Raw genomic sequence first — 72,089 nt, forward strand, 5'->3', positions numbered from 1 at the left:
CAATATTATCCTATACACTTACTATGTTAATTAACGTAATTGAATAAATGATTTTTTTTTCGTTCAAAATGTGAATTTTTATGTATGGAAAAATAATTATTTAAATATAATTGCGATTAAAAGTTTTTATCGATTATAAAACTAAGTGATTATATTAACAAAGAACATTATTATTTTAATCCGAAAAGCATTATTAGCTACAACGAGTATTATAAATATTTTAAGTTCATCGACTTATCGATAAAAAAGAAAGAGTCACAAGATTTGCACAAAAAGGTGACCCACGAAAAGTGGAGTATACTGAAATAATATTTCACTTATTTAAACCCTTATTATTTTACTTAAATGATTTAATTGAAATTCAATAATAAGTATTATACCTTAAATTTAATTTTTATAAAATATATTAGATTCTGAACGAAGTGATGAATGCATTGATTTTACAATGATGTGTGTTTTTTTTTTTTTTTTTTTTTGTGTCTGTGTACAGCATAACTAAGTCGAAATAATGCTCCAATTTCAAACTATGGGGGTGGTTTCCGATGTAAAAGTGAATATCCTTGGTGCATTATAGAGGTAAAAAGTTAACATTTTCCAACAGTTTTCAAAAAAATCGAGAAAAACAAAAAAAAAATGACGGAAAAACGGCAATTTTTAAGCAAAACCAGTTTTCGACCAAATCGATTTTTTTTTATGGTTGTAATTCAAAAACTAATCACTGAAAATACTTGAAATTTTCATCAAATGTTAATGTCAGTGGTATCCGTATATAGTTAAATTTTCAAAAAATTTTGACTTTTTTTGAGTTATTTATAGACCACTGAAATTTTCGATTTTTTTGAAAATTTTTTTTTAAAATGTCGATAAAAAATTTTTGGATGACCAAAAAGTTTTGAAAATTTAATACAAGGTTCCTTATGAGTTGTTTTTAATGTAGCTAAAAAAAATTAAAAATCGTTAGTCACAATTTTTTTTTATAAGCGTTTTTAGTTCAAATTTTTACGAAATCTGTCGAAAACGCGAAAATTTGCAAGTAATTTTGAAGTTGAAAAATCATAAAATTTTTTTCTTTTATAACTAAGTTTTGAAAATTTGGTACAAGGTTCTCCATACATTTTTCTTCAAATATCTGTAAAAAAAACTCTACCGGATTCAGGCAAAAAATTTTTATGAGTGTTTGAAATTTAAATTTTTACAAAAACCGCGTTAAATAACAGTTTAGCCTCAAACGATTTTTGATATTTGTTATTATTCAAAAAGTATAAGTCGTAGATACTTGAAAATTTTACCAGTTATTAAGATTCGCGTTTTCTTTACGTGATTTAATTTTCAAAATATTTTTTAATATAAGCTGGTTTTTTTAAACCACCTTTTTCACCAACCACTAGAAATTATATCCTAGGCTGACAAATCATCTTCGTTCAGAATCGTTTTTCGTATACAATGATAACTATCATTGGATTCAAATTTAACACTCCTATAATATATAATAATGATCCATACGGCACCTAATGTACAGCAGAGCGGTACTCACTTGCCCACTTTTTTTAGTTGTTTTTGATCTAAAAATCACGATTAGTATAGGTCATTGACTAGTTAAAAATGTTGAATTTAATTATGGGTAATATTATAGTTAAGCTCACTGAAAGAAAATGATGATGGGATTATACGTACATAATATTATCATAATATTTCATAAGTAATTATTATTATAATACCGAATAAAGGATATATAGATAGTAGAACGAATAACTATATAATACGTAAAATATATAACATAGGTAAGTATAGGGTTCTGGGTTTCCCTATTTAGTGATTTCCTGTTATTCTGTGTTAGTCTTATGAGAAAACTGAAAAACCAAGTCAAAACCACTATACGCGTTTAATCGAATTTTCAGTCACTCAACTGTTCGCTGAGGCCATGAGGTAGTATTAAACGATTTATACAATTGTACAGTGTTTTTGATTAGCAACATCTTCATTTTTCAACATTCTTTTAAAGCATCAAGCAATATTGAATCATCATTTGTTGCGGTTATATACGAATACGATATATGGATATAGTTGTAATTACAAAATACTATCAGGCATTACATCAATAATTACGATTCACTGTTACTAATGTCACTAGTGGTCGATAGATTTCGTCCAATTCTTTTGAAAAATAACTAGATCTAGCCAACAATAATAATTATTAACATACTATTTATAAATCAGTGTAAATAGGTTAAATAGTATACAAAATAATATAAAATAGTATTATAGTGATTGAAGACTGCTTTAGTGTTGATGACTATTAAATATGTGGTAAATTGTTTGTACTGATGATGATTATGGGAGTGTCCGAAGCCACAAACATTAAATTTAAAAAATCTAAATTATAAAAATAATATTATTGAGGAAAAAATCGGGCTTACCACGAATCAGCATAATATTCCACGATAAATTATATATATGTATATACAATAATAGTATATTTTTGTACAAATAATTATAGGTATGAAGATGAAGATGACCTGCAGCAGCATTGGTGTTTGTGACAGGAAATATCTTCGAGGATTTAAAATATAAGTGTTAGTATTCTATATACTGCAGCAGTTCCGGAATGTTGTTAAAAAACTGAAATGTTATATTTTGATGTTAACACATTAAAAAAAAAACTAAAAATAGATTATTGACAAATCATAGCACAATCGTACGGAGTTCAAAAATCGCCTACCAATAGTTAAAACATCTATATCATATTTTACACGATGTAATAATACAAAAGGGTCAATAATATGAGACATTATAATATTAAATTTATTTGAACCGTGTATAAATGTATAATAATATAACATTATTATCAGTGTTTGACGCGTCTCGTATTAGTCGTTTTCCAACTAATCGTACACTTCTACTGCTGTTGCGGGGGTGTAATTCCATTGAGATAACAATAATATAGTAATACGAGTACATTATAGTATTATTTTGTATTATATTGTTGAGAAAAACCATATCAGAACGAAAACAACGGGTGCGGCAACACAACAACAGGTATATTTAGGTATAGGGTGGTATAGAACGATTTAATAGCTACCGTGTTCGATCTTAGCTGCTGATCGTATAGCCATATTATATAATATATATATAACTATATTTTTTTAATACTCTGTGATCCCGTCTCGCACTTAATATATATAAACGAAAACAACAACACATTATAGCAGTAGAAAACACAACAATTATATTATATGGATTACCTTTAGATAATAATATAATAACCTTATCTATATTAATATGTTATTATTATCTCTGTTAAAGCCGTCTGCAGTACATATAATATACACTGTCTGTATCTGCACGATAATGATTTGAATATGATTTGTGTTTTCTTTGTAAGACTCAGGACTCAGGGTCGCTTTATTTTTGTGTTTTACTTATTGTAATCATATTTTAAAATTATATCCACTAAAACTATCAAAAATAGAATAAATTTGACATTTTATGTATTTATTTACACAAATCAACGATTTCAGAAATAATAAATAAGAATTAATATTCCAAAAATATAGTATTGTATAAAAAAAATATGACGCCGTAGTTAATCTCTATGAATAAAAACATGCGACTAAAGCGTTAATGAAGGTAAATTATTTTAGATTTTAAAAATGTATACTTAATAGCTACGAATGGAAACCGAAAAATATACGAAAATATACTCTGTTGATCAAATTATAGTGTCTACGTTAATATGAATCACCACAGTGGATACAAACAATAACACGAATGAGTAATCTATAAAAAAAAATCTACATAAATTTCGTATATACATTCATTTATTTATTATGAATATACATAATATATATATATATATGAGCTGAGCTATTTTGTATAATATTAACAAATAAAAACAGGTAAATTATAAAAAATAACCAGAAAAAAGGATATATAAAGATAAAAAATATTTATAATTAGTATAATAACCTATTATTTAATAATAATATAGTCATCACAGATTTTATAATGCAAAATTTGGTTGTATTAACAATAAATATGTCCTTACACTATCGTGCCATCCATAATTTTACGCGTCACGTTAAAATACGCTATGGATATATTTTTAGTACACCATTTTGTATTAACCACATATTACCGTGAATTTAGTCAAACTTGCCGACATGCTGTCACAGTGGTAGTCAAATGATCATCGATTATTATTACTGATAAAAAGTTTAAAATATTTTACTCGTTCAAAGTTTATGGTATACATTTTGACACTTCCCAATTTTTAACTCGGTCCCAAAGACATCTGAGATATAATGTGACAAAAAAACAACACAACCAATAACGGACGAAACAATATAAATTGTAAAGGCATTTCAAGCGAAGCGAATAGTCAACCCTCGTTTACCGCGTGCGGATACTTCGCTGGTCACTGATTTTTTTTTTTTCATTTCATTCGCCCCTCAAACTCTGCAGATACCATCATATAAACGTCGTAATTCGTAAGTACCTATATATAATATACGGACACCGAGAGTCGGCTCTACGATTTTTTTTTTTTATCTTTACTGACGGTCAATTTCTAATTCGTCGTCGCCCCTTCTCCAAAGTCATGTGTTATTTTTTACCTCGCTTTTATTTTATCATTTTACGACGGCGTAGACGCCACGCAACGCCGTCGTAAAACTGTCGGCGCGCGCGGCTACCACTCTTTGGTTTCTCATCTCTTTCTATATATTATGTTCGCCGCCGCTACCTCTGTTATAAGTGTATGTATAGAATACGGTTTATAATATTATATGAACATACTTGTTATATAGTAAATAATAATATAATTTAGTGATAATGTGATAGTATTGTATCGTTTTATGTGTATATATAATAATTACACACAACATATACACACACGTATTATACGGCGTGTTTGCATTGTCTACACGCACTTTAATGCGTATATTGTATAATACTATATTGTATTGGTGCAGCAAATGTACACAATGCACTGCACACGCGACCACCAAAGTACTTCTGTCTCGACCGGTCATATTATTATAATACGTTACGGTCAATGATTATAATATATTCAGATATTATTATTATTATTAAAAATGGCTAGACGCTTTATTGAATGCCTATTTACTGCAGTGACGGCAGACAGCAATAATATGTCACAGAAATACAAATAAAAAATAACAATTTTTATTATTGTCCGGCGTATAAGCGACTGTATATAAATGATTATATAACGCGTTATAGATTTAAACGTTTGATTTTCGAACGATGTCGGTGGCTCCGCTTGAGGACATCGTAAATAGGTATTAGTTATAAATAATAATGATATTAATTCTTTTCCGCCGGAGACCTGTTGCACGTCGGATCGTCAGAAACTAACAGCCTCCACTACCCCCACGATGGTCAACCGAGTCCACCGACCGTGCGTAACACCGGCGGCATCGTCGTATAGGTACCTACTCATAGCTTATAATATTATAATATTTGACACAAAAAAAACGAACGAACGGGTATGGAATGATTAAAAATATGGAGTGAACCGGTATATACAGAATGGTCTCCGTCAAACGGTTTGCGTGAAACGTAAATCGTATGTAATATTGCGGGTCACGACTACGATGTATCCGTTTCCGAAATATTTGAACGCCCTGTAAACGACCACTCAGCATATAATACGATAATCCTCTAGCACACAATATATTATATGACGAGTGGTTTAAATCCATCGTACTCGTATTATATTATACATGGCTGGTTCTACTGGTAGCTCAGCTCCCGTACGCGTGTAATCGTTCAAAGATAATGTATTATTATTCACTCGGGCCGCATCGAATGTCCTCGTCGTCGAAATATCGTGTTAAATATAAAATAATATTATAATATTAATAACACTCGGTGGTGGTCGTTGTCACGACGTATTATCTCGGGACGCCATGCCTTACTGCCCTCCGCCTGTCGAGGATTAAAAAATTTCGAAGAATTAAAAAAAAAAAAAAACATAAAAACAAAATATATACCCGTTTTAAAGTTTGTGTCACCGCATATAATATTGTATATTATAATATTAAGTACGTATTAACGATATTCCCACTCACTACCGTGTATACCGTCTTACGTAATTTTCTATATAATATGTACCTGCATCTACTATATGTATATTTATCGTGACGGATGACGATGATTTATCGATCAATCCTTGTTGAGCCTAAAGACTAACCGAATATCACTCGATTCGTTAAACTACGATATCGGACTGTTGTTTATTCTAAGTTTTTGTCGTTTTTATTCTGTCTCGTCCGACGACGACAATCTGAGCTGATATTCGACGAATTCTTAATATTCATGTACTTAAACATGCTGTAGTTAACTCGGTCGTTTATTAGTATACTTTAATACGTTGCGTCATAGGTCAAAAATAAATAATAATAAATATTATATCAAATAATTTTAGTTTTAAAATCGTATAATTCTGTTCATGTTATTTATATAGTAGAGTATCTGTTCAGACGTCTTATAGTACTAATGTGTAATACAGAATCATCCTGTGTTTTATATTCTGCAGCTGGTATCCTAGTCCTTGACAATAATTAATAATAGTAAAACGTTCTGTACAGTTAATAAATGTTGTTATAATACACTTAGTTCAAGATTAAACCTTAATGAGTAATTTATTATATCATCCTAATATATGATTTTGATTTGTATAATGTTTCAAATTTGTTTTAGTTGGATTTTTTTGCATTGCCTCAGAGTTATAAGCCATATGTCTATATTGGCTTAATTATATACAATTTTTAACCGAGTGCTAAGTGTTTAGTTTAGTATTTTTTATTTGACATTAATGTTATTAGCAATCGGAGACGTTAATTTAAAGTTAGTATTTTTCCTATGTGTGGTTCCCAAGTGAGACGCCGCTCAAACTTTAAATCTATATAGGTACTTCTAATAGGGATATCAGCTTAACAGATTTTAGAACGTCGATGAGGTGAAAATTAAAGGTAGTTTGTAGGAATTTTGTTTGGTTTACTTTAACTCACTATTTATTGCACCAGTTAGAAATTAGGCATAGACGATCTTGAAGATTTAGGAAAGCAGTAACCAGGATTTCATGTATTAATTTAATTGTCTTATTGTCCACAAACTCAGTTTCAGTTATACTTGGAGACTTAATATCTAGGTACTTACAATCGAAATAATAAGACGATTGAAATGTTTTTACTCTTGTAGAATGTAACATGTTATAATTTTTACCTTGATATGTCATTGTAAACATATTCAAATATTTTCTGTATAAATTGCGGATTATATTTTGTATTGACGTTGTACATTTATTATAATTATTATATGTAAATAATACAATTTGATACAAAAAATCGACCGTGAAAACGGTACACCAGCCGGAATAGACTTTTTGCAGGTATTATTAAACTACATATGTATATAGTTACTCGTAGTCACCGAACAGTAAATGTGTACATTGTCACATAGTTCGAGTGCTATCGAAAATAAAAAAAAAAAACTTTTAATGTTATATATGAATATATACATTATACATATGTATTATATGTATACATATAGTTTATTAAGCACAATGATAATATATATAATATATATAGTATTCCGAGACGATAAAAATGTATAAATCAATATATATGCGCGACGATCTTTTATAAAAAAAAAAAAATAAGTAGTTTGTAACATTTACAACAATATTATAAATAATATGTAATAATAGTACCATAATATACTAATAAATGGCATATTTAGCACGAAATGTATAGATACAGCACATACCTATATGTATATATAAATGATAATAATGTATAATAAAACATGACTAAAGCTATAATACCTACCTACATAATATATATCTACCTACTTAATAATTTTAAAACGAAACACTGCACCACTTCAAACATCGTAATATTATAATATGGCTTCATATATAAAATATAATTTACTCGCGTTTCATCGTTGACGATTATCATTACAAGTCATTAATATCTACGTATATATAGGTATATAATATGGTGTACTTAATGTATATTAATCAAGCGATATTACATAATATATATTTATATATTATATTATTACTATGACACTATATATAATACAATAAAACATCATATTTTTATCATTAGGTATTTTTGTAACATTTTTATTATCATTATTATTATTCAAACGAAAAACATAGTACAATGATCTGGTCCATTGGAAAATTACGAATAATATTAGTTATAACAATATTGAAATAATGATTTTTTTCGTCCATTTATCGCGTATCTAAACTTATATCTATACATACAAACGTATGTATTTATCATCTATATATACATGATTTATATATTTTATATGTACAGTGTGGGAATGCCTTAAAAACGAAAATGAAATTCATATAATAAATAAAACATGTAATATACCTATATAATATTATTATGCTTAATGCCTCTTTTACTCACTATATATAATAATATAACTATATAATAATAATTAATAAATAATATCTAACATTGCACTCGTACATATTACAAATAAAAATTTACAATTTATATAAATAATAATATTATTACCTTTATATAAATACAAAATAATATTAGATTATAAAGTACCTTATCGCGTAATAATGAGTGATATATTTATGTGTCATGTTGTGAGTATATTTTAATTTCACGTGGCTACTTGTATAGAATAATAAAACTATTTTATAACGATATTTGATATTAATTTACGAATCGAAAAATTCCCGGTCTCATGTACACCAACATGCATAATATTATTATAATTACTATTATTATTATCACATTCACCTGTCACCGCAGAATATAGGAAATTATTCGAATGAAATGTTATTCAAATAACATAATAATTATTTGCCTGTCTCTTGTACACGAAGTGTAGAGCGCCTCGAGATTTTTTGGAACAACTGTCAATAATATGATACATGTGTATTCGGGATCTGCGCTGGTCGCGTAACCTCATTTAAGAGCCGTGTTTTGGTTCAAAACTGTTATTAAAATCGATATTTGATTGCACACGCCTAGTTTTCCGAAATGTATAAAATATGTATAATATTATAATTTATGATCACTGTGTTATAATATACATATACATATTTGTATACACAAGCCAAAAGTCTAAAACGTTCCTTATATACATATATATAGCTGATCGAAAACTTTTAAGATGCACCTGTATATTTATAACATATAAATACTATTACTACTACAACTAATAATAATAGGTATTTTTTTATATTATATACACGCAATAAACGTCAAAGAAAAATAAATATATGAGATAAAATATGATATTTAAATGCTATAAAAGTTTCAATAATGTTTAAATTAAAAATACACAATTATAATATATTATTGGTAATACAATGGCGTGGACATTGTGTATACGAAACGAGAACGATATATCATATAATATGATGACTATAAACTGTATGTCGTACATTACACAATAATATAATAATAAAATGAATCGATACGATGTTATAATGCAATATACCTATACAGTCACCGAACCACATAGGTACATCGCCGTGCTCTGCTTAAACCATATTATAATATTATGTATACCCGTATATTAAATATATTAGATATATGGTTTAGCGTCGTATATGTGCAGGAGAGTAGGAGACCGATTTGAACGAATGTATGCAACTTACACATACTTACTAAAAAGTGATAATTATTATATTTCGAAAATAAAAGGATTTTATATTTTATTTGAGTTTGTATTTTTTTTTTCACCGATAGTAAAAGAACAAACTATTTTAAATTTTTCGATATGAAATATGTATTATACTATCAGTATTTGTTTTTAATATTCATTGTATTTCATGAGGTATTGCGATTCGCGGATCCGAGTCTTACGTATAATATTTTTTTTATGTAATATACGACACATAATGATTATAATCATCACACAAAAAAATGGCATAAAAATACGAATCTCTGTACAGGATATATTAATATATTATACGTTAAAATGACTACAATAATATTACTATCACACGCTTGTAGGTAAAATATTATTCAAAATAAAAATATTTGTATTCGCTCGACCCAACATCATCGGTACGATCACTGCAGATCGGTACACACGATAGGTCTCGTTAAAACATAATTTTATTTAATATTAGTACGGAGCGTGTCGCGAGGACTTAGGAATCTGAGTACACGTGATAGCGACGAAAAATAAAAACCGCCGGACGCGGTCCAAAGTCCGTTCAGCACATGGGCGAAGCGACCGGAGGCTGTGACAGGGCAAAGTGTCCTGGTGGCGGTTGGGGCGCCACTGGCGATCCGCCGACGCCTCCGGGTCCGCCGCCGGGTGACATGGCTGCCGGAGACCAGGCCTGTAGACCCTGCAGCGCGCCCAGACGTACTCCGCCGTCTCTGTCGTCCATCATGGACTGCATCATTTTCGTGGCCATCTGCCTCTGAGCTTCTCGTTCTTCCATCATGTGACGTCTGCAAAAAATTTTAAAAATAAAAAACATTAAAATCACGCGTCATATATCGCTCGCTCATCATTGCGAATATTCATTGTATACAAATTATTATGGTGTATAAATTATGAATTATTATATATTATCATCATTATTAGTATCGTATTTTATAAGGTTATATTATATTAAAATCAAATGTATATGGTGTATACTGTTGTATTCTAATAGTAAATAAAATTCACGCAATAAACTTCTACGGCTATAGCCTCTATAGAAGTAACTTTACGAGTGAAAATTCGGTAAAAAATTTATTTTGCATAAATAATAATAAAGCTGTGGTAGAGTGCACTATGTATGAATAATCGAAAACCATATATTATACGAGCTCCGAAACGTAGAAAATCGTGATTTACAGTATTGCGAAGTGGTTGGTCCACTCTGTATAGTGTATATATTATTGTATACATTATATACGATATTTCTATGTTGGCCGTTGCGTCGACAAATTGATGACACAACTGACAGCCGTGAAAATCGCTATATCTGCACTATTGGTCTATAATGCACCGTGTACATATTATATTATATATCAATATACATGTATATATATTATATAATATAGTGTTTGAGCGAAAAGGGGAGCGTATAATCGCGTGTGTGCGAGAGCGCTGAAAGTTGACAGTTTAAAAGCCGGTCTGAATAATTTAGCTGATTTTAAAACGCAGTTTAAGCGGATTTCTGTAACGGTCCGCGCGGCGCAGGACATGCCGCCTCGCCTCGAGTCCGATGAAATATTAAACGCGTTTGGCCGCGACCCGTCGGCGTGTAAGATTTCCGCATCCGGAGTATTTATATAAGTCATATACTTTTATTAAATTTATTAAAGTGTTTATTTGACTCTTGAATAAATGTTGTTTCGTACAACGAGCGATCTTATATTATATGACATATACAGCTCAGTACTCACAATCGACGACTTTTTACGCTTTTCACATAGAACATAATATAATGTGATCTACTATAAAATTATTCTTAACTTCAAATAGTTCCTATTGTTTAGATGGATTTAAAAGAAAATATCGTTATTTATTTATAATTAAATATTAATATTATGATAACATTTTAGAAAAAAATAATTTGCAAGAAACACAAGTCGTCGAGTTTTAAATCCGAGTGGTGTGAGGAGAGCTGTAGTTAAAATGATGTATTGAGCTTCATTCAAATCTAATCTAAAAGTTCGTTAATGACTGGCGAGTGGCGGGTAAGCTCGAAAGACAAATAATGATTATATATAATAACCAATGACATAATAATATTATATACAACACATTTATATTGCATACATCATCGGACCAAATTGTTGGTAAATATGCACAAGTCACATAACATAATATAATATAATGATAATACGAAAAATTCTAAATTAAATAAATTCAAAGTTATATTGTTTGTTCTTAGGTACTCATAACTATTATATTATAAACTCAATCGAAGCCCGAACTAACGTAAGTAAACACATAAATTAAAATCCTACACTCGTAATAAAATACAAGAACAACTATCAACGCGCGTATCTCTATCACTGTCTCTCTCTCTTTCGTATCCTCGACAGTCGTGTGTATTATACGTTTGTGAAGTATCCTTGCGTTAAAAATACGAACGATTTCATTTCCATATACGTTTACGTGTAGGTACGTTTTTCGCACATCCCGTAGATATTCGATTTACTGCTCATTCTTTTTTTATTAAACAACAGAGACGCCGCCGTGTTAAACGGAATAAAGACAAAAAAAAATATCTTTTGATATTGTTATACGACCGGCGCGGCGTGGCGTAGGCGTCGGCGGCACGTTTGTATATTATTATGTACACGTACGAAAGGAAACGTCAGTTCATACACAAATCTCACATTTGAAAACGACGCTTACTATCGAGTGTGTATAATACATTATATATTATCGTCGTTATAGCAATGGATCATTTCATGTCAATAGGTATGCACGGAAATCCGGGTTCATTCACACAAACACTACTGCACAATAATAATTATTGTATACTGCACCCGACTATATGAGTGTATCGATATTGCGACATTAATTCGTGGCAAAAAAAAAAAATGAATAAATAAAAAACGTTTTAAAAAAACATTAATACATATTGAGATAAAAATTATTGTTCAATGATCAAAATGTTGGTTGACATTTTGACAGACCATAAACACAATATTATCCGAGGTTTGAGTGATTAAAAAAAATGAAAAAAAAACACCATTGATATTTAATTAATAACAATTTTGTAAATTCATTAAGAATTGATATCTTAAAAAATGGGGTTGTATTATACTTAATATATAAACGGTGAAAAATAAAAATCTGATAGCAATTAAGTTTTATGCAAAACTTTGACGAAAACGAGCAATATAGGATTTATTTAAAATAGTTTGATAGGTGAATAATTTACTTATGGTGAATGAATAGAAAATCATAAATTTATAAAATATGCGAAAAAATGTATAAATTTTCTGTGAATGTTAATCAATTCTTTCCCCCTAACAATACAATACTATGATGCATTAACGCCAAGTATTGAGACTTAGTTGTTTAGAGTTCTCTCAGTGAATAAAGAGTATTTTATATCATGATCCTTTACAAATTATATACATTGACCGCTTAAATTGTATATTGTACAATGTACATAATATTATGTATTTATTATAATGTACCTACGAAAATTCTTACTTTTCTCAGAAGTCGTAACCACTAACCGCACGTGTTTATAGATTTCTATAAAGGTACGTTGTATATAAATACGCTTTTAGCACACTGTCGTTTTCTGTCGAGTAAACTTTTACCTCAGTAAATGCTGTTCAAGTTTCAAACGAGACGTGCGTTATTGTTTAATATGTATATATATATAAAGGTTTTGTATATTATTATAAATTCAGATGACGGCGATTATACATATTATTATTATTAACTCAAGTCTAAGAAAATTTGCAGTTTCACGGCGAAAACGGCATCATTATTATAATAATATATATGCAAGCATATCTAACGTGTTATAATATCGCGGTAGCTCGCGCGGTAGTAATAATTACGGTAAGTACTTTTCAGAAACACTTTATAATACTACCCCGTAAGGCATTATTATTCTTATTAGTAGTTTTAGCAGTAGCAATAACTATCCCTCTTGCACGTGCAGGCGATTTAATTAAATAAGTAAACGCGTAAACAAATTATTATTATAATATATTCTTTCATTTTGCGGTCATGTTAAATCATTATCTTAACGATTGTATGAGAATCTATTAAATCTTAACTTATTAAATATTATATTCTTAGTTGTAAGTGTTACTTTCGACCTCGTGGTGAAGTCTTATATTGATAAAATATAATATTTTTAATTAATTTTTTTTTTTAAATTAATCATCGAATAATACAGAAAAATGTACCTAGTGGCTAGTTGTATAATTATCTATCATATTATTATGATAGCACCTTCTTCAAACAGTACACTTACATATTATGTTGTAACTCAAAATCAATTATAATAGTATCTATATACTTATAAATAGGGTTTATCGAGAAGATTTTAAACATTCAAGCGTAATATCTATGTAAAATTGGTAGATTTTTGTCAAGTATACATGTCATACATCGAACTTTGTTCTTTGGAAGATTGATAAATAATTTTGATATTAATACGGAATAATCAATAAAATTCTGTAAAGGTAATTATATTACAGATACGCTTTTAAATATATGTAAGATTTAAAGATGGATCAATCGTCAATGGATAAGTGAGTAATAAAATGTTTGGACAGTTATTTATTATAAAGTCGCGATTTCAGTTTTAAAGAGAAAAAAGTTTAACTTATGTTAAAGAATAAAGTAACTACCTACTTCTAATATAATATAAATATTAGAATGTTAACAAATCGACGTTAACTACAATCACTTTAAGACACTAAATTATCTATCGCATTAATACAAAATATGTAAATTATTGTAGAATATAAATAAAATAATTATGACGGAGTCCGTGCGTGCAGTCTCGTCTCCAAAATTAATTTAACGTTATAGGTTTCGATAATTGTTTTCGACTATTACCATTCACGCACGACCATCGAAAAACTTACAACTGTTATTATTACATTTATCATCATAAATATATATAATAATATAATAATAATATAATCGCCCGTCGTCCTAACCTAACCTATATGCATTAAGTATAATATGTCGTATGTGTAACCCAAAGTTTATAAAAAATATAATAGTATATATACTATCTGAAAATCTTGCACGTAACCTACCTAAATACTTGAGTTGATAACACGCCTGTACCGTCTATATAAGGGTACATATTTTATAGATACTGATGGGTGTACTACACAATATTTTATAGGTACCTATGGCTGAAGACACTCAATAATCCTAATGAAAATAGCCACTAATCCATCACTGTTTATGGTTTATTTATAACACTATAATATGTCGTTGTGTTTTATTTCGTTTAAATCTCAGCGATAGGATTTTCGGGAAAATTCTAAGGCGCAGGACATACTCGTATAGTGTACACTCGTCGCGTCGTTTTATTATACATATATTTTATATTGGGTAACTATATACATATAATATTATTGTACGCTCGCGTATGCGGTGAATGCCTAAATTTCAACGAGTCCTTAATCCGTTAGCGGTCTCGCTCTGCGTCACGCGACGAGATCGGACGGCTCGAGCGAGAAAAAAGAACGTCGTCGCCGTCGCCGTGGCACTACACTACGGTGGTGGCGCTACGTTTGGATTTCGTTGTCCCGTCGTGTGGCGCCGCCGTCCGCGCTTATCGCACACACGTCTCGCCACTGTCGGCCCTTTTTTAGTTTCCGTCTTTACCGAGAAAAAAAAAAACGAAAAAAAAAAAACAGGTTCGACTCCTCCCGGACCGACAATACTATACATATATATGTATACTGCGTACATAGGTACGCGCGTGCTGTGTATACGATCGTACATCGTAAATTAATAATAATTGTTTACCATCTCGAAGAATAACGTTTTTATTTGTACTCGAGCACTGGGCAATAATATAACTGTTGCGCCAGTCGTGTAATGGTTAATAATATGATAATGGTATGCTGTTGAGGCTTCAAATATATAGTGCTGCAAACGAGATGACCGCGACAAATTTAATAGATCGTTTACCCGCAAAATAAAATGCAAAATTATAAAACAACCGCCGCGAGATTTCGGAAATCAAAAATAATCCGTTTGACGATGCAAAAGTTAAGGTGATACCGCCGATACATCATGATAGTAATATAACAGTGTTTAGCCGACGAAACGATTTGCATGACATAATAATAATATTGTATTTAGATACCTACTGTGTTTGTAGAGAGTCTTTTAAGGCTGTAACCTAACTCTTTAAACACTTCAAAAACACTGTTCCAACCCACTCACCCACTTTCAAAGACAGAGCTACATGAAAATAATTTCGTAAAATCGTTATCGATATTTTTGCAGTAATCTGAGTATGATTTCATTGTTATTCGAAAAAATATCATTGTAATCATCAGTATTATTATGATCAACGATTTTTACGAATAAAAAGTGGACATGTATAATGTTTCGATCTCAGTCGCACCGTCCTAACTTAAATTCCTCCGTAGTGCAGCGCAACGGAATAAGACTTAACTCCGTCCGCGCACTATCGATGAAAACAAAAACATCTAGACACAGTCTCGTCGATTTCCTCCCACTGACACGCCACTGTTGTATAGTCGTCGTCAGAGCGGTAGTTTTTTTTTTTTTTATTACGCCACTGCAAATACAGAAACGACGACTGCTGTTAATGTCGTGGAAATATGGTGGGCGAGCGCGCGCGCGCGCTTGCTCGAGGGAGGCAAAACAAACAAACACGTCCATTTGTCTGTTTACTCTTGTACGGCGGTGGCGGCGGCGGCGGTAGTAAAAACTACGGTAAATGTACATTCACCATATTATATATTATAAGTATTTACTCGTTCGGCGTACTAGAATATAGTAATAATATACAAGTGCGACCGTATATAATACGAGTCACGAGGTACCTATACGTATTATATTGAAACGCCGAGTGTTTGTAAAAAAATATATTATGTGTATTTTAGTAGGTAGTATATAATATAACTTAAAAATATAAGTAATATGTACAATGTACACGTACAGTATAATAATATTATAGGTATATAATAAACACAAGCGCGGGGCAACTGGTTCGCCCGTGTTATCCACTGGGGGCGCCACCGATTACACGAAATATGCATTAACTGCGTCGGCTCGGATAACACGTGTAATTAAAAAAAAAAAAAATAAAAAAAAAAAAAACAACAAACAAACGGAGAAGAAAGAAAGAAGAAGTAGAAATGGTATATTAAAACCACTTAATAGTGGCCCGAAAAGGTGACAGGAATTTTAAAAGCTTCTAATGGACTAGGTTTTTTTTTTTTTTCATTCTCGTTTTACCTCTCCTGTCGTCGTTTTTATCGCGTTTGTCGCCGACTGAATTATATTATAACGTTTTGTTTGGCGCGAGGCCGACCGATTTGTCACAATAATAATATATATACATTATACACCTATATTATATACCAGACATAATAATACTATTATACGTTTATAATATACAGTTAATTTCTTCGTCGCAGTCATTGAAATCCATCGAACGCACAATATAATAATATTAAACGATGTTATTGAAAAACCATATTTTATAACGAGGACAGCCGATAATTTAATATATATTATATCATACGTAATTTTATTCGTTTCGTGTCGAGTCTCGACGAGCATTAAAAAAAAAATTAAAATCTAATTTATTGCGTAGAAAAAAAACCGAATTTTCGTTTTCACCATCATCGTGCATTGTCCGAGTGCACACAACCGTCACGGCGACGATAGTCGTTATATCATTGTAAAATATAATAGGTATGCACGCCAGACGTGATAATAGTTTTTTATTTTTATACGATGATGTCGCGCACCATACGTGTGTTTTATAACATACAATGCTATTATAGGAGGACTGGCGATCGGACGCGTTTATTTATTATAATATCTAAAAAAAAAAAAAAAGGGTCGTTGACAGTGCAAACAGCGCACGGGGGAGAATTCACGTCATAATGTCATTATTACTATTATTATTATTATTTTACGCGCGTGGACGTGGAAACGATAAACTGGTCTTGTATATTATGTATTTTATCAATGCGAGTAATACGCGAGTACGTGTACTTTTAAGTCGTTCGTATTATTATCTATATAAATATATTACAATTTAAAATATATACGCTTTTCGACGCCGCCATCTCGATTTTACAACATGTGTACATTTTACGATCTGTAATGGACCTATATATTATTATTATAAGTGTATATAATGGAGTTGTTAATAAACGACAAATTATTGTTTTATATCGTATATCTATATATATACGTAGGTATATTACGTTTAGCTATGGTCGGCGTTTAACTACTTTTGATCTCACGGCACCGAAATATCTACCCGGTGAACATATAAAATATAATACACGTAGATACCTACCAATATTTGAAAATTAAACCAAAGTCAACGCCCTGTATGTAAGTTGCATCATAGATTGGCGCGAAGAATATTATTAATCGATTTATATTGTTAGTGATTTTTTCATTTTTTTTTTTTTTACACATGCGCATATTGTTGTAAAAAATGACACGCGATTTGAAACATGCATTTTATTGTTTTGGTAAAATTGTTACAGTGTATAGTAATTAATATTAGGTATAGGTATATTATTTGACCAAAATATAATATATTATCGTAATAATGTATTATTTCATATTGATTTTTTTTTATACAGGGTAGTATTCATTGTTTACCGTTTCATCATTATAAATACTACCTAGCACTAGAAAAACAAAACTCACCGTAAGGCAATTTGGACTTATAACGCTACTTTAACTCTACAAGAAATTTTATGCGCATAATATTATACTAATCATTCCATTTCAACGCTAACACTAAGTATTAGCCATTAACAACTAATTTTCAAGATTTTGTGATAGGTAGTTTGAATTAATTTGATCACTTTGTGTCAAGCTATTAAACATATTATTTTGATGAAAAAAAGAATAATATTTTCTACTATTTTTCATCACACCGATTACTTAATAGTAACAATTAAGGAAGTTATAAATGTTTGATTTTTTATTATCGGTAGATAGAGGAAGAATTTTTTAAAAACATTAATATACCTATATAAATACCTATCGAGTTACTGTAGAGTTCATAATATTATGTTAGTATTCATTTTAAATTGTATATTATATACATAAACGATTTATTCAATATTTTATATTCGAAACAATAAACATTTAGATTTTTTTTTTTTGTAGACATGTTATAAATATTTAAGTGTTTTAACCATAAAAAATAATGTGTTTTTTAAACTCAAAAAAAAATATCTGTAAGAATATATTGATGTGACTACAGTTAAACGTGAATATTAGGCAAAATAGTAGACACGTTTGTTAAGACCGAACACGATATTATAATAACTTATCATGGAATTATTATCAAAAAAAAAAAAAATAATTATAATATACGTTTTCTTACCTCCATTTGGTGCGTCTGTTTTGGAACCATGTTTTGACCTGCGCGTCGGTCATCTTGAGCGCTTTCGCTAGAGCCGCGCGATCGACAGATGAAAGGTATCTGTGCTTATTGAACTTCTCTTCCAACTGTGATATTTGACTGCGAGTGAACGATGTACGCGGCTTTTTTCTCTTGGGTGGCGTTCGGTTCTGGTACGGGTGTCCAATGCGCCGGGTGCCCAAAAGTCCACCAGCACAACCTATAACATATAGAAATAATATAAGCATATTTATATATATATAATATATATTCACTACTAGAACACAATCCTATTTTAGTTGATTATAAATAATTATTACACTAGAGGCTATAGTACCATCAAAAAACAAAAAATGCAGCGTGTTAAATATTTATAATTAAACAAGTAACAACAACAACATTATTTTGAAATAATATAGAATTAATAGAATATTAAATAAGATATTATAGTGTCTAAAAACCCAAATTCTAAATAATATCATTTATTATAATATTTATTTATTTACTTGTTTACAAAAAAAAATTCATCTAATAGCACTCCAATATCACTAAATAAAATGATTGTATTTCACATTTTAAAAATGGTTTAATTTTATTATTTTAATTTATTTCAGCAATAATATTATGTTAACACTTAACAACATAATAAGCTAATAATAATTACAAAGTAATTTAATATTACTTAATAAAATACTTTGTGGTGATGCAATCATTACAACACAAGATCTGTATAGTAGAATACAAACTATTGTTTAAATAATTAGATTATTGTAAGAACAAATGCATTATAAATGAAATTGCAGGTCAACTGTGTAATTATTTCACATAATATAATATTGCTTAGGTACTATGTTTTCATAATGTGTGAATAGTTCCACGTACAAAAACTGATCATTTCTCTTTCCCAATATAATTTTTTAAATATATACCTAATCTTAATGCAATGCCTGCCACACAAATGGGATCACTGATGATATCCTGATTCTTATTTTTTGTAACAAAAATTGTTTACGTGAGAAAACAGCGGTTAATACAATACGCTTATGGGTACCCATAATATAACCAAAAATATTTACTCCGTCTGCATATTAATTTGTATTTTGTAGAACACAATATACAATATTATAACAACAACATTGTCAAAATCGAGTTAAGACAAAATATTAACATGTCACAATAAACATACACAATATTCTACAATATATTGATACTTCGCAATAAGGGAGGGGGGTAGAAGTACGCGCATATATTATTATTATCGCAGTTAATTTTCCTAGTATCGCCGGTGCGCGCCCTTCTGCAGTCCCGTCATGCATCCGCCGTCATCGTAGAACTTTGTAAGCTCGTGTGACATTTAATCTTGTAAAATGCTTATTTCTTTCCTCGAAAATTTCGATTTTTTCATTCATTATATTTAAGTTGTGTTCAAAACTTGATAAATTACTCAACTTTACCGTGCTTGTGTACGACGCGATAGGGGAGAAACTAAAACGATGGTTGTAATTCCATGGAGATTTCCGGGTATATCGGGTTTATAAAACGTCCCGGAAAACAAAAAATAGGGTAAGCATGTATATTATATCGGTGTATAATATTGTAAACGCATAATATATTGGTAATTATATAAAAAAGAAAAAGTTTTACTTTAAACGCGTTTTACGTGTACATCATTATTATTATTAATCACATATAGGTATACCTGATTGGATAAAACATATTATATAGTATTTGTGCGTTATATATCTAATATAATATTATTTCACTTTGCCGAAGAACACTCTATTAAAAATGTATTTATTAATTATTTATGTTCAAAATTAAATTTATTTTCATTCGATAAATTATATCCGTTTCCATAGTTGATCGATTAATTTAAAATTACTACTTTTAAAATTATTATTTTTAAATGTAAATATTATAATATATTTTATTTTTTATTTTAAATATCTTAATAGTTAATGGACCATAATAATAAAAATAATAATAGTTAAAAGAAGCGGATCAATGATTCTAAATTTAACTATGTTTCTTTTGGTGGTGTATACATTTTTTTTAGGTATCGATAGGTGTTAAATGGTACGCAAGTACCATCACTATACCTATACAATTTAAAAAATTTTCCAACAACATAAATAAAGTGCTCATATATAAAATACAATATTCAGCTATCCAAGGTTATTTTCTTAATTAATTAATACTATATATACATGTACCTATGTGTGTTTGAAAGATAACGATATATAATATAGTATAAAACGAATTAAGTAATATTTTATGTATTATATTATTCTAATAAGTGTACCTATGTATATTTAATATAAGTATACATTTTTGTTATTTATTATCGAATAACAGGTTTTATTTATTGTATCTATATATATACTATATAGTTTCAATGACATTAGAAACCAATTATTGTACCAATCGAATTTAAACGATTATTACTTATTAGTCATTAAATAAACATATAATATAATGTTTATTATGTTTTGGGGCGATCAATTTTTTTTTTTTTATATCATCGATTATCGATGAAATATTTACGAGCAAAACGTTTAGGCAAAAAATAATATTAATTGGCTAATCGCGATAAAAAGTGTCTTTACGTAATATGAACTAATATAATAAATGTGAAACAAACAAGTTTGATAATATAACGAATATAGGTAGGTACTTATACTTATATAAATTCTCACAAGTCACGATTTCGTATAATGTATAATATTACTGTCGGAAATGCGAACTCGGATATAACTTTATACACTGTGATTAAACTGTACTGCCTACTAGGAACCAGTTTTAGTATAATATGCAGCCATTATTTTTTACTAAACCTACCTATCTAGTAATATAAAATATGACATATAAACTGCACAATATTTAGTGTCTAGAGTATATATAATATATTATAATGTATAAAAAAACAATAATAATTATTACTATAAATCTATAATATATATTTGCACATTCACGAACACATAAAATATTAATTACACTGTTTATAATGCATACGATTAATGATGAATTTATTAAAAATCTGATTTTTAGAATTTTTACATAATATACTTAAAGATCACCATATTTTAAAAATTGCATATTGATTGTGTATATTCAGTGGTGATTCAAATTACTGTTTTTCAAATTAAAACCTTCATTTCTTCTTCAAATTAGATTAGGTTAGGTTAGGTAATAGTTCTAGTTATTCTGAAAGTGTCAATGCATCAAAATCAAAATTCGTACGAGAAGTGTTTGAGTTGTTTAACTTATTGTATAATTAATGACTAGATAAAATATTACATAATACCTATATTTTAAATTACTAAGGAATATTTTTTGATGACTATTATTCGTATTTCTTAGCATAAAAAGTTCAATTACTGAGAACCACTCACCGCTGTTGGAATTGTAATAAGGTATTACATCAACGCTTTCAAAAACCTTAATTTTAAATTTACTTAACAATTTACAGTACAAAACGAAAGTTCCTAGTTTTAATATAAAACATTTTGTTTTCACGAGTGTTCTTTATTATAAGTAGTGTACAAATCTCACGAATTTAATAATATGGTTCTCATATAATTGTATTTAAAAATTAAAAATAAAATTTGAATAGATTAATCTTTAAATGATAAAATGAGGGTGAGCATGCTTGATGAATCACCCTGTTAAGATGGAAAACGATGAAAAAAACGTTGAAAAATTCAAGTACTAAGATTTATTCCGCTCCAAAAAAGAAATCCTTTTCATTTCTAAAATGTAATATTTTAAAATAACCTATAGATACCTACATTAGGTTGCATGCATTTCTATGTTCCATACAAAAAAAAATCCAAGTCACTTAAGGTCAGTTAACTTCGTCCTAGGTCGCAAAATATAACATGAACATCAATCAATTCCAGTCGCGGGAGTCGTTATTACTATAAAAAAAAAGCGTGTACGTCATACGATCGTATACCATATATAATATATATATATACGTATAAACCACGCGAATGTTAAAGTAAAACTTCTATAAAGAGTTTACTCTTCGCATATCATATTATTGACATACCTACCTATATAATAAACATAAATAGAAGAGTATGCATCGGAGATTCCATCCCTTCTCTTAACCACCACTTAGCGAAAACGGTGTCGAATAAAATATACGCGAATATATAATAATCGTAACAACAATAATATATGTGCGACGTGCCTATATAACGTATACATATTATATAATCGGGGTGGTATATATAGGGTAAATCGTCTGGTACGTAAATATATTCATATATATATATATGTACGGTAATATATGGCGTATAATAATATAGACTACTCTGACTGTTTGCTGTTGCAGTAGCATAAATGTACTATACACGTGTGTATTATACGACGTTTGCGCGAGATTGGGAGAATCGGTTGCGGTTTTTACGAGCACCCGTCGTATTTAAATAACTCGCCGTTTGGCCCCTCTTTGCGTGCAAAACCGTAAACTATATTACAGTTTTTTTTTTTATGCACGCGACCTCCTCGCATATAATATATACATAACACATATATATGCATTACTATTTATATCGAGCTATAAATATGACGGTATAAAAATGTATGTTTGTATATACAAATATGTGTGTATAGATTATAGGGTAGGGCCGGTACAACCCTATCCTCCGGCTAGAGCACAGCAATAATACTTATAGATACCTTACATAGTATTTGGCTATCTCGCAATCGTCATCGGGTCGCTTTATTGCGTACTGTTTTATAGTATTTAAGTACAAAATATTTTGACCAGTGGCGATATAAGTGAGGTGTGAAGAGGTGTTTTTTTTATTCACACGATTTACTCGTATATAATAATATATTAGACATCTATAAAAGTCCATATAGTTAACGTCATACGTTTGTCTGTAAATGTAGCCGAGATATAGAACTATGTACGTGTCGCATCCGTTTCGTGAAATTTTCATCCAGTTCGCGAAACGGAACTCTTTTTATTTTACAAATCGCGTAATATTACACAACGTATGGATAGCTTTTCACGAAACGGACATGGATTTTTATAGGGCCGAGCCACACTTCGGCGATTTTCAAAATCGCTAGATGAAAACGCACTGCATACAATAATAGAGCGCATCAAACTGGTGCGACGAAAACGAGCGTTACCGCGTGCAAAAACGCAAATCAGCGGTTGCACGCGGTAACGCGCATTTTTGTCGCACTAGTTTGATATGCGCTCCACATTATGCAGCGCGTTTTTGAAGCGCAGGTGAAAACACGGTAAACGCGCTTCACAACTGCTCGGCCCTAAAAATCCGGATCCGTTTCGTAAAAAATTATCCGTATTGTGTGATTACACGATGTGTAGGAAAAAAAAAGATGAAATTTCTATCCATTTCACGAAACGGGCCAGAACGCTAAACGGACGCGACATGCATATTATATAATATAAATATATACAATTGAACGATATATAATATTATCTGTGCATATATGTAATAAAATCTATAATAAATATTCAGTAGCATTCATAGTGTATGTAAGATGATTCATTATTAGCATATTCGATTTATTTTTAAACACGTTTTTTTATACGGTAAAGGCGGTAGGTTTTTGCTTATATTTTATACACATGACTATATACTTAAACGATATACCCTCGACAAGGTTATTGATGACATCGTACATTTTAATTAATTAACTATATGGACGTATACGGTGCACTGTACAGTAATAATAATATCGAATATTAAATGAATATAGATCTTTCAACAATATAGATAGGTACCTATTTAAATTTTAATCGATCACGTGTCAGTGCGTAACGGGTTTCGCGGGATATAGGTAGGTATATCTAATTATATTAATATATAAGCACCTTTGGCAGCATTTTATAACTTCTAAATTAAATTAAACGATTAAAAATAAAATATCATACTTATTTAATATTATTTAATATTTATACTTAACATTAATTGACGTTTAGCTGTTTAGGTCTATAAAATATGCATGTCAATTATAAATGTCCGTCAAAACAATTCTATACGTTGGTTTATAAAGTTATAAAAACAATTATTCAGACCGACGATAACTATACAAATATAGAAAGAAAAAAAAATGAAAAATCTAGATCCCAACACTTAAATGTTAATTTAGATTTAATATATTGGCACAAACTTATCGTATTTTATTGACACAAAAATCAAAATATAATCAGATCACAGACAGCGAATGTCGGGAGTAGATTTGAGAGAATCGTCGTGAGTATACTGATATAACGGTATAGGTTTTTATCTATAATATAAGAATACTTAACGTACGGCAAGAGTCGTCGTGTGTGTTTCTAAAGAAAAAAAATCGGTGGAGTGCACTAACGCACGAACGGTTGGAGCACGAGGCGGAGCAACGCGATCGTATGACTACGAACGGCTTTGACGTACCACGCGAGTGCCAGAGGGGCGGACTCCACCGACCCCGCCTAGGACGACGCTGACGGTCGCGACTCACGACACACATATCGTGTACGCACATTATAGGTACATATCATTATTATCGTATTATTATTTCGGTGGACAGACTACTCGGCCGAAGGGTAGGTTGGTGGCAGTAGCGATGGTGTGTTTGTGGTGTGGTTGGAGCCGTTCTTATGAGAGGAGGCGGCTGCTAATGTATTCGTACCTACATGGACTTATAAAATAAATTTTAAATTTAAACCTAACCTAACCTATATTATAGGCATATTTGATACGTATACAACTGTATACACATATTATGGTGTGGAGAATATCTTACTAGTTATAACTATAAGATATATAATATTATATAATAATACCTAATTATATTGCGACTTCGAGAACTTCTTTATTATAGTTATAAAAGAGTATCTGGATTTTTTAATGTTCCAACAATAATGAATCGTAGAAAATAATTCAGTGTAATTTTAATTTTAAATTATTAAATAATAAAATTGAATGCCATCAGATACTGGAAAAAATTCAATTCTAATATCAAATTTAACTTAACGAGAAATATTTCTCTGATATTATTTAAATTTATTTTATATTCTTTAGTAAATGTACGAACTATGTTTTACACTTCAAATACTTCAATGTGTCTACTGAAAATTCAAGAAAATTAGATATATTTTTACATAGAAAATTATCTCGATAGTGACACGGACGACGTATATTGATTTCATCATAGTATAACAACAGTTCTTTGTTATTCCAAATAAAACTTTTTTAACACGAGTTTATCTATACCTATAAAATATAAATTATTACAATATTTACCCCCATCGACGTGTTCACCAAGCAACGAATCAATAAAAATAGATTTTTCAGAGTAAGAGGGTAGAAACTTCGACTGTGGAAAATTTTCTAGGAAAACTAATCATAAAATATTATAGACTTAATATACGTTAAGCACTTCAGTGCCGGGTAGTTTGACGATAGTATTTATTTTATACCTATACGCATTCGTTTAGTAGATGACAGTATGAACTTATATCGGTCGTCCAAACTTTGAATGTCTGTAAATAAAAACACAGATATTTTCTGATACTATTGGAAAGCAGGAATCATATGCTGTCTGTATGGGAATAAAATAATTTTCAGCAAAAAAAAAAAAAAATGAAAAAAATAAAGAAAAACAAATTTGTAGAAAAACGTGATAGAGGTTTTAAAATAGATTTAAAAATATGCTGATTACTCTATCGGTGATGATTATTATAATATAATAGATAGATGACAGTTATTTTCACAATATTATAAATTAATGCTTTTAAATTATAGCAACAAAAATTATCAAATCGTTAATGTATAAAATATGAAAAATACTGAAAAAAAAATTAAAATGTAAAAATATAAAAAGTGGTAAAATATTCTATTTTAAGTAGATCAACGTAACACAAACGTTTCACATTTTTACGCAATTCAAATTTGTAATCCCATAGATTTTTTTTTTTTTACAAAATACCTAGATGTGAAAATATGAAAATAATAGTTAACTAGATATTGTCAGCTGGTGTTCACTGAAAAGTCACCTGTAGTTTAACTAGTAATGTATTTCCGGTAGTCATTATTCCAGGATAATACTGACATTAAAAATAATAATAATTATTATTAAAATATGAACAATACTATACTAGAAACACGACATATAATTTATATTTTGTAGATTATAGGTTTAGAAGGCCAAATATATATTCTAATTCATTATAAATATTTTGTATGATAGTAATCATAAATTAATTGTTAATAAAAATTGAACCGACAATGATTAATATCTTTTGTGCGTGTTAGTCGAATGTACGTATTTATAGTTTAAAATAAGGCATTATAATTTATAATAGGTACGACAAAGCAGCGACAAGAAGAATAGAACATATTATAACTACACATTTAAGTATTTATAGCTGCACTGAGATTGAGGGCTGCGTGCTTACGACCCGTGAGCGAGTGACGAATTCCTATATAGTATCATTATATTATAGGTATACGCATACGTGTAACCGGAAACCATTACTTCATACTATTATACCATAGTGGTGTGTACTTACATATTATTACACCGGTGCATATATATTATATATTAAAGAGTTGGCGTCATTAAGTTAACTATTAAGCTTAAAATCCTATATAACGTAATATAGTACAGGGTGCGGTTTCAATTATTCGATGTGTGCCGCAAGTCTTTATTACGACGGCTGCAGATGTCATGCGATCGCGATGTTTGTATGATATAAGCCTACACAGAAAAACAGCACAGATGAATAAGAGAGAGCGAGAGAGATATTGTAGAGAAGTTTCTTTCTAGACTTAATAAATCTGCGAAAAGTTTAAAGTTCTAAAAGTGTACTAATTTCGAAAACTGTTGATGCGTGGGTGTTATTCCGGTGCAGCGACATGCGCGTGACGATTGCCGAATTACCGATTCGCAAGGACAATATTATCTATTCCTCGACAGACCACCTAGACCACCATTACTTAAACTAACTTAATGTTTTCTATTTAATATTAATTACGTACTGAGTGATATTGTATACATCAAGTCCGCCTTGTAATCTTTTTATATTTTTGTCGCGGCTTGCAGGTTTCATATATGAATAAAAAATAATATTTTTTAATAACATCATGTGCATAATGATAGATATTAGATTGGGTAAGTACGTATCCCCTTAGTAAGGCCCCCTTCTCTGCCGGCCGACCAAAATCCGTGAAAAAAAACAATGGCGTCAAACTCCCCCTCTATTCATTTCCACTCACTGCTCGCACACACCGACACCAATAAGTGCGTTCACGCCTAGTATACATAATATAACATTATTACTAAAGAACCGAATTAATATTATATTATTCAACCATATTATAACAATTTATAATATAAATATATTGTTATATTATAGTAATGATATATAAGCCATACGTTAAATAAGGTAATAACAAGAAAAGTATACCTATTATATTGGTGATGAGTGAAACTTGTCAGGAAGAATATTGTACTTAATATTATACTTGTCGATGACGACAATATCGTCAATCAGATTTATCACGTATATAATAGTGCAGGTAGACACATCGCAAAACTCTATACTTATACATCCGTACACGGGCTATGGAAATTGAACCCTTGCAGTATATATGAGGTCGAACGGGTCGAGGTTTATGCCATATTATTTTCGGGCTGCGATGAGAAGGAGCAGGGTCGTTGTGATCACGATTCTCATTGTTTCTAGATCCACATCACGACAAAGTCATTTATAATCACCGCTGTTTGGTGTAATAAAATAACATAATAATAATAGTGGTATTGCACAGCTACATATTAATGTATAAAATAATATAACGTTATGCGCATTATTTTGCATGCCCGTATGTACGCGCGTTATATTATACTGTGTGCGATGTAAACGATTAAATTTAAATATATAATAAAGAAATAATTATTTTCACACGTTACATAGGCGCGGTTAAGGAAGCATTAAAGTACGACGGTTAAATGCACAATGGTTATTTTATACGTATAGTTAATACAATACGATATTACGACGACTGAAATTATAGTAAATAATATACATAATGAACATGCACGGCAGTTTAAAATTTATTTCTAAGAGAATTGTAGAAAATTGCTGAACACCGTGTATAATAATAATATATAGAGTATAGATATATTTTATAATAAAATCTAAATAAAAACTTCTTTTCGTCACTGCATAATTATTGTATTCGTATCGCCGTGGTTAAATGTGATATAGCCGTGTTCGTATTATAAGATAGTCTTATAAGCTATAATGTAACTCACAGATTTCCATGCGGTAATTATAACTTTACTATTATTTATTTCATTTATGTAACGACGTGTGTACGTATTATACGGATCGGTATTTCAATGGATGTTTTTTTTGAAATTATCCCGCGAGCGCTGAATATTGAATCTATTACGAAAATCTATGAGTATGTATACTATGTAGATATTACGTACATATTCGTAATAAATTATATTGTATTCGATTGTGTCGTGCTCACAGTGTTGATAAAATAATACTTATAATATTTATAGGTACAATTGAAATCCTTGACTGGAGGAATATTTAGATAGTAATCGGCCAAGCACTGAACTCTATATTCTCGTTTTATTCTTATAATAGGTTTAATGTTTATACTATACATCTGCATACTATATATTATTATTCTTGGTGTAAATAGGATTGTTTGTCTTATATTTCAAACGAAACTAGAATAGTTTTTGATTAAGTTTATGTGTGATGAAATTAAAAAGAAAATTAACCGTAACAGAGCAAATACAATTTGTAATGATCGCTAGAAAATAAAAACAAATTTATCCTTGACGTGGCTTAACCTTAAACGCCCACATATTGCATATCTATAATAGATTTGCCTATAACATAATATATATTATATATTTTCCATCAGAAAAATTGAATTGAGGCCTGAGGAACGATTATTTAGTGATGAAACACATTTCGAAATGAAATAAAATAAAATTATTGGTTAATTTTCATTCCTTAAAAAAATCGAATTGTATGAATTAATTAAAAAAAATATATAAATATGTACATGTACTAATATCCGAGTTGTGGATGTATTTTATGATCAATAAAAAAAAATATATACTATAGGTACTTGCTCTCTACAATGGTAGAGATATTATAATCAGAATTTCCACTAATGTTTATATTTAAAAACGTGTATAAACTATAAATTCAATAATACAATAATAAAAAAATACATAATTTATATATTGTAGAAGTATAATTATACTAGTCATATATCCTTAAGGATATATTTTTGCCACGTATTCTTTGCGTTTTCCGATAAAATGGAATATTTTATACAATCGTCTTGTAAAGGTGTACGAATTTATGGGGATAATAATTATGAAAACTCTTCCAAAAACTATAAACTCTCAACAAATTAATGCACAGTACGCACTGTGGCTGTTATATACATGTTTAAATATTATAAACAGCGTTTAGTATAATATAATATTATCATTATTGATTAATCGTTAAACTTAATAGACATAATAACATTATTTTAATTGAATACATTTAAATGCCTAGCTGGCAACGTTCGTTACTACCTATATACACCTATACATGTTAATAAAACTAATATAATATCAATAATATTATAGTTAGACACTAATAAACGGTAATATAATACATAATACCTATAATGTTGATATTTTTATATATACACATAAAATACGAATTTGGCGAGTAAATGATAATTTCTGCGTGCGTATATAATATATAATATCTAGCTAGATAATATTCTATTTTATTACTTATTATAATATAAACCGCAAGCACGTTCACTTTTGTCGGTCGTGCATAATTATTTAGCATAAAAAATGACGTTCAAGAGTTCATTTACCTACAGACGCGTGCGTAAACATCAAATAATGTACTAATAATAATCGTTATATTGACCAATCTGTATACAATACGCGTACGTCTATTCGGACTCGTATAATCGAAATGATTTTAAACTCGTCTCGTCGAACGTTCGAGTACAAAATATGCATTTTTTTTTAACTACACGCCTATATTTTAATATCGTTTTCGACGTGACGGCGTCCGCGACAACATTGCAAAACGAAACAAAAAACAGGGTCGAGCGTCAGAGGTATTATGCAGTGCGTATTTGTGTACGATATTATAATATTTATACAGCAGCAGCACGAGGGGCACGAAAGTCATATAAAATATATGAGGGTGAGGTAGGGTGTAAAGAGGGATGTGCGCGAAAGACGATGACGACAGAGGACGAGCTTCTGCGCGGGGGCAAGACGGGCGGACGTTATAATAATGGAAATCCGCGGCCGTATATTATGCGCGCGCCATGGTGAAACCCATTAAAATTACCAACTAATTATTATTATTATTATATAATATTTTAACACGCAGGGGAGGACGAAGTTTTCGGTTAATTTATCCGACGCGGCCCAACGAAAAGTCTCTCCATCAACACCGCTGCCTCCACCGCCGTGCACTACCCACGCGCTTCGTCCTATTTATTTGCTCAGAGTCGTATATAATAATATACGTATCGTAGAATAACGTTCAGATGCTGCGGAAACGACGACGACGACGACGACGACGATGGCAACGGCGACGAGAGCTTAATCGAATTATATAATATACAGCGAACACTCTCTCTCTCTCTTCTTCCCAAGCACTCGCGCTTTAAATAATGATATATAAACGCGGTGTGACGTGCAACGTCCCGCAAAACCGATGATCTTCAGACGGAGGTGAGTGGTAACCCGGTAAGGTGGTGCGGCGGCGTGACACGTGAGGGGGTGAGGCGGCGGCGGCCGTCAAATCGTTTTGGAAATTCGTCCGGTAACGAATTAACTTCCGGCCGGCGGCGGGGCAACAAAATCCGCCGGGGAGACCCGCTCGGGCGGTGGCGGTGTGGGCGTTAAGACTTACGTGAGCGTCGTATACGATATATATACGTATATATATTATATATAAATAGTACTTTTCCTGGGATCGAGGCTGGATACCGGGTGATTAATTATTCCGAAGCTAAACGGATTAAACACATCCGGCTGTTGCTGCACCGAGTTACAGCCGTTGTTCACTGTTTCTCACTCTCGTTCTCTCGCTCTCGCGTACAACTCCGAGAGCAACTCTTCACCGGGCCCCTTAATAAAACATCGCGAAAACGTTGTTAATTGGCTTTGAAAAATTAAATGTTCACCCTCGTTCGTTGGAATCAAGTTATTCGACGGATTCGCCACCGCCGCCACACTTAATTTATATACGCGTATAAAATGTATAATTGTTAAGTCTGCTTGAAAACCACGAATCGAAAACCTTGACTGTCTTCATTCGCGTAATATACATTGTATAAAGCTGTTAGGTATTAAGACTTTATAACCGATCTGCAATACAATAATATGTCGTCATTCGCCTATCGAGTTAATTTTTTATAGCAAATTTAATGTACCTATTTTGATTTGAAACTGTTTTGAGATGACAGACAAATATTGCTTAACGTTAACGAAACAAAACACTATTTCATATAAAAAAGATTGACTCTAATATCGTTTGAAATAATTTAATCTAGAATAGTTGAACACAACGTACAAATTGAAATAATTAAAAAACTGCTCTTGCAAAAGTTTTTTCCAAGTGATGTGATATTATATATATACATATATTAATCATTACTATAAGTAATTAATTCATTTAAAAAACAATTAAGTAATATAAAACGTTTAAATAAAGTAATAATACTTACTAATACAGTAATACATAGGCAAAATGTTTTGTTATATAAAATTAATTGGAATACATTATATTGTCTTTCTAATTGTATTTCAGTAGTTAATTCGTCTTTAACTTTTGTGTATACTACGCTGTGGATTGGATTTTATTTTTATATTTCCTTGTGTTAACTGTATAGCCTTATAAGCATGTATATTTATATACATATAGTATAGATTGACGTGAATATAAATGCATAATAACGTAGGTACATACAAGATATATTGAAAAATTCAAACACACACATACACATATACACGATATATCTGCAGCAACGTGCGGCTTGTCAATGTATAAATATATTACTATACATTCTCAGACATCAAAGTATATATTTTTTATCGTTTTACACTTTTACTCGTTTTCAATCGCAAATAAAATCCATACTCAAACGCATGCGTCCTCTTTGATTTACCTGATCGCATTTACATATTAAACGAAGAAACAGATTTACAAGCGTATTACACCTGAAACAAATGAATGAAAACAAAACTATGCATGTACACAAAACACACACGCTCATCAAATATCAATAATGTTTAAAATAGGTAACCATTACTATTGTAGTCGTGTTTGACATATTTCGTCGTTTTATTATTCCATACTTTAGAATTATATACAACAGTATAACGTATATATATTATATGTACATATTATTATTTATTCTGCAGGTTGATTATTTAAACATATCACGTATAATCATGCAACAAACCGATATTGGTGCCTGTATGTTTGGGACAACTTTTAAATCACTTTTTAAACTTATTATTGAGTATTCGAACATAATATGACTTCATATCAATAAGAAAAAAAATATCTGTTCAAAGTCATATGTATAATGATTATTATACATACATCTACGCTCATGATTTAAAATCATTATTACCTTTAAAAAAATCTAAAAGATAAATTAACATTATAATGAATTATTCAGACTCTGCAGTAAAAAAAAAAAAGAAAAGGGCACTAATTGACTGTCAGATATTAAGATAATAAGTGGTTCATGTTTAAAAATAAATTAACTCCATTAAGGTATACTTGAACACAATACAAACGTATATTATGCCATGTATAATTCCATTAAGTCACGATTTGTAACTTACATAATATATGTATCTGCAAAAGGATATATTATTATAATTATTGGTCGTATAGAGCTCGACTAATTAAACGATGCGTATAATTATGTAACGAAAATGAAGACGACAATCCGTTATAAATTAGTATGTATTATATTATTCTACCATCAAATTATTATGTGGTGGCTGCGTATAATACATACTATATAGCCTGATTCATTATACTATGTACAGAAAAAAAATTATCTTTGGCGCCACAAAATGAATAATAATCTCGATACGCCCTGAACTAGGTACCTATACATGAAGTGTGTGTGCTCAGGGTATGTATTTATATTACATATAAGGTTTCTACCGCGCACGCGTAATGATATTATTTTATATATGTACACGATACACCTATATTTTAACTCCTGTAAGCACTACTTAGCGGTAGCCGGAAACGTTATAATTCGACCACGTGGTGACACGAAAAATAATATAAGATTTATTTTTTTCGGACGTGTTTTGTTACATTACTTATTATAGGTATACCCATCGTAACTACAAAGCTTCATGATTGCGTGCGCACGCGATTCATCCCTATAATATCATCATGTAATACCTGCCTATTTAATATAATATAATATATACCTATTGGTATTACTACTGTACGTGTGTACACGAAAACGAAAATTGTAAATAGTCTTGCAATTATTTTCAAGCCTAATAAATTATTTTAAGATAGACACAGGTTAAAAGCATACATTTAATATGACGTGCTACCTGCAGTGCAGGGACATACGGCTGTATGGGAGACGCCTCACGGAAGGTCGTCGTAAATACGCACGCAGCAGCACCACTGCTATGGGCATCGGAAACATCAAACGATCATTAAATTATGTAGTAGGTTTACTTGTTAAACGGTTCAAAAAATGTAATGGGTATGGCATTACAATAGTGCATAAAGATACGTCCGTACTATATTTTTATAATATCTATAGTATGTTATAGATATCATCTGTGGTGCATCTATACATACCGTAGAGTATGTGGTCCGAATTTTAATAGTTACGGAATTGGTGTAGATCGCATAACTATGCGTATAGGTCATTTGCATAGATTTCAACAACACCGTAGTGCCATACGTAAACTTTATGATGTATACAGCTATAGGTTTGAGACGCAACATTTGGACGACTTTGCTAGAGTATGAGAGTGTTATTTTAAATATTGTGCATGTTTAACAGGACAATTCATTATGGGTAACCTAATACGATTTGCTTACATCAGATATAAAATAATAGGCACTATATATCTTTAAAATGGTTAATAATATACTGTGCAACAGTACGACACGACGTTTATTGGTTTCGCCCAGTCCATTGATCAAGTTCCGGTCGGTTTTAGCGAATCATTAATTTTCCGCGAGCGTTTGACGTCAAAACCGCTTTCACGTCACGACCATAATAAATCCGCTGATGGATGGTAAAATGATGATACGACCCGCTGCTATACATTATAATTATTATTATTAATTATTATATATATGACTGTAAATAAAATACCTCGACGGCAGCAATATAGTACTTTGCGGACAACACTTTAATTATTATTCTTTTATAAGATATACTTAGGATATACTATAATATATTGTATTTTTATGATCCACGAAACTATCTGAATAATATAATTTGTAAACTAATAATACTATACACAGTATAGCATTTAATGTATTTACTACAAAAGGCTCTCTTCACTTGTGGGGGAGAAAAAACAACATAAACTGCCGCGCGATATTCAACGTGCATATATACTATATAGGTAGGTATTTTACCTCGTCTACTTAATTTTAATTGGTCATTACACCGTTTCATATTTTTAAGACGTTTCGTATTATTTTTTTACTGGTTTTAATAAAAACGTTTTTCGCATTTCCCGCAGCCCTCCTTAATGTAATTGCTTGGTTATATTATTATTATACATGTATATATCCGCGCTTGCACCCTATCACTGAATGCGCAGGAGGGGGGCGCAGATTAACGACAGCCATTACACGAGTTTAAAGAAAGGAAGATAAAAAAATAGTAATAAAAAACACGAGTAAAATATTACATTAATTTAAAAATAAATCGTCTAATTTCAACATCGTCGTGTTATGACGTTGTGTGTAGGGGGGGATAGCAAAGTGTTAATATTATAATATCTCTATAGGTACAACATATTATTATATATACTGCACCGGTACGAAGGTAATGTATAATATAATATACGCGCCTTAATAATATAATGAGTTATTATATTATAATTTATAAAGCCATTTTTTGTGTGTGTCGTCAATATACGTACGTAAAAGCGCGTGCAGTTTAATAATATAATAATAATATTATTAGGTATATAAAGTTTCCGGCCATGTTTTGTGCGCGGGAGATCGATAAACAACGGCGACGGCGGCAGCGGCTGTGATGGCGGTTGTTGCGGCGGTGGCGGAACGATATTATTATAATTCCAGCGGTATATTATGTATAATAATATTTATATACACCGCCGCCACGATATTGTACCCAATGCGTACTTAATACGTCTTACATGCCCTGCGTATCCATATAAATATAGTTATCATCTCCCGGGAGTGGGAGGAGGTTAATAAAAACGGTGTACGCGCACACATTGCGAAAATCATGATATTCCTACCCCTCTCTACGCAGCCTTCCAATTTTAGCTCACCCGCGTATACCTGTACAATGTATATGCAGTATAATATATAATAATTTTATTTGTATTATATTACGAGCATGTGCAACTATTAAATATAAATAATACGTCCACGACCCCGTACGGTAAAATTGCGAGATATCCGCGTAAAAAATGAATGACTTCAAAACTACCGCCGCAGTGTGTGCGTTTGTCACTTATGCTCTGTGTGCAGCAGTGAGAGTGGTGAAGAGAGCGAGCTGATTTAGATAGATCTCCCCAGGTCTGGTGGTTTTTTTTTATTATTATTCAAATGAGTATACGTACTACGTGACATTTGCATCAAAACATGTACCATATTGTACATATCTATTTTTAGCATTATCATCGACTATCTAGGAAAAGGTAAATAAATATATATGTATAGTATTTGTGCAGAACAAATTAACTTAATATTGAAATACTTAGGTATTATTGAATGCAATACCTGTTAAGCGTAAAGTTAGATAAATAGAAACCTTTGACTCGTTAAATTAATTAATATTAATAGATGAATAATATATAGTCGAATGGATTATGGAGAAAAATAATAATCAGTATAATATATTATATTACGATCAAGCAATAATATTTTGAATTTTCTAAATAAAAAACTTTCCTAAAAGTAAGACATGCGTTGCATAATGTTAACATTACACATTCAATTAAATTTATACAAAAATATAATAAAGGTCACAGGATCATATAAATATATTGTCAAAGCACCGTCATATGTATGTTATATAACGTAGTTTAAATTAAAGGACTGCTGTGCATAATATATAATATTCGTAGGTATATATTACGCGTGTATGCACATAGATCACTTAACCCGACCCTAAGTGAAAAGATGGAGGTGAAATTCACCCACGACCGAACCGACATACTATGGAATGGCTTTGGTGTGGGCGAGGGAGAAGACGAGAAGACATATCCGTCTTAATCTCGTCGGGATGACGGGAAAGTGTCGGTGCGGTGTTTGTGTGGTATAGAAGGGAAAGAGGCTGCACCGCTGCTCTAGATGTAATTTTGCAGTGCAGAGAAGAGGGCTCGTACGCGAAGGCCATCACTTTTCAGTTTTAATACTTTGCTTATATTTCGACGTAGTCGTTTGTCGGGCGCGATTATAGGGCCGGGCGGTGCAAGGTGATGGACTACGGAACACTCCCTGCTCTAACGCAGCTCGCGTTGTTCTTCACGTGCACAATATTCGATAAAGCGTTTCGCATTTATAACGACGACGACGACAACGCCAAAAACTTTCATTTTATAACAAGCCGCCGCTGCTACCATGGCCACTGCCACCACATCAAACTGTGGAAACGAGTTGCCTACACTTTATTGTATAATACGTACAATATGTATCACCCTTTCCCTTTCCGCACAACCAACCAAAGTACTGTCGCATCGTGCCCAAGAACGCGAGAGTGTGAATTTTCCCTTATATATATATATTTTTTTTTTGGTTTTAAAACACTTTTTATGCGCCGTCTTAGTTATTACATATTTATATAGGTGATATTATATTATTCAAATCTCATTTCAAGAAATAACCGACCCGGACCGTTAATCATTGCTATACTATGCGCTCTTGCTGTGACATTTAAATATTTAATACAAATTTATACATGTATTATTGGATAAACAATTCTTATTATAATACACGACTAGACTCCTTTTTTCATACAACTACTTATTGCGAAAGAAGACTGCCTTCCCCCACTAATAATCACTTTCTGCAGGTTTCATATCAAGATCAAGTATAATATTTTAATGGAATCCCGCACATCTTAAGTGAAATCGTTCAATCAGGACTCAGACTTCATCTCTACCACCATCGAATTCATTATTGTCTCTAATCTATTCAACTAAATTTAAAATAATATAAAAATGCATCGAAATTACCACTGTATAGAGGATATTGTAAACATGTTAAATAAAAAAAATTAAGGAATACATAAACATTAAATGAGAAAAATGTATTATTTTGTAACCCTTTTGATAAAAATAATATGTATCACAAGTATTTACTTCAATATGTATCAGAAGGTTGATCCTATTAAATGATTTTAAAGGACGAATACCCAAAGTAACACATTTTGTAAAAAATATCGCAAAGTACAACACGGAAAAAACCATCATACAATGAACCTGCCACGTAATCGGTATATTTTATCAAACATCTATCTATGGGCTATGGCCTATGGTAATTTAAAGATTATCCTTCACCATTAGCGTGTTGCATTCATATATAATAATATATATATAATATACATATTATTATACATACGTAAGTAAGTAAACGATATTATTGTAAAAAAAAAAAAATATTATTGGTTATATTATATTTTTTAAATATATTTATTAGATTAAAATAATCGTGAAACCACATATATACCTAATATATTATGAGAAATAAATATTAACTTTAAAATACCTATAATAATAATAAGTTATGTTTAAGGGTAAATATTCAAAAATAGCAATATATACTATAACTACTCTTACTATAATTGCATAGATATTGAATACCAATTAAAAAAGCTATAACGCTGTATAAAAATATTGCATAAAAACATTTTATGTAAATATATTTTTTTAAATTTTATACCTAATACGAATTATATTTCATCAACACGTCACATAAATTAACTTAGTTTTTAAATCATTTTAATAAAGCAATTAATTATTTTTTTGTAATGCCAATGTTTTTAATTATTTTGAATTTACTTATTGATTTCTTTAAAAAGTTTATGATAATTAGTAAAATCTAAAATTATAAAAATAAAACAAAAACAGTAGTTATGAGTAGGCTCTTGTGCAAGGGTGGATATGGAATTTCATTAAATTTGAAATCAATGATAAGTCATTACAATTAATCCTTGATTAAAAAGTATAGTATAAATTATATTACGTTTTCTTAGAATAAATTAAATAAAATGACAGTATCAATGACAACAAAATTTAATTAGAAATATCATTATTATATTTCCCATGCTTGGGTTTTAGCAATTTTTCACGTTAATTAGATTTTATTAAAAAATAAAAATTATAATTTTACCCTAAACAATTATCTGAAAATGAATGAATATAATATAAGCTAAATAACATGAATAGATGAATATCGATTAATATAAATTGATTAATAGCATCATTAATCTTAATTATATTAAGAATTTCTTTAGCAGTGTTGAGAATGAAATTGATTATGTTAGGGTGGTTTCATGGATGGTAAGCAGGAACGATTTTACATCGGTAGACTTTAATTAGGTTATAAATTTATTAAAATATTTCTAGCCTTTGCTCTCGTTTGAAAAAATCATTAAATACTTTTTAGAAGCTTAAGTAATTCTCCGGGATCAAGTAATTAACCCCTTTTACAACCTCTGGACTGAAAACATACAATATAATACTGTTTATACAAAAATAATACTATGATATTGCTACTATAAAATATACTTAATACAGGAATTAAAAGGTTAAATTTGTATATTAATGTATGCTTTAAAACATTTACTTTGGTTGAATGTTATTTTTAATTTATGTGCAAAATAATTTTAAAAAATTTAAAAAAATATCATAAATACATCTAGGCATACATATAATATAAGAAATAATAATAAGAGATATAACGCAATATATACCTATTATACCTATTATAATATACTTATATATAACTAGGTAAAATATTATTATTTATTATAAATATACAATTCTCCTTGAATGAAATTACCATGGTACTTTTAGATTCTAAGCAGAGCGAGCAATAATGTATTGGTTTTACAATGATGTTAATTTACTTAATTTTTATTCTGTAAACACTTTTTCTTCTCCTAAACTTGCTCAAAAGTACAAGTGTAGCATATTTTCTAATAGGTAATGTTTTTGAGCTGGTACTTTAAAGAGGTCATTTTTCGATTGTCGAAATGATACTCGAAATAAAAACGGTTGAAGGAGAAAAAATGCATAACTTCACGATTATTTGGTGTAAAATAATTACGGCTTTGTTTATCTACATAGAAACGAATAAAATTAAATAAAAAAGATTCAAAAGATTTAAATAAAAAATGATTTCCTCAATCATATTGCATTCAAATCAAATACCTACAGTAAGATTATACACTATCCTGTCCGAGGACCGAAGGGACGATGGACAAACATCCATCACCGAAATGCGCTGACCTACTTTTTCTATACAATTTTAAACGTGCTTCTCGTTGCTTTTTATAGTCATATTTTAAACAAAATGTATACATTTCGAGTTTATATTATGACTATAATGATATTATAATAATAATTTCGTGACGTAATTACACATTTTGTATTTCATCATTTCATATAGGTGTACATAATATAATATATTATATACACATGTACTACGCATATATAGTATATAAATACAAATTCGAGGTATATACACATTGTAATGTATCTATATACCTATAGGTACATCTATACTGTAGTTCATGGCCATTTTATTATGTATTTATCGAAATAATAGACTACCATAATATTAAAATATTTTATACACGTATTCGTGTCATATTGGTATTTACCTATAACTGGCATAGAAAATCAATCATACTTTAAATATAATAAATGTAGGTATTGATTTTTTTTTTTTTAATTTCATTCGTTGATATTAAATTTGAACAAAATAATCATAATCATCGTTATTTCATTATATTTTTATAATATAGACTCGAATTAAGTAGATATCGTGGTAAGACTTGCGTAAATAAAATTATAGTACCTACCTAATATTATTATAAATGCAGATAACAGAACGCCAAAATCATTATTATGAAATATTATATACATGTATAACTATGTAAGTAAAAGTATAATGCAATGTATGTTTTATTAACTTCTAAAAACGTTAAAAATATTTGATAAAAAAAGAAAGGAAAAAAACAAACTCTGTGAGAATTAACTGGTAAGTGCGTGTAGCAGGGCTCATAATATTTTGCGCCGATAACGCAATGCTTTTATTTTTTTCACATCAATAAACTCACGTACGGTGTATGTATATAATATATAGTATTTGAACAGCAGTTTATGTCCCATCCATCACCTTAAAAGAAATCTTGGCAGTGATTTCCAAGAAAACCCCAGATGAAATATGTTTAAAACATGTGGGTATAGATAAATCAAAAGTCAAATAAAATTTATTTCAACAGTGATGCCTGAAAGCATGTATTTTGATCATTGAAAATTGTATTATATTTTCTGCAATAAAAAATATATAAATAACAATACTTTATCTCGATATAACATATTAATTACTCAAAGTAGTTAAGTCTTTTGTAAAATAATTTTTCAATTATTCAACTACGATTTTTTTAATCGTGAATAGCATACCCACCCTTATAATAGGAGATATAAAATCTCAAAATACACTAAAATTATAAAAACTAATTGAGTATTATCGTCTTGAAATGAATACCATACCTATATACATACACTAATATTTAATCAATTATTTAATGGTCTGATGCACCATTATGTCCGTAGTATAAAATACGAAAATGGTTTAAGATAATATACTCAGGTATATTCGGTATATTCATATAAATATTTCAAATAAAACCACGAGTCTGTATTTATCGAACGAAATATGTTTGCCATACATAATATAATATTATGATCTATACATTTATTGCGATTACTGCATGACGTTTAAGTGTTAGAGGTATAGTACATTCCGCATTCTGCAGATCGTTTAAAACCACAACGTTTAAATTGCTGGTCGGAAAATGTATATATTTTTGATTTTATACGTGTTTTGGATACGGTAAATATTTATTATGTATATACTATATATATATGAGAAATAGATGGGGGAACGACGATATATATAAATTATAAATGCTACTGCTGCGGCACAGCGTGGTTGCGCTCAAAGTCACACTTCTCGGATTCGCGGGTGTGTATAAAACGTCGATAAAATAAAAAATAAAATAAAATACCCCAAGTCCCTTTATGCTTATATATATATACATGAGTATATTATAATATATAAATGGCGAAAAGCACGCATAATACTGAAATATTATTTTTTAAAGCATCGTAAACAACGGTTATAAACGGTTATACTCTGGTGAACCGAAGTTGATGGATGCGTTTCGAATGGGAAACTGGACAGGTTTACACTGCACATGTACATACATATTATATATACAGAGATAGATAGCTGGGATCCTTGGCTATAATATAATGGTGACTATAATATTATAAACGATAGTGTAAAATATATTATAGTCTACAAATACTCGCGCACAAGTTATACACCGAGTTAACCAAGAGGTTGGTCAATGCGAATGTGTTTGTTAGGTATATTATTATATACACAAATGTACATACAGATTGATTCTTAAAATACCAAACACTATACAGTTTTCATAAAAAACGTTTAAGATAGGTATCTATGTGCAGTTCTTATATTCATTTTCTTTTAACTTAGGAGAAAATTTTGGATTTTACAGTCTATTTTTAAAGTTTATTTAAATATATAATATATAAATATTGAATTTGTAATTTTTATTTTTTTTTTTTAAGGGTGTAGTATTTCTAATTTTGTGAGTATCCTCAACAACAACATTTCACTCTTTTTATCAACAACATCTTTAAATACTTATTAAAACGTTTTCAAAAGAAAGTTACCTATCCAAAACAATTACTTAATTTTTTTAAAAATTATAAATAATGTACGTTATCAAAAAATCATACTTTATTAATTATTTTATGTCTTCGGACGAACTTCAACTAGTAATAGGTAATGTATAAACGATTATTGTTTATAGTTTTCATTTGGGTGCACAATAGTTGGGGTTTCTATATCAGCTACATATTTTCACAGGTTTTTTTGTTTTTATGTTATTTCTAAATATCTAATCGATAACCTCATAATATTTAATTGGTTTTTTACGTACATGCGTGAGTGTGTGTGAATCGGAATATTTGAAAACGCATGCGAACAAACGGTGGACTCGCACGCGCCTTGTGACTATAAGGTTGTTAGGTCATTCTCCGCGGGACAGGTGAAATAAAAACAGCGAGATCCTAAATGCGGTCCGTTGGATGTACGCAAAATACGTTCAAATTTGCATTTTTGTCATTAAAAAAAAAAAAAAATACAGCCGATACACGTGCATATAAGTATACGATTATACAGTGAAATTTTAATAGAAACACTATCGTTTTGGTATAAATTATACGTGTTGAAAAAGATGAAAAAAAGGATAATAAATAACTGTACCAAATAACACGGTAAACCAAGTCAGATGTTAATTGTCGACGTGACAACGCGACAATAAATGTTAAATTTAAACGCATTTATATTCACACTAATCGATGACTTTTAATGATTGCTATAATATTATTATAATATAAACCTATTAAAATATATACAATTAAATTACCTATAATATAAGAACTACTGCATCGCCCGTAAACGCATAATCAATAACGGTAAATATTATAATATATAGACATTTAAATGTAAATCTATACGCTTAGATATATTCACTATATTTCATATTATAATATTTCAGTGGCCAGTTTGTTTTCAGATATTTTACCCAACGCATACCTACATCTAAATATGAGTCACCGCTGATTACCATAAACACGAAACTAAAATGGCTAAAACACAAATAGTGAATGTTTAAAAACAACGATAAAAAATACCTGTCGTTTGTTTTATTAGGTACTTTAATTAAGTTGATAATGAATGGTTAATTTGGTTAATTATTCCTATTCTCCTTTCAATAAATTATTAATTTAGTATAATATTATATAGCCGGTATAGTTTATCGTGTACATGTATAGTATAAGCTCCACATTTATATGTACATAAGTAATTACTTAATATTATGTTATTATGTATATGAAAATAAATAAGATTTTCGAAATCTTTGAAACGAACGTAATGTGATTTCAACATATATTTATATTTATAAGTGGTTAAGTATAAAAATATTTGTTTGATTTGATTAAATTATGAAATGATTTTTAACAATAATAAACTCATAGAAACTACAGAAGTATTATGCTACACCTAATTAAAAAAAACGTTTCAAGCGAGATATATATATGTATAATGTATACAATATATGAATATAATATATTTATTTGTTTTTTTCATAAAATATTATAATATATATATATATAAGATAAAAAGTATTAACTCTAAATTAGTATATAGGTTATTAATATATATTTATTCTTATACGCAGGGAGTGTATCTATTTAGTACATATTTTAATTTATTATTATTCAGAAAAAAAATCGTATTTTATATTTGTTGGCCTGTTTGTTAGTGAAAGATTGCCTTGTAATTATATTCGAACTATAGACTATCTATAAATATGCATGTGCGCTTATACATTTACCGATAATACTTGGAATTTCGTTTATAGAGTAATTCGGTTGTCAAACACGCGATCATCCTCGAAGCGTTTTTGAGCTAGTTTTTAAAAATTATATATATTTCTAATACAAAATTATTTTTTTTTAAATTATGTATAGTATATACCTACATACAAAATTATGTTATAAATATTTATCAGCAACTCATATTTTAATATTTGGACAGAAATTAATACTTAATAATAATCTTTTTTAATAGATTTAAACGATATGTTATGTATATTGTTTAATAATATGATAAATTAATAATAAATAAAAGAACATAAAATACATATCAAAATAAAAAAAATATTTATAGATTTTAATTTAAACTAAAATATGAATTCGATGTATAATGTATAAATAATTATGGCAATTGGTATTTATATGTATATATTATAATTTATATTATACATTTTACTGTTGACAACACGTGATAGTCACTAAAGAAAATATTGGCATTGTGGCTCACGAAGTTATTCTAAACCATCTAAATACACAGTTTACGATAATTAACCAGACCACTTATAGTGAATTATATAAACAACTAAAAAATGAACGTTTTAAACCTACATCATATTATTATTTACAAATAGAAGATAATATAGCTACAGCCGTATATGATAATTATACGTGGCAGGTTTTTAGCGTAAATGACTTAGTGGCACTGCTGAATGCTCAAAACGTGTTTTATACATACATATACACACATATATTATATATCTACTTATATTATATATGCCAACGAAAGTAACACGAATGTTAAATAATAATATAATTTCAATAAGTATTTACCTACAGTATACTGCAGCTACAGGCCCGAAAACATAATATAATACCTATATAATATATATGTATAGTATCATTTAACATTCAACTCAACTCTTGATCCGAATTAATACTTTTAAAATTAATGTATTATGTATATTTAAGTGTGTATGATAAAATTATATTTTAAACTATAATTTTTTTATTATGTATATACTATACAGGTGTCAAACGTAAACACGCTATCTATTAAATTTAGGCTAGTTAAGGCAACAAAAAAATGTGTTACATTCAGCAGGTACGCTACTGATCTACAGCTGCAGCTGGCGCCTGTAGCTAATGCAAAAATATGTAAAATGCATGCAGTAATAGGATAAATACAAACTCAAAATACTATATAAATTTAATTTAACTAAAAACACACGCATATGTTCAAGTATGTTAATGGAAAATTTAATTATATATGAATAGTATACTTTAAATTGGTACAAAGTTTAAAAAGTACCTACATAAAATATGTAGATGTATGTCAGATAAATAGCCAAGCATTGTTGAAACATAAAAAAATATTTCGTTTTGAAAATATGTAGTATGAAATTAAATTACTTACGGTGTAATCGGATAAAGGTATAATCATTACTCCTTTCACTTAAAAATTAAAAAAGTCAAAGCTTGAAACTATTAAATCTCGCTAATAATTAATATACCTAATAACTTTCGGGATGTATGAAGGCATCAGTAGACTATTGTTTTTTATATATCTAACATCACGTAGCTTAATAATATCTACGAATAAAGAAAATTAATATAGGTAACAACAGTGATGGAGTTCTAATAAGTCGTTAATATTTAATTAAACCGCTACTGTGATCATTAAAAGAAAATTGCGTTTTTTAAAACTCGCGTCTAGAATAATTAGTCATGGCTTCAAAACTAAGTACACGGCCATTACCTCTGATTGGATTACAACAAGTATACAAAGAATGAAGAGTGCAAAGAAACTTGGTGTTTTTTATCGTTTTGAAATATGTAGCGATAAATTGCTCTAAGAAAATCGTAATAATATAATATATATACCTAAGTGTATAAAATATGAATACATATATACAGGGTGAGCGCCCTTACATTTTTGTGTTTTATAAGTTATACCTATTTGTTAAATGCTGCGTGAAAAATAGAAAACCGCAATGCAGGAATGTATACATATTTTTATACATAAAAAATACTATTCTTTCTACTGATAATAAATATATATTATATATACATCATACATAGGTAATAATATAATACATATAACATTATGTTATATGTATACAAGTGAAAAAAATTTACTTCATTGAGCTTTGACTAATAGCCATTATTATATTATTAATGTGTGTTCTTGTATTACATGTATTATACAATAAATCTATATTGTGTAGATATATATTAGGTGTATACGCTCAGTTATCCTGTCAGTCCATACAAAACAATTGTGAAAATTAATACGCCAACTGGCTGACTCTAATTGAATTCAGACTATAATATGATCGTGCGCACGGAAAACATAAAAAATGATTAACAGCATGTAAATTAATTAAGTCAAATCGAGATGTTTTTCTACGCTCGTTATGCTCTCGTGTATAACACAAAAACGTGTTGAGAACGAGTAATGAGAGCACGCGTATGCATATATAAATTTATATTGTGTAGTTATACAGTGTAGGTACCATACCTATGTAATATATTATTCATGTGTATGTTCTCATAAAAGAGTTTTGTAGTGTTGCAATTATAATGTTATTAACAAGGTTTTATAAAATGTTTTAACATTTATGCATTACACATTCTACTGTACATAAATTTGTATACTAATAATTACTATTGGTACGAACAATTTATAGTTAAATGTAAATCAATCCACGATCATTCGATTTTTTTCGTTTATTAATTATTATTATTATTATTATAGTGATTCGGAGAAAGTAGATTTATCTTTTAAAATTAAAAAATAACATTCAATGTAGCGTATATATCGTATTCTAGTTTATTATGAAACGTACGTATACGCGCGTCGTGAAAGCGGCATAATCATACCTAAATTATTTTACATACTTATAAAGTTGTCTACTAATTGATCTAGCTATGTATACGACGTACCTACCTATATGTGTTATTGAACAATTCATTAATTCTTGCAGATTTAAATTCTATACACACGGTATAGTAGTAGGCCTTTTAAACTTAGGGTACCAAGCTGATGAAACACTATATATAGCTACCTAAGCTACCTAGCTAACTTTAACCCATTACTACTGTGGCTACTGTCGTAATATGTTATATATTAAAATTTAACTATATGTACAAGTGTAATTGATGTGCATATATATTGCATATATCATAATACTTGGGTAAAGTATGCTCAATGATGTTCGATATTTTTCCTTAACGGATACGACGAGGTAAGAAATTCGTGAGGAAAATTACTTACCGGCTGCCAGTCGGTTCTTATCGGCTGCGAACAGGAAAGCGTTGCGCTGCATGAACGACACCGGGTCGATGGCTGCGGCTGCGGCCCACGGAGACTGCATCGGACCGGGCGCTCCACCGCCACCGGTGCCGTTTGACGGGTGCGGCCGGTGAGCAGGAACCTTGATCACGCCCGCCGCTCCCGAGTATTGTAGGTAAGTCTTGTCGTCGGCCGGCTTGTTGGCCGCGGCCGCGGCTGCGGCGGCGGCTTGGTGAGCGGCGGCCGCGGCGGCGGCCATGTGCTGTTGCTGGTGCAGGTGATGGTGAAGACCGAACACGGCCGCGTGGTGATGTCCGGCCGCGTACAGCGAAGCGAGCGCCTCCGCCGGACCGGATACGGCGGCCGCGGCCATGCCGGCGCAGGACGCCGACCGCTTGGACGCCAATTCGTCTGCGCCACGTCCGCCGCCACCGCCGCCGCCGCCGCCGGCCAACAGACGGGATATGCCGAACGTGAGGGCGCCGGGCGCCGCCGAGGTCGGTGACGACACGTCGTCCTCGTCTTCTTCGTCCATGCACAGCTCCTCGTCCGATCCGCCGGAATCGACGCGGACGTCCCGATCCTCGTCCGTGGTCGTGCCGTCCTCGACCGAACTGCACTTGGTCTCGTCGACCATGTTGACGCCGCGGCGAAGATTTCCGTTCAGACCGCCGTTAGTCGCACGAAAAATTAACCGCAGCACTTAATCACGACGAAGAATATGTGTTTTCACGATTTTATACTCTACGGGCGATACGAAATACTTGGACGCTTGCAGTATACGGTTTGAGCGATCCTTATATCGTCGTTAATGTGCGAGTGGTGTTAGCAACGCGACCGGCACATTTCGGTTGACTGTAGCGGTTACGTTTCGTATCATCGAATCTGCAGTCGAGGTGCCGAAGTGTATAGGTAGCTGGTAATCTCCGCACGAATCGTATAGACAATATAATGGTACCTAATAACAACGCGTGATATTATTACAACAATGTTATCGTTCTTATTTACGTGCGTTCCGCGTCCGCACCAATGTATAGACCAATAGGTAATAACTATAATAATAATAATAAAAACAGTATATTATAATATTATAAAACAGTAATAATTCGTTGAGCGCGCTTGCGTGTGCGTGGCGACGATGCGTTGCGGCGCGGTTGGACACTGAATGCGCGACGGACTGCGAGTGGCAGGCGGCGCACTATACGTCGACGGCGGCCGTCGAGATGGGCGTCCGCCGGGAACCGCCTCGGCCGCGTTCCGATTGGTGGACGGGCGCCGCGCGCGCGGTGGAAATCAGTACCCGCGTCTCGGACGGAGGGGATTCCGCGGTGGTGGCGGCGGCGGCGGGGCGGACGACGTCGACGACGACGATATTAAAACCCATTTAACAACGCGTCGGGCGCGATCCCCTCGCGTATTCCTCCACGCTGTGGACCGCGGCCTTACTAAGACTATCGCTTCACCGCCCGCCCGTAATACGTGCGTGCTCACGTTTATGGGCGAGTGGCCGTGTCCGTATAGTTAAGCGAGCGGCGGCCACCGCGGCCTCTCGCACACCGCCGTCACTTTGGCCGAAAAAATTAATCCTGGCCGAGCGCACACCGCCCCCACCCCCGCGGCCGTCCGCCCACGGGTACCTATTGCAGGCGGCGTACAACATAATATTCGATGCTCGGTCCCATATTCACGTACGCCCTTCCGCAGCATCCGCACCACTGATTTTTTACGCTTATTTATAACTATTATTATGGTCGCTCTTTGCCGCTTTTGATGTACATCCGAAACCCGCACTATTCGGCTGTACATAGTGCGCGTTTATAATATATTATAGGTACCTACGTAATACCTGTGTAGTGTATATATATAATGTACGTGGCCAATATTTAAATAAAATAAGATATTTATTACGTAACGTTAACGAGTTAGCGTTATAGGATGAGTTTTTTTTTTTTTTCAAAGATTATTACACGGTACAAATGCTTAGACTATAATATCTTTGAACGCATACAATATATTATGCGTACCTACGCACAAGTCGTAAAATAGCTGTGTGAAAGTTGAGTTTCGGATGAAATGACAGGCGAATGGAAAATAAATTGCACGGTCGTCTATTCAGCGATCGATGGGCTTAAGTGAAAAAAGAATCTCAACTGCTGAAGTTATAAATTAATTCAAACATTTAAAAGCGATCAAATAAATATGCATACAAGTGGTTGAAAAGGCTGAGATTAACGCAATCGATATCAAAGTATAGAATACTGTACAGGGCCGGTGCTCAATAACTTTGGTAACGGCTATTAGACTATAATAATGGTACTGATTAACGATAGTATTAAATGATAGGCATATAGTTAATTAGCTTATTGAATATTTTAAATTATAAATGACTCTTTATCTCCAACACGTGCTGCAAAGCTTTAAAGGAGGTATAGGTCAATCAAAATTGTAATATGGAATAATAATATGGAATTTTATATTAGGTATGTGTTAACATTTTATTAAAAATAAAATAAATATACATTTAGTGTAGATGATATTGATATTTGTTAAAATATAATTATGAGTTACATCTGGATATTATATATAATATAGTAATATATACATTATAACCAATTTTTTTTTTATTTTAGTTCATATAGACATTTTCACTTTATTTGGATATTACTATATTAACTTATATAAAACTATTTTTTTTTTTTTTTATAGAACTGATAGGTATGTTATAGGTTCATAGCACAAAACATAACACTTATTTTCAAAATGTTGGTTTTTGCTTGACATCATAATTGTACACATAACATGCGTATAGCATACTACTTACGCCTATAATTTATTGAGATAATAGATATTATATTATATTTTTATATCCTATTTAAGGAAATATTAAATCTAATTTGTGTATTTAGCACGTTTTGGTATAATAGTGGTTATTTCTACATCTATATATTATATCAGTTTACCAACTTTGCATTCGTTATTGAAAGTTTTGTTATTTCGTTTGATTAAATTTTGAGAGGTACGAATACATTTTTTGGTTCCAAAAAGCAATACTAAAGCAATACTTGCAGATATATAAATAAATTGATATGACATATTATATCCGTATTATTACGTATTTTATATAATATTATGTTAACTAATTTTAAATTGAACAAAATCTGTACTGTACACTCTTTTAATCTATTTTTATAAATCACATTTTTAAGTGAAAATAAATCAAAAATATTTACTAGGTACTCATACAAAACACTATTTCAACTATCAACAAAAATCTCTAGATTATATAATTATCAAAAAGCACGCATGTATTCTCTGATATAGTAGGTACATAAAAGAACTGACACTTTATAAATACGATTTACAAACAATATATAGAATATGAAAAATACATAATATGGACATTATATATACATACCGACATTATAGTCGTAGGTATATAATATGATATTATAATATACCTAAGTATATTATTACTGTATCATTCTATATATTCTGCGCACTTAATAAAAACAATTTATACTCGCACCGATGGGTATATTGCAGTTTTACACATCCTTGCACATCTATTAAAAGAAGAAAATACCTAGATAGGTACTCTGAAGGCACTTGCAGATATATTATATATGCGTATAATAATAATATTGCTATAGTCATAATATTACACGCTCAAGACTACGATTTCATATAAAGTTATAGCGGTGGGTTACGCGCACGAGTTGTAAATAAACCCAAAGATGATAAACGTAGTTAATAAAAAACTTTTATTATTACTATAGATACATAATATAAGAAGTGCCTATATAATGTTTATTACCAGTCCGTCTATAATAATATAAAGACTAAGAGGGTTGCCGTATACGAGCTCGTACATATCATTTGAAAAACCAATTATGTATCCGGCCCTATATTATAACTTAGACGAATAATGGTTTTTTAACGTTTGTCATATTATATACCTACATAATAGCTGAATATTACACATTATATCCCAAGGTTAAAGCCAACTGTTATTTTATCAAAAACACAGAACTCTACCAATAATTATCTTAATTCAACCGTTTATGTGTAGCGCATTTGTTCTATAATTGAATCTCTATCTACTACCCATGTCCCATAGGCTATGATATAATATTATATATGTTATAGGTTGTGCGTCAGATGGTTGATAAAACGCTGGTTTTATGGGTACCGCATGCCGTAAAAATATTAAGTACAAATCGAAAAAGTTTAATCCGAATTAACATTGTTCTTAAATATAACGTTTAACTGCAAAACTTCCATTTATTTTAAGTATACACCGCTATACATATTATAAGTACATATGTATAAAGGTATATCATGTAAAAAAAATAATCTAACATTGGTATAAAAGCAATTTATTTTTATAATATTATAGCAGCCGTATATAATGCTGTAGAGGATAAAATATTTTTTTTTTTTTGTTTTATACCGTATCGTGTGATTGTAATAGCTGATTGAATGTAGACCTATATGAAATGGGAAATGAAAACGAAATGTAATTTCCTAAGTATAAATCTGATACCCGCCTTCAAATGTATTTATTTTTTATTTTTTTCATACATAGACCATCATCGTGATTCGTGACCATAAATTAGGATATATATTTTAGATTATTAAATTGTAGTTGAGTGTTTGGTATAATATTATTTTAAACAAGCATTACAGATAAACATAATATTATAACACTATACAATTATTTAGAAAAAAATTATTTATCCTTTACAGCAGAAAATTAAAACTATGACTATGTAACCTGCATAAATCTAGTGTTATTAATTTTACATAAAAAAATAAATATAATCAATAATATAAAAGTGTAATATAGTGCAATATATTAAATGTGTTTAAATATAGTATACATACCTATATAATATATATTTAATGAATATTATAAAATAAAATAATTACTATTCATATAAAGATACGCATTTGATTCAGAAATCGTTCAAAACGATAACAAATTAAAACATTGACAGTCTAAATATAATCAAACAGTAATATACAAAATATCAAAAAATCAAAGTTTATTATAAAAAACTTTTATACTGTAATACTATATAAACTATTCACTAAAATACTTATTTTTATTAATAAGTAATAACTTGATTAGGTAGTAAAATAATTGGTAGTATAGTGGCGTAAATAGAGTTTTTAAAAGTCCATGCAATACTTTAAAATAAACACTCAATAAAAAACCAAATTGAATCCTAGAGAATTTAATCTTTAGCTTCCATAAAAATTTAAACGTCCTTTTCATAATTATACAATAATTTTCAAGCTATACACTAAGCAGCCCTTCATCCACTACAAGTCGTGTCGACCCATGGCAGTTGCATTATATTTGAATTAGAGATCATAGATATACGCCACTAATAATTGGTAAAACATATTAAAAAAAAATATCTATTTGTAGATTATTCAAAAAATTAATAACTCGATTTTTTTTAACTTATAGAAATAGTCTTAAAACTTGCTCCATGGTATACTTTTTCATTTAAAAAAAATCAAGATAATCGGATGAGTATTTTTAGAAAGATTTTTACATTTATATAATTTATAGATATTCGGATATAGATAGGTACTTATTAGTAGATATAATATTATACACAGAAGTAATCATAAAATAGATCAATTTTATGGTTTCACATTATATACTTTTATTTTAATAATAAAATACTTTTACCAATTGGTCTTTAATTAAATTGTTTGATAAAATAAAATTTAAAAAGAAACATATTTATAATATTTATGTATTATATTTTTGTCTGTAGAAATATCAATAACATATAGGAAATATAAAGTGTTTTAACATTATTTTAATATTAACTGATAATTTTAAAATATTAAATGAAAAGATTTAAATTTAGTTATGTAAAGAAATATACATTTACTGATCTCGTGTAATAATAATATAATAAAAATAAAGTAATAAAACCTATTTTATTTTTGAAAGTATAACTATAAATTCCATTTATTAATCATCGTAATAATTTATTTAACATATAATCATAAACTATACTCGTAATTCATAACTACCTATTTTTTGAATCGTATATACATTATATACATATATATGTGTTTAAACATTATCATTGTTTAATTATTATGTAAAAATTTAAATTTAAAAATGTTAAAACTCCGAGCAAGCTGCTATAATATGAATGATAAGAGTATATAATATTATACAGGAACTATTATCAGTTATCACTTAATATTTATTAAATCATTATATAATACGCCGCAATGAATTTGACTCAAATTATACAATGTCGTTAAATTAGATATTTAATACTATATTTGGTCTCCTGAGAACTTCCTGTACATAAATTTTAATAGAACTATAACCATAAATTGTTTAATTTATTTTTAAACTTGTAATATAATAAATAAATATAAAGGTTATAATAATGGAACTTAAAAACTTTATAAAATATTAACAAAATATATAAATACATTTATAGACGTAATTATGCAGGCAAAATGCAAATATATACATTTTATTATAAAATAAAGTTATAGGAATATGAACATATAATTATATATACTATACTAAGTGTAATAAACTAATATACAATACAGTGATACACGCTGATGTCCAGAACTTATATTAAAATAATTACCTATGTGTATAGACACGCCTCGCTAAACTAAACGCTTTCTGTGTATCGTTTTTGTAGGTACTTTATTTTTCTATATAATAGATATGCGATTAATTTAATATCATGATGTGTGGTGAATATTATGGTATTGCAGTTAGCAACTTGGAAATCATATAAATTCAAGGTGAGGTAATTTAAATAAATGGTACTTGCTATATAAGTATAGGTTATCATTGTGACCTGTGGGATCGGGTCTCCATAACATTTACGCAGTATATACCTATGTCATTGACGTCATCATAATAATTATATAAATTAATAACTGTATTTAATCATAAATCATAAATTTATAACCATGTTAACGGGATGATCGCGATGACCGACTGAACGATCAATTAAAAAATATTAAAAAATAGATTAATCAATTTATTTTATCATTTGAAACCACGATCAAAATTGGTTAACGGATGTAACGCGCACATAAAACGCGAAGTAATTAGTCTTTATTATAATCCCTTATACTATGTGTCATTTACACATACCTAAATATAACATGTATTAGGATAATATATGTATTACCTTTTTCAGTCTTTGAATTCGTATTATAATATAACAATAGTAACCATACATACTTTACACATATGAATATATGATTTATATTATATACAACATTATGCATGTATAACTATGGATATTTATATAAATATACTTATGATATAATATAATACAATACCCTTATAAAAATTCACCAAAACTTCTGACCTATGGTTGTAAAGGATTACAGCTATGATGGTTACGTCGTTCGTATAAACTGTAAGTAATATGTATTTAAAATAATACAACAACTATATATTATGTCGAATATTACCATAATATGATTGACCTACATTAACACGATAATGTACCTACCTACTAAGAAGAGGATTATCGACTGCGAAAAAATATCGATAATTATTGATCGTAATAATGCTATCTTTTTTTACTTGACGACGATATTCAGATTAAAACTAATATTTTTATTAATCAAAAAAGTTTTCAATGAAAAAATAAAAACTTTTTCAGACTTTCATTAATTATTATTTTATGTGTAACAAATATTAGGTTTATATTTTTATAAATTGCTATCGAAATATAGTTATGAATGAGTATTATAGTGATAATGCAGTTGTGAGAAATTGGGAAGTCTATATTATAATTATATATATTAGCCAACACTATAGTATATTTATGCGATTGTAACTTGCATAGTTTTAGTAGAAGAGGATTGATTAAACTCGATTAGATTAGGTAAGTCAGTAAAAAAATGCACTGATTACACTGATTATTTAATGTCGAGAATTTAGAAAGTAATAAAATAAAATATTTGTTATGACCGAAAAACCCCAATAGTATTAATATAATCAAATAAAAAGTCGTCTTAAAGAGCAACATAAAATTTATTTAAAAATAGATTAAAAAACTACAAGAATGATAAATGTTAAATTATTTATGACTGTGTTAAGATGAATAAAAAATTATACATAATTTTACATTATATGAAATCGCAAGTCTGTAAATCAATAATATATAATTAAATAAAAAAACCAAATATTTATCTTATTCAATTACTTTACTACACATGTTAACCTAACCCTAATCTAACTGTATGACACACAAATGCACAACTTTATCAACAACCTAATGATATACTTGCGACTGTCATTATTAAAGGTATACCCAAAACTAAAACTTATAAATACCATAAACGACGGATATAATATCAATAATATATTTTTTAATAAAATAGGAAACAACGCACATTTAGCCGAAATAAAATAAATCCGACAGCGACTAAATTATATACAATACATTATAGATTATTTACGATGAAGTGTAATACGTTCTACATGAGGTATATTAGTATTATAGTACATGTCATTTAATGATACTTAATTTATTCAGGTTTAATCAAATACAAAATAATAATAACACTATATGTAGTATAATATCATAATACCTATATATGTAAATATATATATAAACCTAGAATTAGGTTATAGGTATATTCTAGGAGAAATATAAGTATTATATACTGTTATACAGTCATATTCATAATCGTATATATCGTATACAGGTCTGCATGTTATCAATATGATTACAATGTAAATTATAGGTTAATGTGGTATAAAATGTATGAAATGTATCGTGTTTAAATATTATAATATATTACCATTAATTATGTTTACCTTGAATAAACTATTGAGTCATTATGTGAATCATATTGAATTATGTTTTATATAAATTTAATAATTACACCTAACTTTTTTATATTAATATAATAATAAATATAATATTTACAAGAAAAATTATGGTAACTTATATGATATTTATTTTTTAGTTCTTCTAAATTATTTCTCAAAATCTCTATCATCAAAAGATTCTAAATTATTAAAAACTTATATTTATCCACATATACTTAAAATAAACGAAATATAATAAATTTACTCTGAGATTTATGGTTAGAGTTCAAAAGTTAGAAATATTTTCTAATATATCTATTGTGAAATGTTATATATTTTTATATAATGGTTGCACCATGACTAGGATAATATAGTTTCATTAATTATATCTTAATACTATTTTAAACACTATCGGACAACCAAAAAATAGTAATGGATCAGTCAAGGTAACAATTTATTTTTATGTATACATGGTTATATAATATTTAATCTACGTTTAAAAGTGTTAGTAAGTGAAATAATAATAGTGTTACCATTTATAATAGGTATATTACATTAACAACTGATATCAATTTGAAAACAAATTACAGACCAAAAAAAATATAGTATAGGTTAGTATATCTTATATTATATGATTATTCATAACTACTTGAAATAGAAGTTGGTACAAGTACAAATGATTTTAAGTACATTATTTAGTTATAAGTACTATTGCATAGAATCGTTTTGTGGAAAGAAGTTATTAACTAATCTATATAAAACGTAATAACTATTTTAAAAAACTCAAAATATTTATAGTGATTTATTTCACTAAAAATAAAAATTACAATGTTAGAAGGGAAAATAATATAACCATCTGATCTAACCCAATAAAAGTAGAAACTACGTGGTTATGTTTATTTAAATAATATTATAAAGAAAAATTGTATTTGTTTGAACAAACTTGGATAATTCTATTCACCCACACTTAGAGTTTTTAAACAAACTAGAAACCCTCATTTTGGATACTTCAGATTACATCTGTTATTTTTTCGCTGAACATTATAATGTTATAAGTATAACAAATTATCTTACATGATATAATAAATCACAATGAGTAGTCATTGTTGTAGAACCATCATATCTTATAAATGTAATAACTATATTATTGGTAATGTAGGTATCCGTAAAATAAATATGTGTCAGATAAACATTAAACATTATATTAGCAATAAATATAACAGTATGTTTTAGATATTGGAAACGTTGGAGTGCACGTCATGTAAACGGTTTTAATAAAAAAAAAAAAAATAAAATAAAACAGGAATTACGCTAATGGCGATAGTTAAATGTTCTTCTTTCAATAACTATATATTGCATATCCAACTAATATCATTGTATACATTCTATAAATCTAATACCATATTATATTGTTTTATTTTATTTAATACACATTTAATTGTTAAAAATATTTTTAAAACCTTTAAATAAGTTGTATAAATAAAGTTTATTCAGAGTGATTGCCGGACATGATCTTATAATTTGTTTATCCAATAAAGAATTTATTTAAATTCTGGTCACTTTTGTACTATTTGTTATAAAGAAGCTGATTTTCATAAAAGTATAAAGCTGATGTAAATATGAATGAAATTATTGATTGGATTTTAAACGGTTGGTACCTATGTAAATTATTTAACTCTAATAACCAAGAATAATATAGTGTATAGTAGATTCAGAAAAAGGCTAAAAATATGTAGATATATACTTATATATATATATGTAGGTAATTTATTAATATCGTACAATTTTTAAAGATTTTCTGAATGTAATGATAGTTCTGGAGTACCTACTAAACTAAATATTATATACTTTTATTATGCATTTAGAATAATATGTAAAATCATCATCAAGAATTATTATATTGAGTTTATAAAGCCGTTAAAAATATTTATGAGGAACATTGTAATACATTTTTAATTTTTTTTTTTTTTTTATACTCAATAAGAGTATTCATACTGCATGCTGATACATAGGTATATGAATATTTCTTATGATTACTGACTAATTTACCACAACGGTAAGTTATTATAACATTAATTATTAGACGTTATGAGCTAAAATTATAAATATCATAATAAGTTACGCCTGTCGACATCGTTGAACTACTATCAACATATATATTGGTTTTTTTTTTTTTGTAATTTATTATAATTACTAAGAATACGGTAACTATAGTAACTATATCATATAACATCTTATCTTATAATAATATCTTATTTTATTATAAAAGCAATGGTTTCATCCATAGCGTCATGGTAGTGCACTTATTATGATATTATTCTCAGTGTCGCACAAAGCAACATAATGACCTATGCCTATATATATTTATACACATACACGTGTCAAAAATCAAAATGTCTTTAACAAATCTATAGTCCAAAAAGGGTAAAAGTAAAATGACTAAAAATTATAAATATTTGTTGAAAATATTCTACATTTGACTCTTTAAAATAAGATTAAATATTCTATACCAGAAACCATTCTCAATATTTAAAATTAAAGTATTTTTTTTAACGCAATGAAAACATACCTAAATAGTTATAAAATAATTTTATTTCTTATTTCATTAAAAATCTAAAATATAAAAAGTCGGCAAGTGAGTACCGCTCTGCTGTACATTAGGTGCTGTATGGATCATTATTATATATTATAGGAGTGTTAAATTTGAATCCAATGATAGTTATCATTGTATACGAAAAACGATTCTGAACGAAGATGATTTGTCAGCCTAGGATATATTTCTAGTGGTTGGTGAAAAAGGTGGTTTAAAAAAACCAGCTTATATTAAAAAATATTTTGAAAATTAAATCACGTAAAGAAAACGCGAATCTTAATAACTGGTAAAATTTTCAAGTATCTACGACTTATACTTTTTGAATAATAACAAATATTTAAAATCGTTTGAGGATAAATCGTTATCATTACGCTATTTCGTTAAAATTTAAAATTCAAACGCACTTAAAATTTTTCCTATAATGATGCTTCGAGTTTTCTCTATAGATACTTGAAGGTAAACTTATGGAAAATTAGTGTTGTATTTTTAATCCTTAGTTATAAACACAAAAAATTTTATGATTTTTCAACTTCAAATATTTCGCAAATATTCATAATTTTGACGAATTTTCGTCAAAATTAGAACTTCAAATGCTAATAAAAAAAAATTGTGCCTATGTATTCTTATAATTTTTTAATCACTATAAGAATAACATATGAGGAACTTTGTATTAAATTTTCAAGTATTTTGATAGGGCCAAAAAAATTTTATCGACACTTCAAAAATATTTTTTCAGAAAAATTGAAAATTTCAGTTGTCTATAAATAGCTCAAAAAAAGTCAAAATATTTTGAAATTTAAATCACGTAAAGAAAACGCGAATCTTAATAACTGGTAAAATTTTCAAGTATCTACGACTTATACTTTTTGAATAATAACAAATATCAAAAATCGTTTGAGGCTAAACTGTTATTTAACGCGGTTTTTGTAAAAATTTAAATTTCAAACACTCATAAAAATTTTTTGCCTGAATCCGGTAGAGTTTTTTTTACAGATATTTGAAGAAAAATGTATGGAGAACCTTGTACCAAATTTTCAAAACTTAGTTATAAAAGAAAAAAATTTTATGATTTTTCAACTTCAAAATTTCTTGCAAATTTTCGCGTTTTCGACAGATTTCGTAAAAATTTGAACTAAAAACGCTTATAAAAAAAAATTGTGACTAACGATTTTTAATTTTTTTTAGCTACATTAAAAACAACTCATAAGGAACCTTGTATTAAATTTTCAAAACTTTTTGGTCATCCAAAAATTTTTTATCGACACTTTAAAAAAAAATTTTCAAAAAAATCGAAAATTTCAGTAGTCTATAAATAACTCAAAAAAGTCAAAATTTTTTGAAAATTTAACTATATACGGATACCACTGACATTAACATTTGGTGAAAATTTCAAGTATTTTCAGTGATTAGTTTTTGAATTACAACCATAAAAAAAAATCGATTTGGTCGAAAACTGGTTTTGCGTAAAAATTGCCGTTTTTCCGTCATTTTTTTTTGTTTTTCTCGATTTTTTTTGAAAACTGTTGGAAAATGTTAACTTTTTACCTCTATAATGCACCAAGGATATTCACTTTTACATCGGAAACCACCCCCATTGTTTGAAATTGGAGCATTATTTCGACTAGTTATGCTGTACACAGACACAAAAAAAAAAAACAAAAAAAAAAAAAAAAAACATACATCATTGTAAAATCAATACATTCTTCACTCCGTTCAGAATCTAAAATATCCAACAACCCAAATTAAACCAATAATCAAATCAATTTGTTCAGTATTTAAAATCGTAATAAAGTAATTTATTGTGTTTAATATTATTTACTTTACCATTATCTAGTAAAGTATAACCGATATTACCTATAGTTCTAGGTAAATAAAAAGTTCTTAATAGTAATTTTATTATTTTGTTATAAAATATACTTAATAAATAATTATAAATAATTTTTCTATATTAGTCGAATTTAATAAATCGATAGGTCATTATTTGATATATTATTTATATTTATAAATAAATATGGTGTTAGAAATTAGAATGAATACAAATTATTATATGACGTAAAAAAAATATATATTTTCAAAAATAGCGATATTTAATTCATATATAATGAGAGTTAGCTACCAAAAGAATTATCTTGTATCTATATAGTGTACCTAAATGGACTTATATGTTTAACTTGAATCAACCCTAATATTTTTAAAACATACATCCAACAATCTAGTTTCTAGTTATTATTTTATAGGCACACGGTATTACGTTGATACGTAAATACATATTTAATATATCTACCGCCATATTATTTTCGTTAATCATTATAAGACAAAGACATATAAATTGTTCATCGTTAATTTTACCGCTAAACCTATATATTATTTTTTTTCCATAATGTAAGTAACTAATGTTTTTATGACGGCATTTTTTTTTTTTAAATTAGAAGTCTAAAAACCACCACGTGATGTAACTCAACGAGCAAGGACAAAACAATGTATTATATCATAGCCACAGTGTCGTTCACAACAACAAATTGTGTTTGAACATTTTTTGTTACTGTGAGATTTGTTTTTTTTCCTTACAAAACCGACTTGTTCTTTTACACGATTTAATGTCAGATTATAATTAACGCTATATTATTATATTATAATGAGTATCTATATTATTATACGTTAGAATATATATAAATATAGTTAATTTTTTGTAAAATAATAAGTAATTGTTTCTAGTCGCAAAACTTTTAGTATAGTCCACTGTGCAGTGCAGTAAAACGTATTACTGCTTGTTCAATTAGTATACAATGTACATTTAATAACATTCGTGATTAGTGTAGTATTACATTTTCTTAACATGCATATTTTTATGACCTAACAACCATAACCATTTTATTCTAACCGTTTCAAGTTTTAACAGGTGTATAAATATTATATTATAACTAACAATCGGATTTTGTTGGAAGAAAACAATATTTTCACTCGTTGATAATATCAAATTAATGCTCGGTGTATGTACATAGTTTAAGAATCATAACTAAAATTTTATTTTGTGATTATAGGTATAATAATCTAATATATAGGTAGTTAATATAATATTAATTACCTATAAAATGTATCTAATTTATTTATTTATTTAAAATTAACTCATGTTTAATTAAAATGTTAACATTTATTATAGTGATTTTATGTCAGAAAGATCCATAGTATAATAATAACAAACCTTTATCATTTAATATTCTAATAAATAAAATAAAATAGGTAGGTACCTAGATATTTTCATAAGTATTTTTGGAACAAACTAAAATGAGTATTAGAAACTTGCATCATTTTGGATAATAAGTTAGAATTATAAAGTTTTTTTGATAAAATTATTGAAATTATACAATTATACAATATGTAAGTACAATGCAATAGATTCTCGTATAGAACCGCTGTTAGTAATAACTAATTACTTATTTTAATGCTTTATACATATAGATATGTGACTATAATATTTACAGTTTTCACATTGAATACGATATACCTAATCGCCTTCTTAAGCAGCTATAACCTATAGGTACTATATATATCATGCTCATTTTTTGTTTTCAGATAACATTTTAAATGTAACTAGAAAAAAATGAAACTTTCCAAAAAGTAGAAAATTACTATTGTTTTAATTATTTAAACTAAATGATGTTGAACCATTTACATAAACACATAGATGCATAAAAAAATGCACCGTTAAACATCAAAAACCAAAAATACTTAGGTATACCATAATCGAAACAAAAACATTAAGATTTTTTTTTTAACTTTCATTCGATAAACGATAAACCTCAATGATTACAACGGTAGTATTATTTAGCTTCAAATATTATAGAATATATCCACTCAAGAATTATATTTTATTCAGAAATGTATACTTATATTACAAATGTAAAATGAAAATAGCTTACTCGAAAAAAATTATAGCTGTGAAAAAGAACAATTAATTATTTTTAGAGTTCAATATTTTAGATAAGTGTATACCATGGTGATGTGCAAAGAAATAAGTACAGAAATTATTTACTAGGTATTATAAGAATTTTCTAAATAAAATTTGAGTACTTTATAAGTACTTGATTAAATATTTCAAAAACGAAAACATAATTTATTTTGAAAGTTTAGACTTGTGTACGTGTAAATTAAGCTAGTTTCATATTTTTTCTCTAAATGTGCAAAATTATTTTCATATGTACATTGTTTGTATAGTTGCATTTGCATATTTATACCTACTATATAGTATACTTATATCTAAATACTAAGCACCTTCGTTCTTTTACTTGCATTGTGCATTATATGAACACGATTAAAATTAAATTTGTATAATATGCAAATCGTTCACACGTTCACAACTTAAATGATTGGGGTGAGATTTTTATAAGTACGAGTATTTTTAATTAATTATTTTTATCGATGTAACACCATTTTGTGCAAATTTGTCAATGAAGCACGTATAACAAATTACTTGTGGTGGTGGTAGTGGTGGTTCCAAATTCAGTCCTTAATATAATTATCAGTGCAATAACTAAATAGTAAATACTATATATAACTAAATCAATAAATCGTGTATAAATTATAATTATTATTTGATATTTTTTAGTATCATTATTATTCATGCATATACAAACTCGCGAATACCTATATTATATTAGGCGCGTGGAATACTGTGAATACCCCGTGACGAGAATGGTTGAGAAATATAATGTCCATCGAAGCAACTACCATTTTATTATATGTTTTTTTTTTTGTTGTTGTTTAAGTTTTGTTTTTGGTTTTATTTAGCAAAATTATTATCATCCTGTGACTTCAACATAACAATACAATTATAGTGTTTAACGACTGTGACTAGTGAATAAAATCTTTAAAACTTTACTTAAATGTGTTTTGTTCGATCATATTACAACAAAATATAATGAAAAAGTATTAACAATATTTTAATTAATGTGTAAACAATTTGGTAATGTGTGTGAAACATTGAAGTACTTATTATAAAAACTTCATGAACTAAAAATGTTGACTTATATAGTATTTTATTTATAGTATGTATGACATTATATATAATAAATATTAAAATTAACTATTAATGTATTTAAAATAATTATGAAATATTATTTTCAATTTTATGTTATAATAACAACAATTTTGAAGCAAATTTTATTATTTAAAATTTAAATCTAAAAAATATTCAAATACCTTACATTAAAATCATAAAAATAATTTTCCGAACTTATCTGTTAGTAATATAGTAATACGGTTACTTTGACAAATATAAAGTATTTCGGGAAAAAATTGGTTGAAAATATTTTTTTGTTATACGCCTTCCATATTGATTTAAATTAATATATATATATGATATTCATAATTCAATAAATACGATCTTGGTCATGGTTGGTAACTCGTAAGAAATTTGAGTGTTGAAGCATGCATAAGTATATTTTATAATGTAGACTCTATATATTGATATAAGTAAGTTTACATATTATATTACATATATATTTATATACTTAACATTTCTACAAAAACCATCTAATTTTAGAAAACTTAGAGTAAATATCTTGTATTTGATAATAAAACATACTTAAATCATGACTAATTATACAAATAATTAACTATTATTATTATTCAAAACTAATTAAATTGTGTATGTATCTATTCTACATCTGTTCTTATAATTTACCTAATTATAAATCGTATTAACATTATTATATTATTCAAGAACACATCTTATAAATACAACTATATGATAATACATAGAGACAAAAAATAGTATAATCCATGTTCTATACATCTATTTATAATCAAATAACTTTAATACTATAATATTGTTAATTAAGTATACTTCAACGTTATTATTAATTTGAAAACTATAAATTATTATTTGAAAAATTATTTTTAATTTTTAACGACATTACTTGACAGCAGCGTGCTGATCAGTTTTCAGACATAATCCACAGCTTTTAATTTACATTTTTTTGTCACTTAATAGTATAATTAATATTATAATTAAACTATTACTCGGGACCTACCCATTCATTTGGTATTGAGACAATTGCCTCAAAAAAGCTTATTTCGGCATGCTACACTATAATATACTATATTACACAAAAAATCAATATAATGTTTAAATGAAATGATTTATTCACCAATAGGTCTAATAATTATATAATGAAAATATTAATAATTTCGTTATTTCAATTTCGTGAACGATTGACATTTTGACAACTTGGACAATATATTTATTAACTATACAATATTACGAGTCATGTCTGACTTGTTTTATCCGTTACTGTCAATACTATTATTACTTAATATTATATTATAGCTATTGTCGTACACGATCGTTCTTGATTTAAATGTGCATAACAAATTAGTTTGTCAGCAACATCAAAATATAAAGTACGTTAAAATAACATAACATTTATCGTAGAATGTTTGTGTGTGATTTTTAATTTAATAGGGTCAGACAAAATTTTATCTTTAGTTTTTTTCTATTAACGATATACAGGAGTCATAGAACATAACATACTACTACCTATACAATAATATGTCGAATAGGAAATACAGTTTTAGTGTGTCACTCGGAGCATAAAATTCTATATAGCATACGATATTTTTTATTTTTTTTTATGACTTTATGTACAATAATATACCTACTTTATGACATTCGTAAAATAAATAGACAAATTAATGTATAAAATGTTTTAATTACACATATAATTATACTTTTGTCATTTTACAATGCCACAGTGGACGGTAATGTCTCCACTGTTATTAACCGTAGTGTTGTTATAGTTGTTTGTATGATCTGATATTATAATGACATTAGACATTACTTAATATTCCGTAAGGAAATAATGTTTCTGTACGATAAAAAAAATCTTTCCCAGAAAGTAAAAAAAACGAAAACGAAATTCAAAACGTGTTCATTATCGTTGTGATAGCAGGTATGCACAAGGCATACCTACGTATATGTAACTTATATATGCGTCGGCATTTATTGAGCTGATGATCAAATTAATTAAGTATATAACGGTATCACTATTAAACTTCTACATATTTTATACATGTATATAATTTATAACGATGAATTTAATATATACCATTGTACCTATATATACATGTCAAGCCTCAAGGTAAGCTTATATCGTGTGTGTTGGTTTATAATATTATACGTACACCACTACCACAAATAATAATTATATTACCTACTTACTTAAAATAACTATTATAATATAAGCAATATACATATTATAGGTAATATATAGTGCAGCACATGAAAAGCGCGGTGTTTAGTACGGTGGTATCATATACATAATGTATACGCAGTCTTAGCGTCGTACTCAGTTAATGGCTAAACGGCTATAAAGTTTAGCACAGGGAACCTCGAATCATTTTCCACCCTTATCAACAGGCTGTCTAGGGAATTAACCACCGCCGCGACGCCACTACTGCAACGCACAGCTCGCAACAACACTTGGACATTTTAGAAGGGAGCACCAATAATATTGTATTATATTATATATTATAGGGAAATATATATTGCCGTATTGGCTAATAGTAATTTAGTCCCACGAAACATCAATAATATGCATTATGCCTACCAATAATATATTGTATAATTATATATAAATATATTATATAGGTATGTTTTCACGACCCGAGAAACACGAGTGCGTTAAAACATCTCAATTATGCTCGTGAACTCGTCACAATTGGTGTTAATAATTAATAATAAGGTAATTATAATTTAATTAATGACCATTTCGGTAGATTTTCTTAATAAAATCAATTTAACGAAATTTATAACTATTTATCATGTTACATAATATGTTCAAACTTCATATTTAAATAGTAAATATTTATTAAATGAACATTCGAATAACGTAAATTTGCTATACGTATATTTTTTAGAACAAAATAATAAATAGTGAACAATAAAACAAATATACAAAAAAGTAAATGGATGAACGAATTTAATGGAAATATTCGGTGATTTCAAACGGAATCACGCACTTTTCATAAGTATTCAAGACCATAATATATGCACACACATACACTCATTTTAACTATTATATATAGCATAGTAAACCGAACTAAGAATGACTTGACTTATTTATTTATTTGGTAAAATTATGATACATCATCGTATAATATTATAATAAATATAGGTATTCCGGCATTGCGTGTTTGAACTTCAGTGTAAACTTACCTATATATGCCATTTAGTTAAAAATGATTAGAGTCTATACCTATGTGTGTACATATACACTATTATACAGTCCAACAATTTTCTTTTTAATAAAAATAACTATGTTTTATTTTCTAAATAAATATAGAACCAACACAGTGACACGTGATATAGGTACATTATTTACAGTATAGTTCTACCTAAAAAATACTTGCTGATTGGCTTTTATATTATACGAAAAAATAATATGTAGACATTAGTAAAAAGTATATGTATTATGTATGATGTATATATAGGTATTAGGTATAGAAAATATAAATTATTTATACACTCACGCGGTACTACAAGTATGACTTTACAAGTTTGGAAGACTTTACGCATATACTATTGTATTCACAAATGAGATTTGTGTTGTATTACTTTGAAAACAATTACAGAAGTGCCAAGTTTGTTAAGAAAAGATCCTTTCAATAATTACATATATACTCTACAACGACGAGAAAACAGTGATAGGGGGAATATTATAATGTCTTGCCGCTGCAGTTGTTAGGTGTGGCACTCACTTTACTCGTTCAATTACATTGTTTTAGATGTGCATAAATTATTCGCGCGCTGTTTACTTATTAATAGGGTTAAGCATGAGCAGCGAGAAAGTTTGACGTGAAATTTGCAATTGCCCCTTGATATCGTTAGACAATTAGATATTCCATTATACTCGTATCTACTTTTGCGAAATTCGTGTAAGAAGTACGTATACTGCAATTTTATGATTTCAAGCCTACCAATAAAATGTACATTACCTAAACTATAATGTGATGTATATGTATATGTACACGTATATATATTTAGATATTCACAGTGCATCCTACTTGTATACTAAAATATGAGTGTGTATATGCGTATTGTTAATATAAATTATCATATTAAATATATTATTATTATAGGTCAGCAATATAAATATCTATGCGTTTGAAATAGGTATAATATATAATAGGTAAATATATTTATATAAATTGATGTAATATACATTATTATATTACTGTGTTTATAAAAAAAATGTCAAACGGTGATTTTTTGCATTTTTCTATAGGAATTAAGTCTTAAAATGTCATTAAAAATAAAAACAATACTTTGTAATATACGCCTAAATATATATATGTATATATAGGTAGGTTAATGTGGACGGTATAATAATATAATAATATTTATAACCGTTGTAAATATTTACCGTTGATGTATACCTTTTAGGTAGGTATAATATCAATCTGCTATTTTATACCCCATTTAAACATTTTAAATATCGTTTTCATATTTTATTCTTTGTCTCGTTTTAAATTAAAATGTATAAAAAAATAGTCCGAAAACTTTTATGCTTTTTTTCAATCTGCTAAAGCCCTTTAATGCTTTTTATATCACTCAAAGAAAAATGAGCATCATTTTAACTTTTAAAGTTGTTTTATAAAAAGTATACCATTATGTTCTTCATTAATAACTCAACCACATAATTTTTGTTTATAAGACGAATAGAACGTCTATATTTATGACCATAAAGTATATATTATTAAATTTATACTTATCTTTAATATAGGTACTTCAACTAATTTTTACAATCTTTGTTTCAAAGATTAATTTAAACAAGTTGTAATTACAAACCAACTCATTTTCTGTAGAAATTTTTAATTGTAATAATTAAAAATTATTAAAAAACACGTATTTAATACCAATATATAATGGTTTTCGTCGTTTTGCTATATTATTATTATTATAGGTATTCGACCTATAACGGGTTTTAACCTACACACACAAACACGGACGTCCGTGTATAAGATGTGTCAAGTATATTATATTATGTACCTACTACTTAATGGCTACCTATAGATGTAGTCGGTTTTAGAACAGAATATAAACTTCGATATCACACATATTACTTTGTTATAACATAGGTATATATATATGTATAATATCATATCAAATATGTGACATAACCATAATATTCATAATCTATTTGTTATAAAAGAGGACCACAAACAGACATACCTACCCATCAAACATATCATTATGATTTATGATATTATGGTCAGAACTCAACGGAACATATTTTAGTAAATATATTAATTTATTATTATACTGTATAGGTATCTACTAACCTTTGGTTTTGTGTACACTGTGCAGGAACGACGGTGCATTTTTCCTTTTCTTCTATAACAACTACGATTTTTTAGATTCAAATTGGTCCACCACCGCAACTTTGAAGACCGCGTACTTGTTTTAATAATATTAGGTGTGTATATAGTATAATAAACACAAAATTACGTATTATAATTCTCTCGTTGCGGTCGCGTATAATATTCATCGCGGGTGAAAGGGGTACGAACCGGACGCCATGTTAACGCAAGGCTACCAACCACGGCGAGTCCGAAACCAGTTTCCACTGCCGCCTCGGTATAAATTTGTTGGTAACTATCATATAGATTGGGTTTGAGTATTTAGATATCTACATATTATTATTATTATTAAATTATGCGGTAATCGGTATACCTACTTCTTGGTAATCTAGACGAGAATTTTTCTGGTCATAAATAAATATTTTTTGTTCGATTCGTCACGTCCAAACCAAAGCTTGTAGACAATATTATTATGTATCGTTATATTATATTCAGAGTTAAGTAGTCGTGGGGAGTTCTGTGACATCAATTAAGTTGAAAATAAAACATCGTTAAAAGAGTGTCACCTGTCACCTGATAGTAATTAAAAGTAAGTATACCTAATATAATATTATATTTTTATAATTGCATCATAGGTAGGCTAACCAAAGTTTATATAGGACTATAATAGGTATGTTTAGATGCTTAAGTAGGTACACTTATAAAATATAATTATCGATAATCTCATATAAGACAATTCTTTTTTTATAATTCTTTTTGCTAGATCACTAGATACTTTTGAGTCATCGTCGATCTGATGTATGTTTTGATTCTTATCATAAATAATCTATATCAATATAGAATTATAAATTATTTTAAACGCATTGAACTCAAGACAGTTTTTTATCTAGTAAGGATTTGGGTTTTAATCAGAAGGAGCTAAAATCATTTATGGGACGTGAGCTAAGCCTCCTAGTTACGCAGATAATCATACTGCAGAATAAAAAATCTTGAAATCATACGATCATTTATGATATCATTATATGTAGGTACTAACATATTATATTTCCCCACTCACATAACGTATGACTTAATAGAAATAAAGGTAATTATATGATAATATATTTAATGCACAGTACATATATATATATATATATACATTTACGCATACATACTCGTAAGCATTTCGTATATATTATTTTGATATATACGATTAAAACACGCGAGGAATGCGTGAAATGATCCATAATTATATAGGCTTGTGGTCGGCTATATATAATACTACATACATATCATTTACCTCCGACCGGCCGATATTGTGCGGTATTATAATATAATAGTCGTGATGACGAGACGGCGACGGTTCAAACCATCAGCGTGAGATGCACACCATAGTAGTTTATCGCAGGAGAATATATAGATACCTACATTAAATTATCGTCACCGGCTCGGAAGATTAAAGGGCCGAATTATAATTTGTAATATTATACGTATTACCAGCGAGTACACTGCGCTTGTGTATAGCATTTAATTGTCTGTCGACGGTTGCGGAGCGCATTGTTTTTGTGATAATGTACTTATATCCATAATAAGGTTATACCATACGTATGTATTACAGCGTTTTTGTCGCATATAATTACGTGATGATATTGTGTTCGACAACCCGTGACATTGACTCTCGAGTTTAGAAACGCTCGATCGACGGCTAAAGGCGAACCGACCGTAACGCGCAATGATCATTTACAGACGGTTTTCAGGTTTTTAGGTACACATACTACAATATATTATAACATATACAGTTGTCACGGAACAATGGACGAAATCGATTTTGATTAGACCCCGCACACTTGCATATGTTATAATATGAGTATAACTACCATTCAATGTCTCTGCCTAGTTTATTAATTGTTATGTCGATGTTATTCATTATTAAATTATTGTAATTTAATGTGCTGGCTTAAATTTT

At 29.0% G+C, this 72,089-nt stretch overlaps 1 protein-coding gene across 1 annotated transcript; it reads right to left on the bottom strand.

Moving 5' to 3' along the window:
* Positions 1-7,321: 7,321 nt before the first annotated feature.
* Positions 7,322-49,553, bottom strand: LOC114130160 (T-cell leukemia homeobox protein 3-like). The gene is made up of 3 exons (XM_050210976.1): positions 48,336-49,553; positions 19,091-19,328; positions 7,322-10,478 (listed from the first exon to the last, which is right to left on the bottom strand). Exons 1-3 carry the CDS (start codon positions 48,988-48,990, stop codon positions 10,235-10,237), a joined length of 1,137 nt encoding a protein of 378 aa, XP_050066933.1. The 5' UTR covers positions 48,991-49,553; the 3' UTR covers positions 7,322-10,234.
* Between the last annotated feature and the right edge of the window lie 22,536 nt (positions 49,554-72,089).

The sequence above is a fragment of the Aphis gossypii genome, chromosome 1, assembly GCF_020184175.1.
Source record: "Aphis gossypii isolate Hap1 chromosome 1, ASM2018417v2, whole genome shotgun sequence".
NCBI lineage: Eukaryota > Metazoa > Arthropoda > Insecta > Hemiptera > Aphididae > Aphis > Aphis gossypii.

Coding starts and splice junctions, on each gene's coding strand:
- LOC114130160 (XM_050210976.1), bottom strand. CDS start 48,990: ATGGTCGACGAGACCAAGTGCAGTTCGGTCGAGGACGGCACGACCACG. Junction 19,329..48,335: donor TAAGAACCGACTGGCAGCCG/GTAAGTAATTTT, acceptor TATATGTTATAG/GTTGTGCTGGTGGACTTTTG. Junction 10,479..19,090: donor AACAGACGCACCAAATGGAG/GTAAGAAAACGT, acceptor AATTTTTTGCAG/ACGTCACATGATGGAAGAAC.